The 72,089-nt window shown below is 44.6% G+C and overlaps 1 pseudogene; it reads left to right on the forward strand.

Moving 5' to 3' along the window:
- The first annotated feature begins 8,920 nt into the window (after positions 1–8,920).
- LOC144828108 (uncharacterized) lies at positions 8,921–28,022 on the forward strand (annotated as a pseudogene).
- The last annotated feature ends 44,067 nt before the right edge of the window (positions 28,023–72,089 follow it).

Here is a 72,089-nt window from a genome sequence, read left to right on the forward strand (position 1 = left end):
TGGGGGTGGAGGAAAGCCTAGACCGAAAATGAGTAGAGAGGAAGCTAAGAAGAAATTTCCTTGCCATCAGTGCGGGGAAATTGGACACTGGAGAGACGAGTGTCCCTATTTACAAGATGATAATGCCCAAACACCTGATTTAATTCCACAGACGCAGAATGAAAAACAAAGAAAGACCCAGCAGCAGGTAAAAACGATCCAAGTGCCCAGAGCGCCAAAACCTATTTTTAAGGGAAAATCACCACAGGGTGATGACGTAGAAATCTGGGGAGGGAATGAAAATAGAAATGCAGCAACTTCGCAGTATTTGTTGAACGACACTTTCTTCTGTGACGACCAGTACTGACGGGGCCTGAGAGGGGAGGACGAGGAGTGCGTACTTGGCGCCTCCTTGCCGGTAGACCAGTCAGGACCATACATTGAAGGAAAGGTTGATGGAAATGATGTCACCTTTCTGTTGGACACTGGTGCTACCCGTTCTACTGTAAGAACAGTGGACGTTCCAAACCTACCCCTCTCGGGAGAAGCCATCCAAGTAGTGGGTGTATCTAATCAATTGATTAGTACACCTGTTATCGAGCCCATAGAGATCTCAATTGGAAATTTCAAACAAATGCACAGATTTGTTGTCTGTGATACCAGTCCGGTAAACTTACTGGGACGTGATTTGCTGTGCAAAATGAATTGTACCATCTTTTGCACACCAAAGGGCGTCGAAATTCAAACTCCAGACGAAGACGGTATCTACAAGCTAATGTTAATTAGACCTGACTCAGAAATAAAACGAATGACTATGCAAGACTTACCTGAAGAGCTCCAGCAGACAGTGAAGCCAGAAGTGTGGGACTTTACAGGAAAGGATGTGGGATTAATGAAAAACGTAGACCCCATACAAATAGCCATGAGAGAAAATGCAGTGTACCCCAATACCAAGCCTTACAGAATGAGTGCAGAAGTGAGAGCAGGTGTTGCCATTGAAATACAGAAATTGCTAGAAGCAAACATAATACAGGAAGTGATGAGTAGCCCGTGTAACTCACCCATTATGGGCATCAAAAAGCCTAATGGCAAGTACAGAGTAGTTCAGGACCTAAGAAAGGTAAACAAGATAGTGGTTCCTTGCTGCCCTATTGTCCCGAACCCAGCAGTGATCCTGTATCAGATTCCCTGGGATGCTGAATGGTTCACTGTGATAGACCTATGTCATGCATTCTTTTCGATCCCATTGCATCCAGACAGCAAATTTCTTTTCTCATTTGCTTTCAACAGTCACGTGTATGTCTGGAATAGGGTCCCCCAGGGGTACACAGAGAGCCCCTCTATCTTTAATCAGATCTTGAAAAAATGTCTTGAAACTTTAGTCTTACCTGGAAAGTCCGTTTTGGTCCAATACATTGACGACCTATTAGTGGCGTCTAAAAGTCATAGGGACTGCGTGGTTGACACCATTGCCCTACTAAATCACCTGAGTGAAAAGGGACATAAAGTGGCCCCTGAGAAATTGCAGTTTTGTTCAAAATCAGTCAAATATCTGGGACACCAGATAGAGAAAGGCATCAGAAAAGTTACCTCAGAGAGAGTCAGAATAATTCAAAATATGCAGTTACCCCGTACTCAGAAAGAAATCAGAATGTTCCTCGGAGTTGTAGGTTACTGCAGGCAATGGATTGTGGGATTTGCAGTCCTGGCAAAGCCCTTGATTCAGATGACAAAGAAAGGAGCGAAAGACCCAGTGGAATGGAATGACGAGAGCTTAACAGCTTTCACAAAATTACGAAATTGTCTGTGTACAGCTCCTGCTCTAGGGATGCCTGATTACTCCAAGGAGTTTGGCCTATTCTGTGACACTCGCGACAATTGTGCATTGTCAGTCCTGACTCAGGAACATGGCACGACCAGAAGGCCTGTGGCATATTTCTCTGCCACATTGGATCCAGTGGCTGCTGGATTACCTGGATGTCTGAAAGCAGTAGCTGCAACATGCACCAGTTTAGAACAGAGTGAGTCCATTATCATGGGACATCCTGTAACTGTGTATGTTCCACATGCAGTTGTGATTCTATTGACCCGAACAAAAACTCAGTATCTCACCCCTAGTCGGCTGACTAAATATGAGAGGATTCTCATGGGTGCTGCAAACATTGTCATCACCAGATGCAATATTTTAAACCCCGCCACCCTACTCCCTGAATCAATGGTAATGGAAGATAAGGGAGATGATGAGCATGACTGTATTGATCTGACAGAGTTCAGTACTAAACCTCGCCCAGACATTAAAGAAACTCCTTTGCCTGTACACGACGAGGAATGGTTTGTGGATGGTTTGTGCCTGAGGCATGAACTGGGGGGCCTAAGTGCTGCCTATGCTGTGGTAACGTTAGCGAAAATTGAAGAAGCATCCTATTTATTTGGAGTAAAGTCTGCACAAGTAGCCAAATTGATCGCTCTGATTAGAGCTTGCAAATTGGGAAAAGACAAAAGAATAACAGTGTATACTGACAGCCAGTACTGTTATGGGGTGGTGCATGACTTTGGCCAGTTATGGCTACAAAGAGAATTCCTGACTTCATCAGGTACCTCCATTCGAAATGGAAAAGTGGTTCAAGACCTTTTAGAGGCAATCCAGTTACCAAAGGAATTGGCAGTGGTCAAGTGTATTGCTCATAAGAAGGGCCTTGACCCTGTATCTATGGGAAACGATTTTGCTGATCGAGTGGCAAAACAATGCGCCATGGAGCAGATGCGAATAAATCCGAAGCGGGGTGGGACTGGAAGCAGCTGCCAACTTAGGATGTTTGAAGAAGTGCCTACATGGGATGAAGTGAGAGAATGGCAGCATGTGACGCCCTGGGAGGAGAAAGAGAAGTGGAAGGAAGAAGGTTGTAGACCGAGACGTGAGGATGGTGTCATTGTGGACCCGAATGGTATGGCTGTGTTACCCAGACAACTACTTGCCCCAATTTCCAGACTGATACATGAAGGATCACACATTGGTAGGGATGCCATGGTTCTGGTATTTCAACAGACTTACAACAAGAAGTTCAGGAAGGTAGCAGAGTCCCTTTGCCAGAGGTGCTTGCCATGTCAGCAGTTCAACGCTGGCAAGAGAACAGAAGTTGAGCTGATGAAAATTGGGAGATCAGGGGGTCCCTTTGTGAGAATACAAATAGATTTCATTACCATGCCCCGTTGTGAGGGAAAACGATATGTTCTTGTCATTGTCTGCCTATTTTCAAAGTGGGTGGAAGCTTACCCTGCCACACAAAGCGACGCCATAACAGTAGCCAAGTTATTGCTGAGAGAGCTAGTACCGAGGTTCGGGGTTCCAGTCTTTATTGACTCAGATAGAGGCGGACATTTTCAGAATGAAATCTTGGCTCAGCTCTGCAAAGCATTTGGGATCACACACAAACTGCACTGTGCATATCATCCAGAGGCTTCTGGAGTGGTAGAACAAATAAATGGCACCATCAAGAATAGATTGGCAAAAATATGTGATTCCACTAGCATGAACTGGATAGATGCCTTGCCTCTTGTCCTGATGGGACTCAGAAGCATTCCAGATCGGAGAACAGGCCTGAGCCCCCATGAGATCTTGATGGGAAGAGTGATGAGACAAGCATGGGTACCAGGATACAAACTGTTAAGCATTTCTGATGATTTGGTACTTGAATACTGCAAGCAACTGGGTGACCAAGTGCGTTCTATCTCTCGCCAGATTGGGGCAGACGCCGTCGCCAACCCGACAACACCAGTTCACAAATTGGTTCCTGGTGACTGGGTTAAAATAAAGAAGCACACTCGTTCAAGTTGCCTAGCACCGAGGTGGGGGAAAAAGCGGCAAGTAATCCTGGTAACGACGACTGCTGTAAAGTGCGCCGGCGTTCCCAAGTGGATCCATGCCAGCCATACCCAGAAGGTGATACCTGACGAGGAGCCTGGAGCAGAAGGTTGTCCAGCTGAGGGGTCTGCAGACGTTGGTCCTGAAGTAGCTGACGAAAGACGACCGAGCACCAGCCCAGTGGAGGGTCCTGTAAACGTTGGCCCGGAGGTAGCTGATGACGCATGGCCAAGCACCAGTACTGCTAAACATCCAACGGAGACTGGTCCAGAAGTAGCTGATGACGAGCTGCCGGGAATCTGGCCAGAGGATTGGATACCCATAGTCGATCTCTCTGGAGACCCACTCAGAACAAGAGAGCGAATAAGAGAAGACAGAGAATGGAATAGTGAGGTCGAGCAAGGCACAGGCGAAGACCCTCAGATCATTGAGATTCACATCAAGTCTGAGGACGAAGAAGAAGGTCAGACAGGGACAGATCAGGTGATTGACACACCTCCACTAACTCCTGAAATTGAAAAGGGACAGACTAGAAAAAGTGTAATAGTTCGAGCAGAAGAAAATCAAGGGATCGAAGTGCTTGAACAGGATCAGTTAGAATTAGAAGAACGTGTTCAGGACAAAGAAATAGAGACATTCAAAAGCAAAAACAATATTTCACCTGAACCAGGCCAGCTTAGTAACCAGGCAGAAGAGATAGATACAAGACCTGGGACTAGTCAGACAGGAAGGGAAGAAACAGAAAACGAAGCGCCACAGACAAGTGAAAATAAAAGAGCATTAGAAGAAAGCACAATCACGGCTCCACAGAGGCAAGATGGCCGCTGACAGGCTGTGGTGAGGAGTCGCTCCTGACTACCTCCTGGCTATACCCCCTGTAGGCTAAATATTTAGGATGAATCCTTGTTCCCCAGATGGCGCTTGAGATCTGGCTTCGTATAAGCCTGCTGGGATTATCCTTTGTCAGAAAAGTGCTTAATAGAAGATTCGGCTTCTCTTGGCTGCAACTGAAAGCAGCAAGCCGTTGTAGTGGAAAGTATTTTGAAAACAAGATGCCGTTACCACCGCGATCTTCAAAGCTAGAAAAGGAGAAGGAGAAGGAAAAAAATAAACCGCAGCCGGACTTTTCATCAGGCAAGCAGAAGCAGAATGCGGACCCTGGGAAGATCGAGGTAGGATCTGGGTCACAGAGGGCACCGGGGGCCATACGGAAAACAACTGCCCCAGCCTCAACGCCGAAAGGAAAGAAAGCAGAGCTACGCGGCAAGGCGCTGGTGCAAGAACGATCTAAAAGCGGCCCCGCGGTAATAATCAAAGAAAGTGCAAGCAAAGCGGAAATTCAGGCAGCGGGTCCCTCGGGCAAGAATAGAGACATGGGTATGAGGCAGCCTATCGTGATTGAGGCGTTTACCCCAAAAAACTCTCTGCAGCTCGATGGTGGATCAGCAGGCACCGGAGGCGTCCTCGAGGACGCTGCACAGGACGCTCCTGCAGACGCTGTTCTGGTCGCTAGGCAACAGCCACGCACTGAGTCAGACTGCAACGACGGCGGTGATGGCGGTGATGGCAAAGCTGGAGTTGACAGAGCGAGTGGGGGAAAGGACGGTGAGGCAGCTGTGGATCCCGAGTTGAACATACATGCTGGTAAGGGTCACAGCGATGAGCAGGATGGAATGGTGATAAACCAACCCCACGATGTACAACATATGGCTAAAGCTGCAGGGAACGCCGATATGCTTGAAGCCCTTATGCAGGTTGAGGCTGAGATGAAAGCTGGAAAGTCATGGGGCAGTATGGTCAGTCTGGCAAAAAAGGGCAAATCATCAAAGACAGTTGATGTTTCTGAAGGGGCAGAAGGCTCAGTTGAAGGAGACTGTTTTTTTTCAGTTAATGAAGACACGGATGAGTCGTTAATGAGTGAGTCTGACACTGAGGAGGACAAAGAGACTATTTCAGGCATGAGCTCATCAGGGAAGGAAAGTACCCAGAAAAAGAGAAGGGTAAAGGGAAGAAAGCATGGGCAAGGACAGGGATCCCCGGTGGGGGGGGGAAAGAAGCTTCTTTGGGACTATTCAGCAACGTCGCAGACGTATGTGGAAGAAAGGGATGCAGGCGGAGTCGCTCCTGATGTAACCCCACTTCCAGCACAGCTGCAAGCTCCCTTGGACATGATCACTAGCACTTTAAAGCAGATGCAGGGGGAGGCTAGAGCTGAAAGTCGAAGGGCAAGGCATGCAACGAAAAAAATCCATAATACTTTAAGAAAAGTCAACAAACTCTATGATGGTATTGCAAGCCGAGTTACGGAGGTGGAGGAGAGGACAGGGAGACTAGAGGATGAGGTGGAAGCCTGGCAGGACTTTAAAGGAACTCAAGAAAAGATAGCGGAAGACTTGCTCTGGAAGATGGAGGAATGTGAAAACCGCCAGCGGAGGAACAACGTTCGCCTCTTGGGAGTGGAAGAAGGGACAGAAGGGCAGAATGTTTTAAAGTTTGTGGTAAATCTCTTAAAAGGAGCGTTCCCGGAGTCCGATTGGCAGTGGGAAAAGGAGGTTCAACGAGCCCACAGATTCCCATTCACAGTTAAGAAAGCCAGGGGTGGGGGGGGACAACCACCTCTCCCCAGAGCTATCCTGATTTATGTAGGCAACTATCTCCTCAGAGAAGAACTTTTGGAAAAAGCAAGGCCAGATAATAGGCGGACATTTGAGGGGACTACCTTCTTCACTAGACCAGATTTTTGCCACGTGACGGTAGAGAGGAGATGGAGGTTGAGGGAGCTTATTAAACCGTTCCAGGCAATAGGTGCTGAGGCGTATCTGTTATTTCCAGCTAGACTGAAGGTGGTCGTAAGAGGGAAGGTGCTAATGTTTTGGTCGGAGGTTAAGGCTCAGCAGTTTTTGGAAGAGCTTAAACAGCAGAAGAATGGTTGAAGCTCTCAAAAGTATGTTAATGGCTTATACACCAAAAAGAAGCACAGAGCAATGTAACTAAGAAAGAAAATAAAAATGGGAAAGGGGAGGTTAGCCATGTGGGGGGAAAAAACAGGGGAGTAGAGGGGGGTTGTGGGGGGGTTAGGGGGTGGCTAGCGACAGCCACGATCTGCAGCGATCACACAGAGGTCTTACGGACCTATTTGCCTGTAAAGGGGGGGAGGGGGGTGGGTCAGGAAGGGAGGGGAAGGGGGGACAGGGAGGGTTAAGGGGGCTGAGGGAAAATAAAAAAAGTAGAGGAAAATGGGCACAATGTTTAGTACAACACAGAGGTGGACAGTGTAACACACACTTTATTCGGGTATTTCAGCACATTAGTAAGAATAGTAAGAATTTGAAGCAGCTGCTTATGTATGGTCTTATAGTCCCCGGGAAAAGTATGATATCCCTTAAATGAGCTGTAGAATTGCCACTATAAATGTTTGTGGTCTGAACGACTCTGCTAAAAGGCTAAGAGTGGCTGCACTTTTGAGATTGCTGAGACTAGATTTAGTATGTCTGCAAGAAACACACGTGGAGGCATCTAAGAATTACCTTTTGTGGCAGCTAGGGTTCATGGTTCTGGCTAATTCTAAACAAGGGTCTAGAAATAGGGGGGTAGCAGTTTTAGGCAGAAGTAGGGACGTGGTGGTAATAAGGAAGAAGGAGGATCAGTGGGGTCGTTGGGTGATTGTGGAGTTAAGTTTTAAAGGTGATAAATTTACCCTTGCAACAGTCTACGGGTCAACGGAAGACGATCCTGAGGTTTTTCATTACTTGGACGCAGAGCTAGCACACTGGTCAGAACCAATCGTACTTTGTGGGGATTTAAACATACATGATCCCTCGAGTTCATTTTTACAGGCAGGCGGTCATTACGGAGGTAGGAAGAAGAAAACATATAGGGCTATTGCAGGGCTAGTTGCACATAACTCACTGACTGATCCATGGATTAAGATTCTCCCAAATAAAGACCCCAGCACATTCTATTCAGCTCCCCATAGAGTGCTTGTTAGGCTAGACTATTTTCTGATCTCGGGATCCTTGATCGGGGGGGCACAGATTGAAAAACAACCGCGAGTGGTGTCGGATCATAGCCCTGTTATCTTAACTATTAAGATAGGCCAAGGGGGGAGGAAGGAAGCACAATGGACATTTGAAAGAGCACTTCTGAGGGATGAGGGGTATAGGAGGTATATGGAGGGTTGGATTAAGGGATTCTGGGACATTAACAGAGGTACGGCACCATCAGGAGTGGTTTGGGATGCCTTTAAGGCAGGGGTTAGGGGAGAGACCCTAAGCTTCGTACTTTCATCTCAGAAGAAGGAAAAAGACAGAATTAAGAGGATAAATAGTGAATTACTGAAAGCAGAAGAGGAATTGGGAGTAGCTATAGAAGAACAGCTCTTATTGGAACAATATCTACTTAAAATCGTTTCATTAAAAGCCTCAGCAATAGAACATATAGCTAAAAAAGCAGCAGACAACTACTTAATTAAGAAAGAAGGAGCATATGAGCTCAGTGAGAGAGTGGGACATTTGCTAGCTGTCCGCACTAGGCAGAGATTGGCAGCTGCGGATATCATGGAAATTAGGGACGAACAGGGGGTTAATATCCAAAATACAGAAGGGGTGAGGGAGGTGTTCAGGCGATTTTATGCGCAGTTATACCAGGAGGGTAGTCTAAGAGAGGTAGAAAAGATTGAAAGCTATTTAAGTGGCATTATCCCGCCTCGTATGGTGGAGGAACATAAGGAGGAACTGGAACTACCCTTTCAGATGGAGGAATTATCAATGGCATTGGGTACTCTCTCTTCCGGAAAGGCTGCGGGCCCGGATCAGATCCCGGTGGAATTTTATAAAACTTTCTTTAGTGTTCTGGGGCCTGATATGTTTGGGGTTATGAAGTTAGCTCAAATTGGAGAGGCAGTACCTGACTCATGGGGCGGAGCTGATATTATGGTGATTTAAAAAAAAGGGAAACCCCCAATTCAACCTGGGTCTTACAGACCGATCACGCTGATGAATGCGGACACTAAAGTCTATTCGAAAATGCTGGCTAAGAGATTAGCAGGGGTTGTCGAGAATTTGGTAGTTTGCTCACAGCATGGGTTTATACCAGGTAAAGGTACTACAGTGCATACAAGGCAGGTGATTACAATGTTCGACGCTGCTGGCATCCTGGGAGACCCTATGGCGGCATTGTTTTTGGATGCTGAGAAAGCTTTTGATAGGGTCTCCTGGGAATATTTATGGCAAACTTTAAGATGGGGTGGCATAGGGGAGCGGTTTATTAAAGCCCTGCAAACATTATATAAGAACCCTATCGCCAGAATTAGGGTCAACAGAGGACACTCAGCGGCAGTGAAGATAGAAAGAGGAACTAGACAAGGCTGCCCCTCATCTCCTCTCCTTTTCGCATTATACTTAGATCCTTTTTGCGTAGGTTGGAATGTAATCAGGCGATCCCCCCAATGAGATTGAAGGGCTGCGTGGCTAAAATCTTGGCTTACGCAGACGATGTGGCTGTGTTGACATCTAACCCAGAGGGAGCTATTAGAGAGGTTGAAGCTGAGGCTCTTAATTTCGGACAGGTTTCGGGCTATAGTCTAAATAGTGCTAAAACCCAAATAGTCTGCAATCAACATGTTGTGGGATGTACGGATCAAAGGGTCACGGAGTCGGCGGTATATTTGGGGGTGATAATCTCAGCGGATCTTGGTACTGTGGTACAGAGGAATATGACCCCCTTGATGAGTACGGTAAAACTGGATTTGGAACGATTGAACAACCTACATCTTTCTTTGGTGGGGTGTACGAATGTTATTAAAATGTTAATGTTGCCCAAGTTTTTATATTTGTTTAGGGCAATACCCCTTTATTTCGAGGGACAATGGTTTAATACTCTGGAAGCTATCCTTAATAGATTTATATGGGCGCAGGGCAAGACCCGTAGAGCATATAGGTTCATGACCCTTCCTAGAGAGAGAGGTGGGTGGGGAGCACCTGACTTCAGGCTATATTATTTGGCAGCCGCGACTCAATACCTTCAAGGGCTGATTGGAGGGGCAGGGCTTGATCAGAGAACGACGGACAGCTCTGATAGGGTTTATGCAGCAGTCTTGGGGGAGGAGGTGGAAAATTGTTTTTTATACTGTACAGAGTTTGGTTACTATAAAAGAACTAGATTCAAGACATTGGAAGCTGGAATTAAGATTTGGACTGCTCTTATGAAGAAAGTGGGTATAGGGAGGTTTAACTGGTATACAAGGTTGCTGAAAAATAGGTATTTTCCATCTGAAATTTTCGGGGACAGGACAATGGAGGGTTGGGCAGCGAAAGGAGTGGTTCAGGTAGGGGATGTGATGAATCTAGGGGGCTTTCTACAGGTTACAGAGTTAATGGAGAGGTTCGGATTAGATAGACGGGATTTTTTTAAATTCCTCCAGATAAGGAGTTTTCTGGGGACGAAGCTAGGTGGACGGACCGGGTTTAATAGAGTGGATATTATGGAGAAGATTAGGCTAGGGGGAGATCGCTCAATACGTAGCTTTTATGCAAGCCTTGTAGAATTAAAGCAGGATGATAGGGATAAGTATGGTTGTAAGTGGTCAGAGAAATTGGATGGGGAAGTTGGATGGTTTCAGGAGGCACTGGACTTAGGAAGAACAATACTTTGTTCTGCGCCATTGCAGTCACAACAATACAAAACTCTGTACTTACTCTATCACACTCCAGCCAGAATAGCGAAGTGGGGCGGCACTACGGGGATCTCGTGCCCACGCTGTAATTCACTAGACCCTGACATAGTACATATGTTTGCCCTATGTCCTCAGCTTCATTCCTTAATTAAAGACATAGAGAGATTTTTTTAATCATCCCTAGATATGAAAATCACCCTTAAACCTGCCCAGATATTATTGGGAATAGTCGTGGATGATACCTTTCTGGAGAGAGACTTCATATTTGTTGCCATGGCTGTATATAGACTCTGTATAGCAAGGGCATGGTTGGATAAGAACCCACCTGGTATGCAAGTATGGCTTGCTAATTTATTGGCAGTGTATAATTTGGAAAAAGCTATATACGCAAGGAAAGGTAAGAGAGGAAGGCAATTGGGGTTAAGAATATGGGATCCTATTAGTAGGTGCCGGGCTGGATTCGGGACATGATAAGATGATACTGTTTTGGGTAACTTCAGTAGGACTGTGCATGGTTTGAAGTACTGTAATGCGTATTAATTATAGTAGCAATTTTGATTGTCTTTATAAACCTTTTTTTTTTTATTTTTTTTTATTTATTTTTTTTTCTTTATTTTTTTTTCTTTATTTTTTTAGGATTGTTTATGTATGTACTGGGTGATTTATTAGGTTGTATTGGATCAAGATGAAGTGCTGTAATGTTCTTTTCCAATGTTATGTTCAATGCTCAGTTATTTTCAATGTCTGCTAATTATATAGGAAATTGTGTTGCACTGTCTGTACACTGTGTTTAATTGGAAAATAAAAAATAGAAAAATAGAAAAAAAAAAAAAAAAAAGAAGAAAGCACAATCACAGTGCCAGCAAAAAGACTAAAGAAAAAGAAACACATTGAGCCAAGGTATGTTAAGAGACTGAAATTAAGAATAAAAACAGTCCAAGAGAAACTTGCAGATCTAAGAAGAAGTCCCCGAATTGCAGAAATACCTGAAGATAGCTTAAAGAGAAGGAGTGAGCGAATAAAAAGACAAAACGAAAAATATCAAGACCCGGGTTGGACCTACTTAATCTTGGAAAATTTTGAGGAACTTGATATCACTGACGAAAGTGACGGAGAACCGGTTGCTGAGTACTCCGAAGAAGAGGAAGACGAGCTCACCTGAGGTTGCACAGAGTAAGCTGCCTGTGTAAACTTACAAAGAGCGGTTAAGAAATTTCTTCTGAGCCAAAATGTCTGAGTCAAGAACGAATGGAAGACCTAGTTGCAGTGGTTGCAAAACATGCTGCAAAGTATGTGTATGTAGTATAGTTATAGTTATATTAGTTTGGATAGGACTAACAGTTTTCATTCCCTTTATGGTTAGTAAAAATACTAATATTGACCCTACTCAGATTTCTGACCCTGAAGAACTGACAACACGAAGTGTAGAAAGATGTGAGAAAGCACTCAAACAAACAAAACGAGACTTAGATGCATCAGATGAGGAAGGACTACATTACCACGGAGTTAGGAATCAGACACACTCACATGTTTTCGCAAACTTGTTAGTACATTATGTAGAGACTATGGAGATAGAGGATTGCTATGTCTGCATGAAGCTACCTACCTCTGTAGCTGAAGGCGTGACATACCATCACTTGCCCCTGACATATGGAATTTCCTGTAGTATTTTAGCAAGCTTATTTTACAAAAGAGGACCGTTACAGTACTATTACTCTAACAATGACGTAATCTTTTCTGAACTTCCCATTCGTGGAAATCTGAATCCTGTACATATAAAAAGTGACGTAATACGCTATATGGGAGACTACTTTTTGACTATAGGCAATATAGACATAGCTGAAGCACATAGAGACAACCTGACCTGTTCATTGCATGAACAAGAGAAAATATTTTTAAACATGGCAGAGAAGAGAAGGGAGAGTTTCCAAAGAAAGGCAAATGACAAAGGGCAGAAGACCCCTAAATGGGCTGAGAACATGGAAAGCACCTCAACTGGTGGGGCGGGACCTGCTCTGTTGCTGGATTTCGAAAAGAAAGGGAAACTCTGTCTTCACCGCGAGAAGACTGATTATTATAATAACATTTTCTTTGGTTCCAGTCAATGTGAGCACAATTACAAGGTAATTGGAGGTTGGGGATTCAAAAATGGGTCAGAGCCTGTGTTTCCTGGAATTTATTATATATGTGGAGACAAGGCTTATTTCAAATTGCCGGATCACTGGTATGGAAGCTGCTACTTTGGCATTGTCTTCCCGAAAATATACCATGTGAATGAAATTGCTGGAAGCAATGAAAACACTAATGGCTTAGTGCGTAGTAAAAGAGAAAGTGTAGGTGAAATAATGGGTAGTATTTTTAGTGCACTGATACCTGGAGTGGGAATGGTTCTGAACACTCACAGAATTTGCAAATTGTCCACAGTAGTGGATGTGCTGTCTACTGACACAGCTCATGGATTTCTGCTGGTCAATACCGAAATGGTTGCGATCAGATCAATGGTTTTGCAGGACAGACTTGCTCTTGACACCTTATTAGCAAAAGAGGGCGGAGTCTGCCGGATGTTGAAAGCGCAACATTGTTGCACTTACATTCCGGACAAGAGCGTGCAGCTCAAAAGATATGTGAAAAACATTACTAATTTGGAAAGGGAACTCAAACCACTCGAGGTTGACAGTGCCTGGAGGAGACTAGTTGATGGTCTCTCAAATGTAGGTCATTGGTTTGCTAACTTAGGTAGAAGCTTTTTGTTCAAAGTACTGATGCCAATTGGAATTATAGGTCTTATCCTATTTTTCATATTCGTCTGTTGCAAATGCCGAAGGCATAATAAGAAGTATCAGGTGAATGCAAGAGGAGTGAAACGGAATGCGGATGAGCTTGAATTGGAGGAAATAAATAATCAGATTTACAAAAGGGTAAAAAATTCTCACCCTACCAAAAATAAGAAGGAAAAATTAAATCGAATGTTGGAAGAGATAGAGTTGTACAAAGTGTGAAAGAAAGTTGGCATCTGGTTCCATCTATGTGTGATGATAGTAAATATCATCAAAGAGGGGATTGATAGAGCAAGATTTCGCATCGCGACTTGCTCGATTCATGAACCTCGACTTGTCATAACCTCATAACAAACGTACGTTATTATTAATATCTTTATTTTGGATACGCGTGAAAGGTAGCGAAGCTTGCCTATGTGTTTTACTAAATTAAGTAACCCCTGTGTCTAAAATGGCCGCTGCTTGCCTTTTCGCTTTTGCGCATGCGTTAGTCACACTCACGTGACTCTACGTAGAGGTAGTTCTGGAGGGAAAGGGGGCGCATGCGTAATACGCAGCTTTCGTGATAACGAGGTGATGCTCGTGCAGTTGCTCTAGTGTCAGTGTATATATTACTAATGTCTAATTGCATAGTATATTTTTTTTGATGATAAATCTGAAGTACAAAGTCACGACATGTAATACATTCATTTATTTCTATGTATTAATTTGTTTTCGCTTACTTTTCATGTATCCTCGACACTGAGGGGTGATGGGGCTGGGGAGTCCATCTTGGAGGGTATTTCTGCGCAGAATCACTCGATGGTGCGGTGGCATTGAAACCAAGCCAAAGAAGGTTGATGCCAGAGCCAGCATGGGAACGTGCACCTTCACCCAGCAAGAGCATCATGATTGTATTCTATTGTATCAAATTGTATTCTTTCCATTGTATTCTCTGCGACTTCTCGTGGGAACCCCAATCTTGCTAGGCGGCACCCTAGGATGCTAAGTAGGGCTTGTAATAGTCTGTTCTGATTGGTGTGTTAACCAAATCCTACCTTAGGACCAATCGAAATTTGGGGATTCTGACACTTTGCAACATTGGGGGGTGGTACCCTGTCCCAAAACAGTATATCTAGCCTAGGTTCACCTAGGGAAATTGTCCGACTTGTCTGAATAGCTGACCTGTCACTGACCCAACGCACTCAATAGGTGACTTGAAGATACAGAGCGCTGCGGAGCACTCTGTCCGAATTTGACCATAGACTAAGGTTTTACTAAACCTTAAAAGTGCTGGCGGAGCACTTTGCTGGGAGTTCGTTGACCCAATCGGGGTCCTAACTGATAGCTGCAGAGAGGGTGGAGCGCAGGCGTTGCTTCCGAACTGCGGGTGCTGGTCGTGTCCTGGTGGTCCTGTCCTGATCCTAATCTGAGGGTTTCCTGTCCTGTCCTGGGTGTCCATTCTGCACCTGCTGTCCATTGAGGGGTATCCTTCCTTGAGGGTTTCCTGTCCTTAACTGACCCGTGGCCAGGGTTTGGTTTTTCACACCAGTCTAGGTAAATATCGCTCTGAATCTCTTGAAACTGCACCTTTCTATTTTTCTGTCTTTGCTTCAATAAAGACATATCTTTGCATATGATAAGTTTTCCATGCTTTCCGCAACTCATTGCATCTCATGAAACGTATGCATTTATTTTCATAGCGTGTTCCTATGTTACCCTTCCTTTTACAAATCATTTTTCCTCCATTGCAGTTTATAATCTGTTGATGTGTTCTAAAAATTTTCTCACTAAACTGAATGAAGAGATTTTCTGAAATTATAGCGTGTCCTATTTTTCCACGTTAACCGAACTGTTTAGATTTCTAAAGTTTTCCCAATTCCTAGCATAAATGATACTTGCCCAAGTTATTTCTTCATCACCCGTGTTCACTCTTTCATGATTAGTCTACTAGCTTAGCAGGTTCCCAGTCGCATTTCTCTCGAATCCAAATGTTTTGTTATCTTGCTTACTGACTATCTGCTCAAATATAAGTTGGATTTTCACACTGATTGAACTTTAGATAAAACTTTATAAAACTTCTAGTTGTCCGTGGTCATTTTATGAAAGTAAAGTCATTTATTGAAGTGTATATTTTTGTTGCCTTTCCTTTTACAGCTAGCTCCCATATCCATTGTGGTCATAGGTACCCATAACGGTGAATGGTAAGTCGGGTACACTAGAAATAATCGAAAGGAATCCCACAATTATTGGTAGTAGATTGTGACGTCATCCGATCAATGTATCTGGTGATTTGAAGTATATATGGGCCCGAAGCCGGAAGTGGCGAAATTATTGGTCGGGTGACCCGCGATCTCTAGCACCACCTTTTACTGGGTAAGTGTCCTTGTGAGGAATAAAACGAAATATATATATTGATTATGAGAGACTGTTATAAGTGATATTTAGTTTCATTTCAGATTTATGGGGTACTAAATATTGGAAGAATCAGAAGAGATGTGTTACTGATCCTTGATAAAGTGAACAAATAGAGGTAAAATTCCAGTGGTCTAACTTATTGTTTGAACACTAAGGAGGACCTTATTGACCGATTATTTCGATGACTTATTTGCTTACGTAGTTATTCAAAAGATGAATGCTGATATAAGGTTTCTTTTTACAGAAATACAATTTATTTGACTTAAATATGAATCCAAGTGTTTAAGAAACCGTGAATATATAGGTGAATATCAATATAGGTTTCACTATGATTACCACCTCACTCTTCTTTACTCTTGGTAGTGGGACTTTTACTTGACTCACAAAACTCTGGAGAGAACTGCAAATGGAGTGGCTTTACTTTTTATTTCTTTTCCTTAAAACTACACACTAAGCGGGCTCTTATATTAACAGGAAGGTGGCAGGCATTCCCTTTCCTTTTAAATTTGGCCATACGTTACTCGTGTAATAATTGTGGGTAATGTTTATTTGGTTTCAGCCCTGAAGAAGTCAGTGTGTTATATTGTACACGACGAAACTCGTGTTGGCTGTTGTACCATCATTTGGCTGTTGTATCATCATTCTGAATATTGAAGCAAGAAAATAAACAACAAGGAATATTCATCTATTTTGATTTATGGACATTTCTATCACAAGTTTGTGATTTGAGACAAGTGACTCTTGCCTGGAACATTCTCTTTTATTTACAGACTGGTTTTCGATATGAGTGCTCAGAGGTTATTGTAGAAAGAGGGGAACTGTAGTTTATGTGGTTATCCTAACGAAACACTAACCCATTTGTTCTGTGTATGCCCAGCTGTTAAGGACTTAAGGAAATCCTTTTTAAAACTGATTTTTAATGAGTTAAATATTCGTACATGCAGACAAGCCGTGATCAGATGGATGGAGGGCTCATCAATTATTCTGTCTTGCCGGGGCGTAAAATATTTTACACAAATCAGGAAATTCCTCCGACAAGCAGACCTAGCAAACAAGAATGCTGGCTGAAAAACCTGGTTTGAGGCGGTTTGAACATTCCAGGCTATTTAGCACTAAGCCCTTTAAATGCTCTATTTTCCTAGACATGTCAGCCCTTTAACTGTATGGCTGGTTGTAAATCAGCAGCTTTTTATCCAATTCCACTGTTCGCGTACCACCAAATAAGAGACAGCTTGCGGGAGGTGATAATGATTTATATTATGGTACTTGTACATAGAAATACATTTGCTTTTCAGGCATACTATCTTGCATTTAATACTTAGACTTAAATTCTTTTTTATGTGATACCATGGTTTTTATAGTGAAACAGTTTTTATGTAATTTGTAATGATTTTAAGTAATCATGCAATAAACAACAAACACACCTTCCCACCCCAAGTGCCATAGCCACCCTAAACCCTAAAATTACTCTTGCCACCCTAAAACCCATAGCCACCCTAAACCCTAAAATTACCCATGCCACCCCAAAACCCATAGCCACCCTAAACCCTGAAGTTACCCATGCCACCCCAAAACTCGTACCCACACTAAAATCTAAAATGACCCATGCCACCCCTAAACCCATACCCACTTTAAACCCTAACATTACCCTTGCCACCCCAAAACCCCTACCCACCCCAAACGCTAAAATTACCCTTGCCACCCCAAAACCACTACCCACCCTGAAGCCCAAAATTACCCATGACACCCTAAAACCCCTACTCACCCTAAACCCTAAAATTACACGTGCCTCTCCAAAACCCATAGCCACCCTAAACCCTAAAATTACCCTTGCCACCCCAAAACCTATACCCACCCTAAATCCAAAAATTACCCCTGCCACCCTGAAACCCATACCCACCCTAAACCTTAAAATTACCCATGCCACCCCAAAACCCATACCCACCCTAAACCCTAAAATTACCCTTGCCACCCCAAAACCCATAGCAAGCCTAAACCCTAAAATTACACTTGCCATCCCAAAACTCCTACCCACCCTTAACCCTAAAATTGACCATGCCACCCCAAAACCCATAGCCACCCTAGACCCTAAAATTACCCTTGCCACCCCAAAACCCATACCCACCCCAAACGCTAAAATTACCCTTGCCACCCCAAAACCACTACCCACCCTGAAGCCCAAAATTACCCATGACACCCTAAAACCCCTACTCACCCTAAACCCTAAAATTACACGTGCCTCTCCAAAACCCATAGCCACCCTAAACCCTAAAATTACCCTTGCCACCCCAAAACCTATACCCACCCTAAATCCAAAAATTACCCCTGCCACCCTGAAACCCATACCCACCCTAAACCTTAAAATTACCCATGCCACCCCAAAACCCATACCCACCCTAAACCCTAAAATTACCCTTGCCACCCCAAAACCCATAGCAAGCCTAAACCCTAAAATTACACTTGCCATCCCAAAACTCCTACCCACCCTAAACCTTAAAATTACCCATGCCACCCCAAAACCCATACCCACCCTAAACCCTAAAATTACCCTTGCCACCCCAAAACCCATAGCAAGCCTAAACCCTAAAATTACACTTGCCATCCCAAAACTCCTACCCACCCTTAACCCTAAAATTGACCATGCCACCCCAAAACCCATAGCCACCCTAGACCCTAAAATTACCCTTGCCACCCCAAAACCCATACCCACCCTAAACACAAAAATGTCCCTTGCCACCCCAAAACCCATATCCACCCTAAACCCTAAAATTACCTTTTCCACCCCAAAACCCATAACCACCCTAGACCCTAAAATTACCCTTGCCACCCCAAAACCCAAAGCCACCCTAAACCCTAAAATTACCCATGCCAACCCAAAACCCATAGCCACCCTAAACCCTGAAATTGCCCATGCCCCCCCAAAACCCGTACCCACCCTAAACTCTACAATGACCCATGCCACCCCAAAGCCCATAGCCACCCTAGACCCTAAAATTACCCATACCATCCCAAAACCCATACCGACCCTAAACCCTAAAATTATCCGTCACCCGAAAACCCCTACCCACCCTAAAACCTAAAATTTCCCATGCCCCCTAAACCCATACCCATATAAACCCTAAAATTACGCATGCCACCCCTAAACCCATACCCACCTAAATCCTAAATTACCTTTGCCATTCGAAAACCCATACCCACCCTACACCCTAAAACTACCCTTGCCACCCCTACCCACCATACACCATAAAAGTACCCTTGCCACCCCAAAACCCATATCCACCCAAAACCCTAAAAATACCCATGCCACCCCAAAACCCATACCCACCCTAAACCCTAAAATTACCCATAACAACCCAAAAACCATAGCCACCCTAAACCCTAAAATTACCCATGCCACCCCAAAACCCATTGCCACCCTAAACCCCGAAATTGCCCATGCCACCCCAAAACCCATAGCTACCCTAAACCCTGAAGTTACCATGCCACCCCAAAACCCGTACCCACCCTAAAACCTAAAATTACCCTTGCCCCCCAAAAACCGCTACCCACCCTAAAGCCCAAAATTACCCATGCCACCCTAAAACCCCTACCCACCCTAAACCCTAAAATTACACATGCCTCTCCAAAACCCATAGCCACCCTAAACCCTAAAATTACCCTTGCCACCCCAAAACCTATACCCACCCTAAATCCTAAAATTACCCCTGCCACCCTAAAACCCACACCAACCCTACACCTTAAAATTACCCATGCCACCCCAAAACCGGTACCCACCCTAAACCCTAAAATTACCCTTGCCACCCCAAAACCCATAGCAAGCCTAAACCCTAAAATTACACTTGCCACCCCAAAAACTCCTACCCACGCTTAACCCTAAAATTACCTTTGCCACCCCAAAACCCCTACAAACCCTACACCCTAAAATGACCCATGCCACCCCAAAACCCATAGCCACCCTAGACCCTAAAATTACCCTTGCCACCCCAAAACCCATAGCCACCATAAACACAAAAATGTCCCTTGCCCCCCCTAAACCCATAACCACCCTAAACCCTAAAATTACCCTTGCCACCCCAAAACCCATAGCCACCCTAAAATTACCCATGCCACCCCAAATCCCATAGCCACCCTAGACCCTAAAATTAGCCATGCCACCCCAAAACCCATACCTGCCCTCAACCCTAAAATTACCCATGCCATCCCAAAAACCATACCGACCCTAAACCCTAAAATTATCCATGTCACCCGAAAACCCCTACCCACCCTAAAACATAAAATTACCCATGCCACCCCTAAACCCATACCCACATAACCCCTAAAATTATGCATGCCACTCCTAAACCCATACCCATCTAAATCCTAAATTACCTTTGCCATTCGAAAACCCATACCCACCCTACACCCTAAAACTACCCTTGCCACCGCTACCCACCCTAAACCCTAAAAGTACCCTTGCCACCCCAAAACCCATACCCACCCTAAACCCTAAAATTATCCATAACACCCCAAAAACCATACTTACCTAATACTTACATTTGAAAAGCATATCCCTTTTCTATTCATGCCTTTACAACGAACTTTGTTGTACAGGCATGCGCTCTAAAGGCCGATGCATTCTAAAAAATTGCGTTGTGATGGTCATGCGTCGTTACAACGCATGCGTTGTAACGCTTGCATTGTAATGACATGCAAAATAACAGACGCGATGTAATCTTCATCAGTGTGTGTTCTATGGGAATACTTGTCAGAGAAGAGCAGTCCTCTTGAGGGAATATTCCTACCACATGCTGCTGTTGTTAGCACTAGACTAGAACCTAGACGGTCATGTGAATATGCTGCATCCTCTAATTTTCCCATTTTCTCATTGATTCATTCAAGCTATGATATTAGATGCTAGAAACAGGCTGGAAAGAAAATCTGTGAAGGCACACTTTCTCCAAGACACAGACCAGGGACAGACCTAGTTGAGAGGGAGGTAGGAGAACTCTGTGCAAAGAAAGATAGGACCCATCTGTAGGACACATTTGTGATGGACACCATGCTGCTCTTCTGAAGTCATTAGGAGTGTGTAGGCTACAAGTCTGATCGAAGACAGCTTAAACATCTACACCCAGCTCCCAGAAAACCCATTATGATGGAATAGACTTTCTGCAGTTTCTCTTTGTAAGAGAGGTCCTCTCCGATTATATGTTAGATGTTAAATGCGCTGATACCTCATGGTCATGCCGTGTTATGTAGAACTGTGAACTAAATAATTAAACGAAAACTCCTGAATGAGGCAACAGAATGTACTTATACCTTTGCAGGCAGGAGTTAACTATAAGGAACTCTCAAGTTTCCCTCTTAAAAATATGTTGATACTATTCAAAAACACATCCCATATAAATCTAAGATGGGGTTAACTCCTTAACTGCTGAGCCTTTAATCCCCGCCCCCTCCCCAGTGCTAAGCCCTTTTTTGGCTACTTGGGGTGGCTTGATCTTAGGGCTCCATAACTTTGTTTCCACATACGTTACCCACTCCAACATTGCGTTCTTTTTTTCCAACATCCTGGGCATTTTTTTCTCATAAAAACTGACTCTAGAAATGGTTTATTGTGCTAAAGTCACCATCTTCCTGCTTTCAAGAACATGCAGAGTTGAATAAAAAAATTATTTGTTTACCACAGTTTTGGCATTTTTGAAAGAGGTAGCCCCTTTTTCCGATTTTCTCTGCTCTCAACCTACTTTGAGGCCCTTTCCAGGGTACTCCAGTTGACCCAGTTTGATCCATTCCTGTTGCAGGCACTAGGCCCAACCACACAAGTGGGACAGCTCTTTCATCACTACGAATAGGACAATGCTGGGTGATAGAAGTTTGTGGATTCCTGCATATTCAAAAAGTTTCCCTCATGAAATATAAGGAAAAGGCATGACTTCACGCAACGTTGTTGGTTTGCAGGGCATTGTGGGAAAGAAAACCTCATGGAATCCATGCAAGGCACACCAACCTGGAATTCCCTTATTGTCTAGGTTTCAAAAATGTGTTTGTGGTTGGACGGTTTCCATTGGTGATAGCTGAACACAGCTCAAAATCCCACAGCTACCCCTATTGTTGATCTCTCCACTTAGTGCTATAGGGCCTTTTGTGTCAAGGTCTCTTAGTCGTTCCACACAAGTAAGGTACCAATTGTTTTTGGGAGACTTGGGGGAATGCTGTGTGGTAGAAAGATTGTGGCTTCCTGCAGATTACAGACGTTTTCTTCATAGAAATGTGATGGAAATATGGCTTGCAGAGTAATGCAGGTAAGAAAATATTGTGGGACCCATGCAAAACACACCACCCAGGATTCCCCTGGATGTGTAGTTGTCAGAACCACCTGGGTCTGGTAGGTTTTTCCAGGTGCTAGCCTCCCCACCTCAAAAGGTGCAGCCATTCACCATTTTGGGAGTCAGCCACACCCTCCTGCCCCATATTTAAAAACAACATCCAAAATAACCTAGTGTCCTCGTGCTTGCCATTGGGATGGGATGCTTTAGTCCCCAGAGGAGCAGAAAGACTGTTGAGGCCTTAGGGGTGAATGTAGGCCTCATCATAGAATAGGCCGGATCCACCACATTTTTTTATTAACAAATATATATTCCTGCCATACAGTCAGCTCTTAATTTAAACTGGTGGTTTCCGGTGCTTTTAGTTCACAGCACTGGATCTAATGACAGTTTGCCACATGGTGGTGCTGTTGTCTAATTTTGAAGAGAGCACAACAACAGTTGTTTAATCATTCAATACATATTATAAAATAATATTTCCTGCCACCGACACCATTCTTATACTTTTGGGTGGTTAGAATAGTCTGAATTGTCACACATATAGGAGGGTGGTGGTTAGTAGGTGTGTTAGCACTGTCATTGACAGAGCTGGCAAGGAAAATGGATGGTGCAAGATGCCGTGGCCTCCTGAGAAGGGCCCTGGCACTTACCTTTTTTCAGATTAAGCTCTGCATACAGTGGGCTGCCCTCCCCCGGAGCAAATTGGGGCACACCTACTGTCTGCCCCAGGAGGGGAAAGTAGACTGATTTGTCCCTTTTGGGGTGGTGGTTTGGCCAGTGCCAGAGTGCAACAGCCACAGTACTTTATTTTGCCCCAAAGGCAAAATCCTATGTGTCAGGTGGATTTTTCACCCCTGGGGGCAAGTTTGGGGCAACCTCTCCAATTTGGACAATCCTCCCATATGCCCCCAATGAGGCAGAAAGACACTATTGACCCGACTGGAGCAGGGTTATGGCCCAATGCCAGGGTAGGCCGCTGCATACTTTTGTTTCTTTTGGTGCCATTTTGACATCCCTGGTGTCTAGTGAGCTTTCTTCTCCCTGGGGGTGGGCGGTGAATACGTTATCAATACACTAGGAGGGACAGAAAGTCTATTGGGCCCCAGGGTGGGGGAGAAAAGACCCATGGCTCACCTCCTAAAAATATTACCAGAATACATCTTCAAGTCTAGTGGGCTTTCAGCCCCCTGGTTAATCACCCCCAGAACTGCCTTCGGGGAGCAGAAAGGCTGTCTGCTCTGGTTTGGGGCATAGCCATGCCCATGCCCATGGTCAGCATCCCCCAACCCAAGATTTCTTTTAAAAAATCCCTGGTGTCTAGTGGGCTTTCTACCCCTGGGGGGGGGGGCAGATTGGAAGTAATTTCACTCATATGCCATCCACGGGGGCAGAGAGAGACGTTTCTTCATTTAATTAGGTTGGTGGCATGGTCATACCCATGGTGGGCAGCTCCTACCCTTATATGTAAAAATAAAAATGCTTTCCGTTGCGTTTGGTGGGCTTTCTGCCACAGAGGAGTTGGGCAAAGGCGAGCAGCCCCCACCACTATATTTCAAAAAACAAACATCTTTTCCTGGTGTCTAGTGGGCACTCTGCCCCCAGGGGGCAGATCAAAGTAATTTCCCCCATTCGATCGCCAGGGAAGGCAGAAGAACTGGGACAATTTGATGTGCTGGTCGAGCACAAGCCCTTGCCTAGGTGGCTACTTCCCTCATCCTTGCTTGCTAATGGAGTGGATCCCTCCTTGGAGATCGCTCTCCTATGGCGATCCTTAAGTAGTTATCCACTGGGCAGAGGTAGCATTGGAAACAGGAGAGTCTCCGCCACGTTCCAACAATACCTCCCTCAAAGGAACCAGTGCTCGGGGGCTGAGATATGCCCCCGAGCACTGATACACTGAGAGTAAAACGAGCCCATCAGCATGTTTTACTTTCACTTTCCTGTAATTACGTCAGCAAACCCTGCAGGCTGATCGTTATTGCCCGGAAAAACAATCAGGCTGCTTAGGAACTCTTCCTGAGTAGTCTGGTGTAAAAACAAATATGAAGGACCCCGGCCAATGGCTGGCAGATGCACTGGGGAGATAGTGCACCCAACCACGACCAATGGCTACACAAATAGGGTTAATGAGGAACATTATTTACGTTAATCTCTTAGGAAGCTTACATTTGCTTTGTCACAGTATTTATTCCGACTGCTACTTAGTAGTCACAATGAAAGCATTGTGTTGTATTTTTCTCCTTCTTCCTACTGGTACATTCCTTCCTCTCGCACCCCCTCCCCACCCCCCTTCCCTCCTTACCTGTTGGTATGCCCGGGAGCTCAGCTTAGAATGTTCACGTTGATCTTGATTCCAGAGAGAGTGGATGACTGGAATAAACGCACCTTCAACTTATCCTGAGTCTGTGTGAAGTTTCTTCAGACTTACAACACATTGTTTACTTCCACAACTAGAGGCAAACACTGCAAATAATGACAAAATACAAGTCCTAAAAATAAGGCAAAGTAGCAGAGAATGCAGTAAATGTTATTCAAAAGGGCTTTTTGCTTTTAATCTGTTTGTGGTAAGTGGACTAACACAGTTGAGCTTTGAAAACAAATGTGATTGGTGGTGTGATTTGGCCACAAATGCTTACTGTTCATACCTTTTCTCAGCAGTTGTATTTGAAGTTGCAGACAGCGTGAGGTCACATGGAGTACAGAGTATGATTGTGGTGTTTTAGCCACAACCCTGCACATGGTGACATGCTGTGGAGAATTGGAATAACCAGGCAATATATAAATACGGAAACTCAAATCATTATCTGTAAATATACAAAATGGTCACATCAAAGTTTACAATCCCTCTAGCATCAAGACAAGTCAACATTACATTTGTACGGCCTGCGGTAGAATTTACAAATAATATTCATAGTTTCCTTCAAGGCACGGTCTTGTGTGGGTGGAATTCAGCACATTTAGAGATTTTAAACTCTCAGAGGCATATTTACAAGAAATTGCGCTCCGCTGTTTTCACACAGTGGATTGTCATGTATTTACAATACGGCGCTACATGCCGAAAAATATGACACAAACGCGAGCATCAAGTAATAACAAAAATAACGATAACATGAAAAAAGTGACGGTCGGCCAATTAGCAGTAAAACGATAGCGCTAGCCAACCGAGCATTACAAGTCTGCATCAAGCGTATAAAAAACCCACACAAAATGCCACTTTGGAGGGAAATAAAACTGAATGGAGCAGCCACGTACCAGTACAGCACAGGACAACAACTTCCGCAACCTCACCAACAGCCAGGATGACTAGCCAGATTCCAAGGGGAAGAAGAAGAGGAACTGCAGGTTCAGTTAGGAGGAGAATGAAATCCTGGTTGCGGAAGTGACAGAGCATCTACACCAGCTCTTTGTCAGCATCAAAGGGTCATTGGGGATCAAAAAGTCTATATGGCAATCCATAGTGAACAAAGTGAACTGCATCGCAGAAGTCAAGAAGACAGTGACCGACTGCAAGAAGTGCTGGCACAATGGCAAGCGCAAAACTAAGCAGAAACTAGCAACCAATCAACAGGCAGCATTGCAGACCAGAGGTGGTATTTCCAGCACCACAGGAGTAGCCTGATCCCTTGGAGGAGCAGGTGTCCGCAGTCATCTGTGAGTAGTCGGTGGTTGGAGTACCGGGACAGGACAGTGCTGACTATGACCAACTACATTAGCAACAGGGTAAGTACCAATAAGGGACATGGGGGGGAAATACACAATGTTGTCCAGTCCAGGTATCTATGTCTCAGCGCTCTCCCACACTGTGTGCAGGTTAAACGGTAGCCACCTGAGTAATCTATGTGTAGAAATAACATCAGTTGAAGACTCATGTGTGTTTTGGTCAAAGGTTTGAATAGGGCAGTGTTGCAAGTGTCACAGTTGGTCTATACTAACACACATAGTAAGAGCAGCCATGTGCATTGTTGACAAGATACGGTGCTTTCTTGTAGTAACTGCATGTGCTGGGACACATATAGCAGATGTGCATCAATGCAGGAATCCTTACACTATAGATCAATAGTCACCTTTATAAGTCCTACACAGCATAAGGGTGTGCTCTACTGTTCTACACACAGTGCAACCCTGCACTTCCTTATTCACACAGTTTGGGTCAGCAAAATACTTTCTTGTGCTGTGCAGCACAATAACATATGTCTATGAATGATGCCCCTCTATTACACCTAGGCCAATAAACATCAATAAAAGCTGGTAATTCATAGCATACAAATGGTATCTCACTAGAACAACTACACAACTGAGAGATGGGGGATCTGTGGTCTATGGCCAGTACTTACACATGGGTTGTGGACATTGTCACTTTCAAACTCACTTAGAGCTAACTACATGGCACACAGCTCTCATGCCATGCATGCTCAGACTACACATGTGTCAGCTGCCATGACTGGGCCCACCTGAACACCTCTCCTAAACACAGAAAGGACTGGGTGAAGGAATGAATGTAACCTACCTACACACTTGGAACATGGGCCATAGTTAAAGTGAAAAGAGACAGGGAGTAAATGCATCCATATTGCCATATTGGTTGTGCCAACATGCATCCTTTTGCAAATGCATGGATGAACCAAATACACTGGAGTATGTTCCATCCCTGTGCCTACCCTTGCGCGACCACAAAAAGTTCAACTGTGCACCAACGCAGGTCATTGCACCATGACTCAATGTTGTCTGTGTTGGTGGTTGCCTGTCTTCACCATTGCCAGCGCTTCTGAGGATGGTGCTATTCTGTGTATGTCAGTGATGCCGGGGTGCAAAGCTGAAGTGCCTGATGCGCCATGTTGTGTCAAAATATTTTGAAAAGGCCCTTCGGTAGGTACATCTCCCCATACCCCAAAACACTACCATCTGGGGTGCTGCATGACACGTCACGCTGTAATAGCTTGCCATGTGAGCTTGTTGAAGGTAGCCACACATGATGTAAGTGGTGTAGGTACTGGATACCCCACGTATGATCATGGCCCCAACACTGTATGGCAGTAAGTCAGCTGCCAGGACCTTCTTTGAAAGAGCCAGAAGGGTCAATTGACACATACAAGTGTGTGGAACAAATAAATGGGATGTCTGCCACCCTCCAGATGCCCAACTCTGCAGATGATGAAATGGCATGAGCGTCGGTGGTTCATTTGTGAGTACTAGAATAGTCCCCATCCACTCAGAGTTGGCACACAGTGACACTGATCATAATGCAGAGCACCTGACGTGTAATATTAATATACAGTGCTAAGTGTCATCCACAGCCTAGTGTAACAGTTGTCCTATGTATCACAGGATGACGGAAAGTTTTATGTCATGCACTTTGTTTATCAACTGCTTAAAAACATGTCAACATGTAGCAGACAGCAACAATCACATTTACCCTTTCCATTGCAGAGGATCAACCCTTTCCTCCTGGCCAGCACCCTGTCCCAGACATCACTAATGATGGTGATGATGACAACCTACCAACCATCGACCAGGACATTATCCAAGAGCTCCTGGACTCAATTAGGACACCATCTCCGGACCCAGGGAGGGTCAGCACATCTCCACAGACCCCACCAAACAACCAACAGGCACTCCCTACCACCACACCCACATCCCTGGACTCCGATGACCCACAGATCACCTTCCAAAGGACTGGGGTAGGAGTCCAGCGGGAGTTGGCAAATCAGATGGAGACCCTGGCAGTCACCCTAGAGGGTGTCCGTTGTGGGTGCCTCTGTCCCAATATGGACAGCTTTACTGCCCTCAGAGACACCTACTCTCTACTCCGTGGCCTCCAGCAGTCCCTGCCTGACATCTCTGGTGTCATGAGGCAGGGGCATCAACAACTTCTTGCCAAAGTGGGACCAGCAATGTGGCCAAAGAGCTGGGTGCAATCCGAAACATCTTGGGGACTATGGAGCGGATGCAGGACACTCACATGGCTGCCTACCACCGCAACATTGTTGCTGTGCTGCAAAACCAGCAGATCCTCCATGCTGCAGTGATGCCTCATGTTTTGGCACAGATGAATGCTGCTGCAGGCACAGCATCCACATCTTCATCCCCTGATGTGTCTATGCCTCCCTCACCTACCAAAACTTCTAAACCTACCTCACGGGAGATGCCGCACACATCAGAGGAGGAAGCTGGGGGAGGTACATCTTTCCAAGAAAATGTCTTTGGTAGCATTTGTTTATTTATTTAGTTGGTGTTTTATGTAGCGCGAACATGACCCTGAGTGGGGTATCAGAGCGCTTTACATTTGCATATCAATAAACAGTTTTGTTACCAAGTCATCAGTGGTTGTACAATGATTTTGCAAAAAACATTAAAGCTTAATAAACATATATACAATACCCCAAAGACGTTAGTGTTCGATTATAGGTAGCATCTGTGTTATATGTCCAGTTTCTACTTAGCCCTGTGCTCACCAACATGCCAGGGAACATCTGCTATCACTGTCCTCGTTTTTACTTTACCCTGTTCACCTTGGACATTTATGGACTGTAAATAGCACAATGCCATTGCCTATGTGTACAATCAACCATATCCCCAACCTGTTTAGCCTGACCTGATTAGTGACCCATTCCCTGCTTCTAGGAAGTAGAGCCACCCTCCTAATTGGAGCGTAACTCCCAGTTCCAGCGGGAGTGTGATGACCTTAGCCGCTCAGCTTAGTAAATTTAACGGTGGTGAGATGGGTTGCCTGTAAACAGAGAAGCTGATTGCTGAATAATTCTCAAACAAATCTGACCTTGGCAATAGAGTGCATGCCATTGATGTTCCAGCTTGCCACCACAAGCCATATTATCTGTCCATATTCATATTGCTGGTAATCAAAAACATACTGCTACGCTTACTGTGGTGATTTAGCTCAGATACCTCCAGTGATACTATATATCTTCTTTTTACCCCTTTGAAACCCTGTAATCTCCCTGGGATTATTGGGCTATGATCCGGAACATTGTGCAGTCCCTTACCGGTCACACCAAACCACATCCCGAGCCGTCCAACCCTATTTCCCCCTCCCACACCCTACCACCTACACCCAAACTGCCAAGAAGGACTTTGAGACCTGCGGTAATTATGTGCGCAACCGAGCTGTCGGTGAAACCCACCTCTGGGTGCATTTAATATCCCAAACAATATACCATGCCCACCCAAATAAAGAGCAAAGCAGATATAAATAAAGAAAAGGAAAATACTAGAGAAAATATATTGCTAACAAGGATTCGTAGCCCAATGGATTAATGCACTTATTTAGAAAGGCAGTGCCTCCCGCCTCAATGATAGTCATTAAGAGGCAAGTCAAAAAGTAGCAATCAGAGCAAGAAAAAGCAGTTTGCTAATCTTCAGTTTCCCCCAAAGTTTCAGCTAGTCCTGCTTTCCTTGGGTCTTTGCAGTAGATGGTTTGGCCTTTGAAACATATCTTCAGATTAGCAGGCTTCAATAATGAGACCAACGCGCCACGTTTCTGAAAAGATGAGATCTCCTCACTAAGTTGCTTTCTGCATTCCACTGTCTCACAGCAAAAAACAGGCCTCATGAAGAATACTTCTCAAGTTTAAACCAGCTTGTTTGGACTAGCCAGCTGAAATGTATGTTTTCTAAACATGAAATTCCCAACCTAAATCAAGATGGCGAGAGTGTAGCTGGTTGTTCTACCGTTGTTTGTGTTATGGAAAGGGAATCTATGCACTCCCTGTGTCTAGCTGTAGACATACCAGTCACTGAGTTGAGGGAAGGACTGTTGAAATAAATAAATGATGAATCTTCTGAGGTTGCTTCCCTCGTTCCCTCTGGGAACTACAGTATGTGAAGATTATTATGCTGCATTCAATTTTCAACATCTTCCAGCTTCTGGGACATGGTATGTAACCTGCCACCATGTTCCATTATCTGGTGTTTAATGCCTTGGTTTGACAGTACTAGGCTAGCAGATTAAGATTGGACATTTTTTGCAATACCACTTGTTTTTAAATGAGAGGCCTTGAAAGCCAGTGAGTCCTTTTTATATTGTTCCCTGTGGAGTTGAAGCAGGTTATAAATAAATGCAAGATGCACGAGAGGAGGGATCTGTAGTGGTGGGCTCTGGCTGTCCTAGGTACCCAACTTTGCTGTCTGGGAGTATTCGGTGGATGATCACCAAGGGAGAGGGTAATGTTCTTGGCAGCAGTCAACGAGGCACATCTCGTAGAGTTTCAATGGTAGAAGCTATCTCTACTCCCTCAGGATCCCATAATAGCTCATCCTCGCCAGTATCCCTGAATACTGCTGTGATGTTAAGGTGGCTTTTCGGCTTATCTACTGAATTTATTGAGGTCACAGGGGTCCCGCTTCCACCTACACCTGCAATCTAAGCCTTGAGTATCTCTGTGCTTTCGTCTGGTCAAATTCGCCATTTGAACCTGAGTCTAATGTAGTCAGACTACCAGTCTCGGAAAGGTATGATAATAAAATAAAGCTTCCAGTGCCTCTTGATTCTCGTGAGACTCATTAATGCCGTGAGCCATACTGCCCCTTATGCGTAACACACTTTTGGCAATTACTAACATAATTTCCAACCTGAGCACCGCTAGTGAATATAAGTGTCCATATCAATAACACCCTTTTCCAATTTGTAAAGTTTTCGTTTCTTCTTTATTATTCCAAGTTCATGTATTCTCCAAAATATATCATTCCATAGTTCAGTCCAACCACAGGGTACAAATCATAAGGAACTCTTTAGCAATAGCGAAAGCCCACTGATCTTGCCAACACGTGTTTCGTCTGGCTCATATGCCAATGACTTCGAGAGGGCTGAAAGCAGAACATTAAGTAACCTTAGATTCATATTGATACAAACCATGACAAAATTTCACATGGATGGTTGTTTAAGAAACTAAAAGAAAAGAACTTACAGAAAAGAGTGTTCAGTGAAAACTCACATCCCAAGTGAAGACCATAAACACTATCAAAGATTAAGACTCAAAGGGAATAGATGAAGTTTAAAAAGAAAATAAAACTTAGAAAAGTAAAAAGAGAGAAATCACCAACACCTTTAGTGCCGTAAGTGAAAAGACATATAAACCAATCATTATGAACAAGTGAATATATATAAAAGCAAGAAGGGTGCCCCTAATAAGTTGCAAGGTATTTAGCACATTCACTGTGCTTAGGTTAAAAGCCAAATCAACTTACCAATTAAATATATTACAACAATGACAATGCTGCTAAAGTGAAAGAGTCCAAAAATCAATCGACCAAATCTATTCAAAGGCCTAAGAAGAAGAAAGATTTGCAATACATTATTCACCCTTCAAAATCATCAGTACTCTCAATTGAAGCAATAATGTGTATATTGCATAAATAGTTACATTGTATTGCAGAGTAAAACATCTGCAAACTTACAAGGTTACGCAGCAAGTGAACAAAGCCTTTTCCCATTCAAATTCATGGGAAAGATATATCAAGGTCAGAGACGCTCATTCAGTTCGATGTCAGTTAGTAATTTAACACAAAAGTTATATTTTGAACAACTAATCAACTTTCCCGAAAAACAGAGCCGCAATTCGTTTGTAGAGAAAACGAACATGTGCCATTATCTCACAAAATATATACATAGAAAACCATGCGGGTATATGTTAAATTTTTAAGCAAAAGGAAGAAAAAGGGGACGCCCCATTAACATAGCTTAAGCGTACACTCACTAATCATAGGATCGCATATTACCTATATTAAGATAAAGCACTTGGTATAATAATTATATATCTATAGCTTATAGTTAAGAAAAACTTACAAAAGCCTCCTGCTAACACTTTACATATTGGCCCACATTATCTAAAGTCAGTTGTATAGAAAGAATACTCCAAAGTATAGGTAATACCTCAGTAGTGATGAAATGTCATTTATCGTCAGCTACCGGCAAGTGAAAACCGTACAAGGTTCAATACAGGTCATAAGCTCAAATCTAGGGCATAATGTTAGGAGAGCAAGAAACTACAATATGGCACTTATACCACATATTTCACGTTAAAAATGTGATCCCCCATTATCTAATTACTATGGTTAGTTAGATAATATAGTTACATATTGGGTGTAAGATTTTTTCCAACTTCAGCCTTACACTTATCTATGTTATGAACTAATTCTGATCATAAGTCTACTGTTGTATTTGACTTTTTGATATGTGTTGTTTATTTATCTAGTGCTAAAAGTCTATGACTGTGTTATTCTGGCCGACAATACTCTGCCTGGTCTGCCACCCTCCCCAAAAGCGCGGGCTCTGGGACGTTTGTGTATATATTTGACTTAATCTTCTGCAAAAGTTGGATATTCAGTGAGTTCCGTCCTTATTTATCCCAAAAGTGCACTGTTTTGGGTCAGTTCGTATTGGCGTTCTAGTGACTTTATTTTCGTCTCGCAACGCTTTAACTGTACTCTAATGTTGCGCAGTATCCCTACCGTGGTGCTGATGCACACTCCTCGTAGCGTGGCTTTGAAAGCCACCCACAGTAGACTCGGGTCCTCTGTGGAACCTTCATTTAGCTGAAAGTAGTCTTTGATCGCTGTGGCTATAGTATTGTCGTACAATGTGCCTGTAAGGGCAGTGGCATTGAATCTCCAGCTGTATGGAGGCGGTGTGTAATGTGGTATTTTGAGGGTCAACACTATTGGATTGTGATCAGATAGGGATTTGGGCATGTGCTTAATGTCCGTTGTCCATACCAACGCGTTTTGGGAACCCAGCCAATAGTCAATACGTGACCAGCTGTTGTGGGCAATGGATGTGTGTGTTGCTTCACTAGCGTCCGGGTGCCTCGTCCTCCATATATCATGTAATTGTAAATCTGCCATCATATCTAGCACTTTGGCTCGCACTTTTCTATGTGGTTCAGTCGTCGTCCCCGATCTATCTACTTGATCATTGAGTGCTAGGTTTAGATCTCCTCCCCACAGCAGAACACTGTCCATTCTGTCATGCAGATGCTGCCATATTCCGTGATAGAATTCAGGAACATCAACGTTCGGTCCATATGTGTTGACAAGTGTGACCTTATGTCTCCTCAGTACCCCCGTTACTATCACGTATCTCCCTTGCCTGTCGTTGATTATGTTTTCAACTTGAAAGTTCGTACCCTTCTTTACCAGAATTGAGACGCCTCTAGCATATGAGAAGTATGTAGAGTGATGAGCGGTCTCTGCCCACTTCTGGCCAATACGAGTGTGTGTGGTCGGAGCTATATGGGTTTCCTGCAGCAATGCACTATCTATATGCCACCTGTCCATGCTGGCAAACAATTGTCTTGTCTTTTTCGGGTTGGCAAAACCTCTTATGTTCCATTTGAGCATACTTAAAGTGGATCTACCTGGTACTTCGTGTGTCATGTTGTATCTAGATAAGAAAGCGTAAGAATGTGAATATGGTGTAACTGCAGTCCTTGTCGTTCGCAGGTCCAGTTATGGTGTACTCGTTAAACACAAATCATACAGAAACAGTACATTCCGGGTCTCAGCAATGCCTCTCAAGTGCCATGGCCTAGAAACAACAACATTTCCCCCATCCCCCCACCCTCCTCCCACATCAGCAGCCCAATTCTGCCGAAGCCATGATCCCCCTTAAACTTCAGAAACCTCATAAACCGTGTGGGGAGTACCCATGTGGGGGTCCGCCTAGGGTGCACTTCACAATCCAGTGTATGGATGTGGGCAGATCATTATTAGGTTATAGGCAAATGTTACATTCCCTAATCGAGACCTAGTACAGCCCGCCTTTTAGGGTATTAATTATTATCACAAATCCATGTTGACCTGTATTTGCAGCGTGAACATAACGCATTTTTGCCGTAGTTTACTCTTTTTCACATTTGAGATATTGTCAATACTCTCATGTAATTAATTATTAGACTTGTCACAGGGCCACAACAAAGTATTACTCGATAGCTTGCTCGAGTTACCAGACCTCAAGTTAGCAATAATGTAGTTTACCGACATCTTGCTGACCATGGCGCCATATATATTGCTAGCAGATATATCATGACAGGATTCGGTCTTCCCTAAGTCTGGTGTGTAACTGTCAGTTAGGTCTACAAATGCCTGAGGATCTGCAGGTCTATACAGTTCTCAATACTGCACCAGTCTTTTGTGAGCAGGGGAACGCTTGCTTTGAGTGTTCTAGTAGCCATAAACACTCCATTAGGATCTATTCTGTATACATTGCAAAGGTTAATTATATCCCACTGTTGCGTAAAGTAGTCTAGTATAAAGGTAGTATACCAAAGTGGAACTATGAGCGTGGAATAGGAGAGCGTGGCATTCGTTTGGGTAGTATGTTCATTATTGTTCACCCCATAACCATCCCAGGTACATTCCAATGCACACCTCAGTGTGTGGTACCTCTGCGCAGCTTACCACACATGGACCAGTCGTATCCGATCAGTCATTTTAGAAGAGTCGTAGACCAATCAGGTGTGCAACGGATCTTGTATGTTCACTAGTAGCCATGCCATACATATTCCTGTGCCCTGTGTCACTCATTCCGAATCATGGGATTGATCAGCTTGATTACACTCCTTACGCTGTTTCACAATTTTCTTAAGGAAGTCCTGTGCTGCCTTCGGTGTAGAGAGGATCGTTGACTTGCCATCCAAGTTGATCTTCAGTCGTGCAGGATATAGCATTGTGTACTCTATCTGCATGGTGGCAGTTTAGCCTTTACATTTGCGAACTCCTTGCGCGCCTGCTGTACCGCCATGGTGTAGTCAGGATAGAATTCCAATTTGTTGCCTTGATGGTTCACGTGCTGTTTTTCTCTTGCCATCCGTAATATACAGTCATGATCCCGGTAGTTTAAGATTCGGGCCACTATAGGTTGGGCGCTGCTCCCGGTGGCGGGCAAGGGGCTAGTGACCTGTGGGCTCGCTCCACTATGAATAGCGGGGATAGTTGTTCCGCACCAAAAATTTCCCGGCATAAATCCTCTACATAGGTCTCCATGCGACCCGTGTTCGTTGACTCCGGGAGGCCCGCTATGCGGACGCCATTGCGGCGGGAGCGCGCTTCCAAATCTTCAGCCTTACTCTTTATCACATCCAGCACCTTCTCCATGCCACCACATTTGATAGTGTTCGCTTGTGCCTCATCTTCTACCGCCGATAGTTGATTTTCAGCTTCATCTAGTCTCTCCCCCTGTCCGTCCAATTTTGTTGCCATGCTGTCCACGCGAGTTGTAAGATGATCCAGTTTGCCATTAATATCTTGGAGACTTGTTTGAATAGCTTTCAGGATGGACTCCATGTTAGGCTCCACTGTCCTTTCTGCTTCCGCTTCAGTGTCAGATTGGGGTGCTGGCCCTCTAACTGATCTCCGTGCCTCAAAAGTCAGTTTTGGCTGCTGCTTATCTGGTTTCCCCATCGTGTTCTAATGAGGGCCTATGACGGATGGTTAATAGTGCAATATCGGGTCGCAAAGACTGTTCCTTTTCACACCGTAGCACTCGCGGCCCCGATGGAACACTGAGGGCTGCACTGTGATGAATCAGATAGAAGTCAGAGTCTCTTTAGCTTTAGCGGAGAATGTGGCGTGTGTGCAGATTCGGCGAAATCACGTGGTCGAGGACTTCAGCTTTCAAGCATCCAGAAGTGCCTAAGTCATTTCGTGAGTTAGCGCCTTGAAACAGCTATCCCAAATATGATTGTTGTGCATAGCTCGAGATTTGTAGAATGTGTATGGCCTTGAGGATGTGTGCTCCCTCTGAATCGCGCACAGCGGTGAGGACTCAGTACTTAGCTGCCCTATGCTTCCAGCCCGCGTCGGCACATTCTTATCCACAAAATGGCCGCTCCCAATCCACACCATGGATGTCCCCACAGTTTGTTAATCAGCAGTGAAGAGCCTCTTTATGCATAAGTCGCATATGACAAATAGTACAGATTGCGCCACACGTTTGAAACATTCTGTGTACATTGTTATCCGCGAGGCATGTCAGCTCTCCAGACGCTGTACAGGAGTTTCACCAATCTGGCAGAGTATGCCTAGTCCTGCGCGCTGTGTGGCCAGTTAGTCTGGGGGGCAGCATTCATATCTAAATGCCGTATTTTGTGATGGCACAGTAAGGCGGTGCGCACTTATTGGTGATGGGTCTCATTTGCACTGATCTATAGCAGTCTCGTGGCGTATCTGAGAGGCGCATATCTTCGGCTTGTTAGGACGAGGTAATTGTGGGCGCCGCCATCTTGTGCCTCTGTGTGCTCTCGTACCTCTGAGTCCCAATTCCAGCCACCAAGTCCCAAAAACATATCACAAGGCTGCAGTTCGCACTCACTGCTAATCATCTCATGTCTATTTCTGACCGCTTCGCCGCTTGTTGTAGTCGCGGTCACTAGGGCCTTTGAATACCGGGCTCCGTTTGCTTTCCAATCCGCTGCCGCCATCTTGTTTTTCCACCGGCCGCAGCGTTCATGAACCTCGGGATGATTTTGTCCACTGTTTACCGGCCGATTCACTGCCAGTGTCGCTCTATGTCTTCCCGGCACCTTCCGACGCCCGTCTTTGCGTTCGGCTGCATGTAGGGTGCCTTTATACCGCTGTTTGGTGTCAGGGCTGAGATCTGCCCGGCGGAGCAGCCTCAAAAGTCAGCCATTCCGCTGTGCGCCCTCTAGCGCCCCCACTTAACACGTTAGCTTTAATTTTTATTCGATGCAATATGGATTTAATTAATCTGACGGTTTTAATATATTGAGGTTTAATGATAATTATAAATATGCAAGCAGATATTCCGGCTCTTCTACATGTTTAATAATTCAGGCATTTATTATTGTACACGTTGATCTTTATTACACTCGTAATAGGTATTATAACCCACGTTAAGATGGCGCTACCTGCCAGGTGTGAGTCCGTTTTTGTCCTCTATGAAGAGTGAAGGTATAAATTCTCCCTTCAAGATGGCGCCGGTGCTAGACGCCGTAAGGAAACATGTGCTTTGGACTGAAACCGTGAGTTCATCCGCCGGTAAGATCCCGTAGTCGCGGATTATACGATGGGCTGGATTCCCAATAGCTTATATGTCTTTAGTATTTGTTTTAATTTAGTTCTGCCGTAAATCGGGCTAGATTTTCAATAGCCTATATGGCTTTAGTATTTGATTTAATTTTGTTCTGTCGTAAATCGGGGAGTGCGCTGTCTGATATTTGTGCTATTTAATGCAGACTAGGGGGCCAAGCTAGTGATATAAATATAGAAGAGTCAGCACAATTTGTTTTACTGTTTTGTGTTTTAACCTTAGGTTCGAGCTCACAAGATTCATCAAGCTTCGAGACCCAGTTAACTGCCCAACTTAATGATACACAATATTCTCCTTTATGAGGTACCTTTTTTCAGCTTTACAATGAATACGGGGATCGCATTTTTAATGTGGAATATGTGATATAAGTGCCATATTATAGTTTCTTGCTCTCCTAACATTATGCCCTAGATTTGAGCTTATAACCCGTATTGAACCTTGGACGGTTTTCACTTGCCCGTAGCTGACGATAAATGACATTTCATCACTACTGAGATATTACCTATACTTTGGAGTATTCTTTCTATACAACTGACTTTAGATAAAGTGGGCCAATATGTAAAGTGTTAGCAGGAGGCTTTTTTTTACGTTTTTCTTAACTATTTAAGCTATAGATATATAATTATTATACCAAGTGCTTTATCTTAATATAGGTAATATGCGATCCTATGATTAGTGAGCGTACGCTTAAGCTATGTTAATGGGGCGTTCCCTTTTTCTTCCTTTTGCTTAAAAATTGAACATATACCCCCATGGTTTTCTATATATATATTTCATGAGATAATGGCACATGTTCGTTTTCTCTACAAACGAATTGCGGCTCTGTTTTTCGGGAAAGTTGATTAGTTGTTCAAAATATAAATTTCGTGTTAAATTACTAACTGACATCGAACTGAATGAGCGTCTCTGACCTTGATATATCTTTCCCATGAGATTGAATGGGAAAAGGCTTTGTTCACCTGCTGTGTAGCCTTGTAAGTTTGCAGATGTTTTACTCTGTAATACAATGTAACTATTTATGCAATATACACATTATTGCTTCAATTGAGAATACTGATGATTTTGAAGGTGAATAATGTATTGTGAATCTTTCTTCTTCCTAGGCCTTTGAATAGATTTGCTCGATTGATTTTTGGACTCTTTCACTTTAGCAGCATTGTCATTGCTGTAATATAATTTATTGGTAAGTTGATTTGACTTTTAACCTAGGCACAGTGAATGTGCTAAATACCTTGCAACTTAGTATGGGCACCCTTCTTGCTTTTTTATATATTCACTTGTTCATAATGATTGGTTTATTTGTCTTTTCACTTACGGCACTCGAGGTGTTGGTGATTTCTCTCTTTTTACTTTTCTAAGTTTTATTTTCTTTTTAAACTTCATCTATTCCCTTTGAGTCTTAATCTTTGATAGTGTTTATGGTTTTCGCTTGGGATGTGAGTTTTCACTTCACACTCTTTTCTGTAAGTTCTTTTCTTTTAGTTTCCTAAACAACGATCCATGTGAAATTGTTTCATGGTTTGTATCAATATGAATCTAGGGTTTCTTAATGTTCTGCTTTCAGCCCTGACGAAGTCATTGGCATATGAGCCAGACGAAACACGTGTTGGCAAGATCAGTGGGCTTTCTCTATTGCTGAAGAATTCCTTATGATTTGTACCCTGTGGTTGGACTGAGCTATGGAATGATATGTTTTGGAGAATACATGAACTTGGAATAATAAAGAAGAAACAAAAACTTTACAAACTGGAAAAGGGTGTTATTGATATGGACACTTATATTCACTAGCGTTGCTCAGGTTGGAAATTATGTTTGTGTTTTAGGGAAGACCTTTGTCTATCCTTTATTACAACCTTTGGTGGTGGTTGTATTCTCACCTTAGAGCATATGTTAGTTTGAAATACAGAAAAAAACGTATGTACTATTTTGCACAATTTTCCCCCTACTGCCAATCTGTTGTGAAGTCTTTTGGCAATTACTGTTGCTCACTACATTGATGGTACCTGTAACCTGCATTTGAATGTACAGCAACATTGCTTCCATCCACCCTATAGTCATTTAAACAATAAACAAATTCACGTAGAATAACCCAGACATATTGTCTTTGCTTGCTTTTGTGGCTTGTTTCCTAAATAAATAAATGTGAGAAATACTAATAACAATTTTTCAGAATAAGTATTAATACCAGGTGCAAAATGAGCCATATTTAGATAGAGAAACCTGTTTTTGTAGCGTGTTAGGTACCACATTGACTTATCCTCTGGTGTCACAGATATTTTCTGTAGATTGTAGTAGTATGAATGCCTCTTGTGTGCACAGATGAAATATAACTAGCACATATGACAGATAAGTGGAACTTGTATTTGGGAAAAAGTGAAATGTAAATAAATAAACTACTATGAAATCTGAAGTGTTTGTGTTTTTTTTGCCTACATACACAAACGTTGGAATTAAAATATATTTTTTAAATGTTTCTGAGACATTTAATGCATCTCTATACGTTGAAAAGTGGATACAACGTTAAGAGTTTTATTGCGATTTCTTTAGAGCAAATGTTAATTGGAAAGTTTAGTTCTGATTGTTCTGAAATTAAATGATGTAATTTGTACATTTATGAATCCTGATTATTTTTCAGCTCTGCTTCAAAGGTTTAATGTGTTCATAAACTAATAATCATCTGTAGCAATTTACAGCTCTACTAATTCCTTGGCAAGTTACTGAACTATGTTGCTTGCAATGCAATCGAATTAAACAAACTTTTACAACAGACCATCTGTCATCATGTCAAATATAATTTTAGAATGATAGGTTTACTGTTTATGCACCAGTTGGAAAAGTCTTTATAATTAAGTAATAGAAGAAAGGCTGTGAGTTGCCTCCGATGGAGGCTGTAGCATTCCTACACTTGCTGTGTGGCCCAAAGGTTTGTATTGCAACATCTCCATGAAAGGCATGTGGTACTGGAGCAGTACTGGAAAATATTGGGAAGCATACAATAAAGGGGGATTATTACGCTGTAACGGTTTTATTTGGGCTGCATATGTTGGGGCGCTTTTGCCCTAAGATGTTATGAACAAAGTTCAAGTTATTAATAATTCTATTTCAACGTGTTAAATTAGATCGTGTTTGTGCGCCATACAATTGTCGGGGCTGTTTAATAGTACAGCAAGGAACATATGCTCATTCGTTTACTCACAGACCTTAAGATAAAAACCTTGAATGGAGCTCCCTACTACCGAACCGAATCTTTTGCATCCCTGAATCAGAAATATTATTGTATCTTGTGTCGGTACCTTTCGTTATTTCCTTGTGCCATTTCTTGTCATGGTTTCTTGTGTCTGTAAGGTGGAAACTGAAAACAATACCAGGGACAGAGCCAATGACATCATACTCGACTACCTAAATAATGTACTGATCTACATGTAATACATATTTCCACATAAGTACCTTCCTACCACCAATAATGTATACCTGCGCCTACTATTGTTTTTTGCGAGGGGACACCCATTGACCTCGTTTTACCTGTTCCTGACGCGGGAAGTAGCCCAGGCACACAAGTGGGTGTTTTTATTGGCAAAGTGGGGTAATGTTGACTGGTAGGAATTTTGTGGAATCTGGGCGTTTCTGTCACCAAAACATAAGGAAAATGTGCAATTCCAGGCAAAGTTTGAGGTTTGCAGGGTATTTTGGGTAAGAAACCCTCATGGGATCCACACCACTCTGGAACCACTGATTGTCTAGTGTTCAAAAATGTCTGTGGCTGGTAGGTTTGAATGGGTGGCGTGACAGGAAATACTGCAGCTATCTTAATTCCTTATCTCTCAATGTACCGCTTGAAGGCCTATTGTGTCGTGGGCTCATCGTCCACCCACACAAGCGGAGTACCATTCTTATCAGGGGCAAGTAAGAACTCAGGATGGCAGGAAATATGTGGCTTCCTGCAGATTCCAGAACTCTCCATCACAGAAATGTAACAAAAATGTATGTTTTTTACCTAAGTCTGATGTTTGCAAGGGCTACAGGGTAAAATTACCTAGTGAGAGTCGTACAAGTCATGCACTTCTATTTAGCCCTGGCAGTCTAGTTTTCAAAAAGTTGCAAGTTTGGTGGGTTCCTAAGGTGCTGGCTGAGCTAGAGCCCAAAGTCCACAGTTACCCACTTTGCAAAAAAAAAGGATCAGTTTTGAGTGAAAAAATGTGATGTATTCAAGTTGTGTTTGGGCCATTTCCTGTCGTGGACACTAGGCCTACCCGCACTAGTGGGGTACCATTTTTTTCAGGATACTTAAACAAATACTGGGTGGATGGAAGTTTGTGGATCCCCGCACATTCTATATCTTACCATCACTGAAATGTGAGGAAAATGTGTTTTTAGTCAAAGTTTGAAGTTCTCAAGGGATTCTGGGTAGAAAAATCTGGTGAGAGCCATGCAGGTCACCCCAAACTGGATGTTGCCAGGTGTCTAATAAAAAAAAATGTGAAGGTTTGCCAGGTTTACCTGGGTGTCGGCTGAGCTAGAGCCCAAAATCCTCAGCTACCTGCTTTGCAAAAAAAGGGTCAGTTTTCTGTGGAAAAATGTGATGTGTTCAAGTTGTGTTTGGGCCATTTCCTGTCGTGGACACTAGGCCTACCCGCACTAGTGGGGTACCATTTTTTTCAGGATACTTAAACAAATACTGGGTGGATGGAAGTTTGTGGATCCCCGCACATTCTATATCTTACCATCACTGAAATGTGAGGAAAATGTGTTTTTAGTCAAAGTTTGAAGTTCTCAAGGGATTCTGGGTAGAAAAATCTGGTGAGAGCCATGCAGGTCACCCCAAACTGGATGTTGCCAGGTGTCTAATTAAAAAAAATGTGAAGGTTTGCCAGGTTTACCTGGGTGTCGGCTGAGCTAGAGCCCAAAATCCTCAGCTACCTGCTTTGCAAAAAAAGGGTCAGTTTTCTGTGGAAAAATGTGATGTGTCCATGTTGCGTTTTGGGCCCTTTGCTCCCAAAGGGACCAGGCCTACCCACAGAAGTGAAGTACCATTTGATCAGGAGACTTGGAGGAATGCTAGGTTGTTTGAGGGTTGTGGGTCCCCATAGATTCATGAACTTTCCATGACAGAAATGTGAGAATTTTTTTTTTTAAGTAAAGGTTTGAGGTTTGCAAGGTATTCTGAATATAAAATGCATGTGAAAGCCACACAAGTTCCCCCACTTGGATTCCCCTAGGAGTCTAGATTTCAAAAATACCCAGGTTTGCTAGGTTTCCATAGGTGCCAGCTGCACTAGGACCCAAACCACACAGCTACCCACATTGAAAAAAGGGGTCAGTTTGAGTGGAAAATTGTGATGCTTCCATGTTGCGTTTTTCCCCATTTCCTGTAGGCCTATTCTCACAAGTGAGCGACATTTTTTATCAGAAGACATGTGAGAACATAGAATAGTAGAACGTTTGTTATTACCTATTGGATTTTGCTGCATTTGTGCCTCCCAAATGTAAGCCATTGTGTAAGAAAGAAGTTTCGAAAAATACCCTCCAAATCATACGGTAGCACAGATACTGATAAATTCAGAGATGCACAAATAACCCCTGCTCCTAAACTCCATATCTTGTGACCTTTCAGAAACACATAGGTTTCCTTGATACCCATTTTCATCTTACATATTGCACCATATGAATTGGTCTATACTCGATACACAATGAAAAACATTGTACGATGCAACTCAGTTCTTGGCTCTGGATAACGTGGGTTCTTGGAGAAACTGCAAACTGTATATATGCCAGAAGGATCTAGCAGACGTAATGGTATATTGTTTTTGTAAATTGATCATGGTGATAAAAAGTTTGCTGTCATGAATGGCCATTGTTTCCTACTTATTTTCAATATTTCTTTATTTCAACTGTTAGTTTCTGTATACATATGACCTCCTGCTCAATTCAGAATGTTGTCTATTTTTCAGAAATCTATACTTTCTTGGATCACCCATGGGTTTCAAACTGATTTCCACCAAAAACTGGGAGTAGGTTGAGAGCACAAAAAATGGAAAAATTGGCTACTTCTTTGGAAAATGCCAAAACTGTGGAAAGCAATTCATTTTTTTTATTAAGCTCTGCAAGTTCCTGAAAGCTGTGAGTATGGTGAATTTAGCATGACAAACCGTTCGTTGTTGCCATTTTTAAGAAAAAATAGACTTTTTTTATCCAGATCCCTTTTTTCCTATTTTTTCCCACAAAACTCAAAATGTAGATATATTTTATATACTTTTTCGGTCCCCTCTAGGAGAATTCACAAACTCTGGCTACCTTTACAATGTTGAACGATGGTACAAACTGTCTCTTCAGCCTGATTTGTCAATGTCCTTTGACACAGTTGTTCATCACAGGCTTATTTAGGTTATATTAGGTTAAGCACACAGGACTCTTAACACCTTCAGCGTGGCGTGAATTTTCGCGCTGTGCTGAAGGTACTAAAAAACGGGCGGGGCCGTGACGGAACGGTTCCGTCATAAGCACAGCCCAACCGTGGCTCATGACGGAACCGTTCCGTCACAAGCATCGAAGGGGTTAATTGTTTTCTTTTTTTCCTGGTGGCCATTAGTAGTTGGTGAGGCTAAGGATCCGTTTTAGATTCTTCACCCATACTATGCAGAAGTCCATAGGGGTAAGTCATGATGCCTTATTTGATCTTTCTGTATATAGAGCTGCTATAAGTTCAGATTGAAGAGGCAGGATAGGCCATACACAAATATGTTGAAATTACTCAGATCTAGCTGAAGATATCCTGCATTCAAGACTTTATTATACTTAAAAAAATGACTCAACATTTCCCAAATTGAATGCCTTGTAATATTCTAAATCCTAAGCCTGTTACTCATCAGAAGATCTTAGATGCTAGTCCTTAAAATTCTCACCTAAAGAGCTTCATACTTTTATCAGTATCACACCTTCAATAGCCAATAGCTAAGGAAATGAAATCTCTATAGGTGTGCTAAACTTTAATTGCTTGCTTCTACAAATATCAACCAAACTGCCTCAAATGTCAGTGCCATACTTCATGCCTTGCAAAAGGTCTAACCATTGGTTGTGCAGCTCTTGGTACTTTTGAGGATCAACCACCATAACTCCAAATTAATGCATAAACCACAAGGGAGTAGCCAGAAAAATACCCCCCCTTTGTCCCTTAAATGGCAATAAATGTGCAAGGAAAGTGAGTAACCCCATCCCTTCCTATGAAGTGCCATGGCAATTGTGTCCTGGGGGAATGTTGCAGAAAATGGTGCAAAATAATTAATATTGTTGCATGATTTTAAAGGAATTTGGCCCAAAACTACACATTCACCAGTACTGATATATCTCTCTTAATCAACCTTTCCATCTTCTTTCTTTCCTTTGATGTTTTCTTTCTGTCCTTCCTACTTTCTATCATCTTTTTTCTGTTTTTATGTGTACTTCCTTCTTTCTTTCCAACGTCTTTCCGTCTATTCTTCTCTCATTCCACCTCTCCTTTTTTATAGCTTTCTATCCTTCTTCAACTCCTTTTTTTAGGTCGAGGACTCCGTCGCACTGCATAAGCAGTGGGCAGAGCTCCGAGATTTTATGTTTCTTAGTGTAGGGAGCTTGAACCCGCCCCTCTTCTCCATTGGCTGGCCTCGTAAATGCTGGCCAGCCATTGGAGGAGAGGGGCATCACTCCCTTTAAGCCCCGTCTTTTTCGGATTCGGGGGGGTGTTTTTTAGGTTCTTTCTATCTGTGACGTCATCCGTCACTCACCAAAAAACACGCACCCGATTCCGAAAATTTCGAAGCTTTGCTGCAGCCATTTTTGCCCGACCGCGTCCGGCCCTTGCATTCATCCGCTTGTTTAAAGTGCCTCTAATTACTGTATTGACTCTCCTATTCCTTTTTTCACACAAAGAAAAGGCCTGCAAAGAGCTTAGGCAGTGAGTCATTAAAAAGCGGTGCAGGTTTCTTTCTCTTGGTGAAACCTACATAAAAGAACATGGAATGGAATCGATCCACGTCTCCATTCAGTCAAGCACAGTTCTTCAAGCTATTCAAGCTAGTCACTCACCTGCTCTCTTATTAGCTCTGCAGGACTTTTTTTCCTCTACAAGACTACACTGCAAGGTCACAGGTTTGGATGTGCGGCTAAGAGGCGGGAGCCTGACGAAGCACAAACCAGAGACAGCTGCTGACACTGCGGGCTTCTTGCTCCTCCAGAGGGGACGGTCTGCAGAGTTCAGGCAGACGAGTGAGTCCTCAGCTCGGAGACGAAGCGAACAATAGCCCGACAAAAGCAGGATGGGAACTTTTCTGCTGATTTACCTATGCGTCAATTAAGAGCAGAAATACAAGACCTCGGCAATGCTCTGCATTTATCGAATCTGGCCCGGTGGACAACGTGCACCCAAGAGGTCGGAGCACGGCAGCCGGGAAAGCTGCTGTGATTAAGCACAATGAGACAATTTGCGTATTGGTGCATGGCTCCTTTTTAGGAGCACCTTTGGTACTTTGTTGCTTCTTGCTTGGATGCAAATGAACAGACAGTTTACGTTCAAATAGAATCAAACCACAACTTATGGAGCATGAAGTGTGAGAAGGTAATCAAGCAGCACGGCTGGGCTGCTGAGCTGGACACTGAACGGGCAAGCGCCCAAACTATTTACAGAGAGCTTCTTGGCAGCTATGCTTCAAGTAATCCCCAGAGAACGAACAGTCCCAAAAGAGTAGAATCGATACAGCTGGCTTAGGGTAAATATTTTTTTAGCCCAGGGTCAACCAGATCTACTTGAGCCACATTTTCTAAGTAGTTTCTTAGTTTAATACTAGTTAAGGGACTATAAACATGTTTGCAGCATGAAGGCGCTCAACCATCTGCGCTGCTGTCCAGAGGCTTTTAAGGCAGGCCCGCAGTTGGACTGCAGGTACATTTCATGCTCACTTTCCGCCCTCCCGTCGCGTCTTGTGGACTGCGGGTCAAAGCGGGGACGCTCACTGCTCAAAGGGGCAGAAGAGACGCAAGGTCTCTGGCCATCTTGCACAATGAAATGTCCGCCCACTTTCACGTTTCCATAACCCATGAACGGTGCGTCTTAACGCACAGCACGGAGCATTTCAGATCTTACTTTGATTTTCTATACTTTGGCGCGCGTTTTACTGATGACTAAACGAGAGGCAAGAGAAAAGCAAGCGTGTGCTCATCTCATAGAAAATGTTTATTTCAACAGCTCTGCCCTAAGCCCCTCAGAAGCAGAGTAGGATAACGGAGTGGGAGAAAGGAGCGAATAATTATGCAGTTGGGTGCCCCCCCTTCAGAGTAAGAGGTTAGAGCTCCGGTTTCTTGGGGCTTGAGGGTGGGGGTCAGCGCTGGGGAGGGAGCAGGAAGCTGACTGAGGTCACACTCAAGGTCCGATAGGATTGCCCTGATGGACAACGCATGCTGAGCACGAGAGAGAATGTGATCTGAAATAACGCCAGGACGCTTCGGCTGGGATTTTTTGGGAGCTTCTCCAGGGAGAAAATGTGTGATAGCGGTCATACCACTGCTGATTCACGCAGCATGGTTAAAAGAAAACCATCTCAGCAAATGCGATGATGTCATGATGATTTCCCCTTCCGCGCTGCATCGCAATTACGTTTAAAGAGACAGCTAGAGTGAGTGTGGGGACCCCTTCAGTAGCCAAAGGAAATGCAGTACACGCCATCTTTGGGACGATGCACACAATATCTGCCCGCTCAAATGCTGTAGTCAAGGTAATCAATATGGGTGAGGCCCCAGCCCCTCTCCCAGTAGTGTTCCTGGTAGCTCATTTTCAGTTCATCACTTAAGGTTACCAGCAGCGGTGTTAAGTCAGACCTAAACATGATTTGCTGCATAAAAATACCTTCAGGCTGGGAGAGAGTGGCTGCACGGCGCAGCAATCTCCAGGTTATGTAATTCCTTTTTAATTCTCAGCGATTTCTTCGTCTAATGGATCTGCACTCAAGTTTGGAAAGATAACTCTAGGCTGCTCCTCACAACCTATTTCCGGCTCGAGCACCATTGTTTACACAATGCCACCATGTTTATTCACTGTCCCCGGTTTGAAGTCACTTTAATTTCTGTGAAAGGCTGCGTGACTTCATGACGCTCTCTGTCCAACTGTGTATTCCCGTTACTAGCCCGAGTCAAAGTCCACCTTCTCCCTAAGATTGACTTGAGGTGGAGGCTGGTGGGTCTAAAAATGAGAATTCCTCTCTCCATCTTTCTTCAGTGGTGCCTGAAAGTGGCTAAATCGTCCACTTTCTTTATATTAAACAATCAAGACCCACAGCTTACTACAGAGTGCCTTTATTCTGTTTGCTTTCCTGGTGAATATAGGCTTCAAGCTGCCTACTTGAAGGCTGCGGGAAGTGCCACCATCATTATGCCTGCCACCTGTACACTAGTCAAGCCTGAGCCAAGTCCACGTGTCACAAGTGGATGCTACGAATGTCGCTGCTAACTGCTGCGCCAGCTCACAGTTTCACATGCATCGGGAATGACTGCTGCCTCTCAGATCTCGCACTGGCCCCCATGCTAGCCTCTTCAAGGAACCACTTAAACCTTCAAAATAACATTGCTTTGGAAAACTCAGCATTGTGTCCGTTAATAAATAAAGAACCCTGTCGCCCATATATGGTTGGCCCAATAAAGTACGATATGTGCAGTAAATGATGTTACCCGCACAAACAGGAGTTGTGCCATCAGCACCAAATCTCATTGAAAATGTCCCCAGGTAAATTTCAGGTTAAAAATGCTTGAATTTACCAGAGAAAAAATGCCTGGTAAATAACGGGATATGCTGATTTTAATGGGGTGAGTACCAAAACCGGTTTCATTCCCCATATTTCAGGCGATAATTGTAAGTGGGTGCTATTTATTGCACCTGATAAATTCAGATTTCTGCAATGCTGGAATATAAATGGTGCGCTAAATATAGTACGCTTTTCCTGCCCACTTCTTAATCGCGGCCTAACTCTTTACAATAAGGCTCTGCTCTGTAATCAGTAACAGAATGCAGCAATGCCCCAATTCATGGTCGCTAATTTTGGGATGCTAGAGTAACCCTAGAACAGAATGATCGATTAAGGATATTAGCAAGATGACAGACAAAGCAGGAGTACAAAGTACTGGTAAAGAAACTTCTTTACCAATATTGATGCCTCCTTTTTGTTCTAACTTTTGACAGACTCTGGCAATATTAAACACCCTGTGGACAGACAGGTAAGGACATTTCTTAACCATTATTGATGCCTTCTTATCATTTTTATTTTGACAGACAGGCACTATGAAACCCAATGTGGATAGTCTGCTAAAGCCCCAGAGTGTGAATGCTTTTGTCACTAAAGAAGAAGTTTCATACCTATTCCCAACTTTCTTTTTTTTTTTTTCCCCCCGCTAATGCAGGTATTCATCATGCAATGTAACTTTGTAGCAACCAGGTACAAATTTATATAATTAAAACCAAACCCGCTGAAAGCACCTGGGTAGGCAATATGATTCTCTGCTATTACGAATATATTAGTCAAGATGGTCTATACGCTGTTGTTCAGGAAAAAATAATTCAACCTGTACATATGTTCCCCAAACTGTGGGTCTCAAGCTGATTTTAGGGGGTTTCTAAAGTCCAAGCAATACATAGAGATGCCTTTAAAATCAGATATTGTCACATTTGCTGCGTTTCAAAGACAGATCAAATATCAGGCTATGTCTCCTGACAAATTGCTGCTTCTTTTTAGGTCGAGGACTTCTTCACACTGCGTAGCAGTGTGGGTGGAGCTCCGAGATTTAATGTTTTTCAGTAGGGGGCTTGAACCCGCCCCTCTTCTCAATTGGCTGTCTTCCTAAACGGAGGCCCGCCATTGGAGGAGAGGGGCATCACTCCGTTCAAGGCCCATCTTTTTCTGATTCGGGGGCGTCTTTTTTCGCTTCTTTCTTGTTTTCTTTCTCTCCTCTTCCCATTGGCTGGAATTTTACCTTCCAGCCAATGGGAAGAGGAGAGAAAGAAAACCACACCCCTGAATCAGAAAATGACGATGCTTTCTCCGAGGCATTTCGGCCTCGCCCCGGAGGAAGATGGTGGTGCTGCTTGGTTTCCCGGCCGCCTCTCAGCCACAGGATTTCACACCGGCAGCCGAGGAAGTCTTCAAGGGACTCCCCCCCCCTTGTGCGGTAAGTTTTTTTCGTGCCTCTGTTTCCCTGATCGTGCCGGTTTCCTTGTTTTCGTGCCTCTGTTTCCCTGCTTGTGATCCGGTGATTGTGCCCGCCGTTTTCTTGTTTTCGTGCCTCTGTTTTCCTGCTTGTAATCCGGTGATTGTGCCCGCCGTTTTCGTGCCTCTGTTTCCCTGCTTGTGATCCGGTGATTGTGCCCGCCATTTTCGTGCCTCGGTTTCCCTGCTTGTGATCCGGTGATTGTGCCCGCCGTTTTCTTGTTTTCGTGCCTCTGTTTCCCTGCTTGTGATCCGGTGATTGTGCCCGCCGTTTTCGTGCCTCTGTTTCCCTGCTTGTGATCCGGTGATTGTGCCCGCCGCTTTCGTGCCTCTGTTTACCTGCTTGTGATCCGGTGATTGTGCCCGCTGTTTTCGAGCCTCTGTTTCCCTGCTTGCTTCAGGTGAGGAGGGATGGAGCCTCTGGTGGGGGGTGGATGGGTTGAGTGGCATCTGTAGGGGGGAGGGATAACTGGCCCGAGATCCCGCCACCCTGGCCCGCAGAAGCCTGCCCTGAGGACAAGCTTCCAAGACCGCCGGGTCAGGCTCTTCCTAAACACTGCTCGAGCAGATCCCCATCGCTTCTAAGCACTATATGCCCACTAGACAAATGACGAGGAAAAATCATGTACCTGGACCCTGGGAGTAGAATATAAAGGAGAAGAAGGGTGTCTGCTAGAAAACTGGACACATTGCTGCTGGTGAACCTTACAAGTATATACATGGCACAAGGAAGAGAGAGAGCACCAACAGGTTTTCACCCTTTCTGCCATGAAAGTGGTTGTCACTCTGGCAAGATGGTTTGTACCATGACCTCACCGGTGTAATGTAGAGGTCTCAATAAAAGGCAGCTCGCTGTTCCTTTCTTCTGAGGTCAATAAACTGAGTACTGTTAAATGAGCTGTTAACAGCATCTGTTATGTGCTTGCTCCCCTGGCTGTGCTTGCTCCCCTGCCCCCTCGCTGTGCTTGCTTCCCTGCCCCCGTGCTGTGCTTGCCCCCCTGCCCTCTGGCTGTGCTTTCTCCCCTGCCCCCTGGCTGTGCTTGCTCCCCTGCCCCCTGGTTCTCCTCCCCCTCGCTGTGCTTGTTCTCCTGCACCCTGGCTGTGCTTGCTCTCCTGCCCCCTCGCTGTGCTTGCTCTCCTGTGTGCGTGGCTCTGTGTGTATGTGGCTCTGGGTGTGTGTGTGGCTCTGGGTGTGTGTGTGTGGCTCTGGGTGTGTGTGGCTCTGTGTGTGGCTCTGTGTGTGTGGGGGCTCTGTGTGTGGGGGTTCTGTGTGTGTGTGGGGGCTGTGTGTGTGGGGGGGCTCTGTGTGTGTGTGTGTGTAGGGGGTTATGTGTGTGTGGGGCTCTGTGTGTGTGGGGCTCTGTGTGTGTGGGGGGCTCTGTGTTTGGGGGCCTCTGTGTGTGTGTGTGTGGGGGGATGTGTGTGTGTGGGGGGGGCTCTGTGTGTATGTGGGGGGGCTCTGTGTGTGTGTGTGGGGGGCTATGTATGTGTGTGTGTGGCTGTGTGTGTATGTCTCTGTGGCTCTGTGTGTGTGTGGCTCTGTGTGTGTGTGGCTCTGTGTGTGTGTGTGTGGCTCTGTGTGGATAGCTTTTTTTGTAGGTGGCTCTATGTGTGGGTGGCTCTGTCTGTGTGAGGGTGGCTCTGTGTAGGGTGCTCTATGTGAATGACTGTGTGGGTGGCTCTGTGTGGGTGGCTCTGTATGGGTGGCTCTGTATGTGTGTGTGGGTGGCTTTGTGTGTGTGGCTCTGTGTGGGTGTAAATGCAAAAGGTCATGCATTTGCGAGCGATTAAGCTATTGGCATTGTAAATGACAATGCCATTTATTCAACGATTAAGCTATTGGCAATGTAAATGACAATGCCATTTATATATGATTTTTTAAATGTCTGAGCAATGCCAATAGCTCTACCTTTAATAATGCTGAGACCATTGCATTGTAAATGCCTGTTACTATCATGTTCCTGTAATTTCCTCGCCCCTTTGCATATTTTCATTTGGTATTCCATTCCACTCTTCATTATTTCTTTTCTTCCGTACTTTCTTTTTTCCTATACATTTTTTCCTTTTTTGTCATCTTTCCTTCATGCCTCCTTTTTCCTACCTTTTCATTTTACTAACTTTCCTTTGCTCTGTCTCACTCCATTTGCCGCTAACTTCCTTTTTCTTTTCAATTTTAATACATTTTTTTCTCTCTAAAACTGTTTTAGGCCGCTTTTACGTTTCCTCCCACAGGTATGTTATTATAGTTTATTCTCGCTAAATTTATTAGTTTCACCTTTTAACCTGCGTTGACCTTCAAGCCAGAGATGAAAGTAAAGGGCCATAAAACGATTTATTCTACTACAGTAGCAATCCTGCTTACGCTGGTATAGCAGGTAGTTCACCATGCCTGTAATATTGTGATGCATTCTAGTAGTTGGGAGTGGGCGGAGCTAGGGGGCCAGAGGAAGAGGAGGAGCGGAGACAGGAAAGGGGCAGTTAGAGTAGGGACCAGGTCACTGAAGGAGATATAATAAAGAGCTCCTGTAAATTATAAGTAGCGTCTGTCATTATTAAGAGCAGGACACTACAGCTGGCGACGAGGGTGGGATCGGGCACATCGTGCACTCCACACCGATCTTGTGACACTGTGTGACCCTGTCCCCGGTGGCGCCGATGAGGAGTTTGCCATCGTGACCACCGCGATAGGAAGGAGCGCCGCGGCAAGGAGTGAGCCGCCAGAAAAGCCTGCCTGCCTACCTGAAGCTCCGTGGCCGAGAAGGCTGCGTGGAGCGTGCTGCTCTGCAAGTGAATTGCTGGAAGAATCAGCGGGTGCGATCGCGCGCCAAAACGGACTTCAAAAACTCACCCCTGAAGCATGAGTCCGAGGGAGGGGAACGTGACGTCGGGAGCCCACCCCGATCTTACCCCGTGGTGTCCGTTGCTGGAGTAGAGAAAGTGGAGGTCTCATCATGCAGAAGAGAGCCCAAGTTGGTGAGCGCTGTCGAGCGCTGGATCTACCCCGGTGGGAAAAGCGCGACCGAGCGCTAGGACCGGGTGCTCACCCCGGGGCGGCTGAAGAAACGGAGGTCGGGAGCCCACCCCGATCCTACCTGCCACGCTGGTGCCCCGAGTGTATTTGGAAGTGCTGTCTGCCTTGGAAATCGGCTGCCGGTGAGTGCCGAGTGAAGAGACGTGAGTCTGGAGGCCTGAATGAGACTGAGATCTCGTGGGAAACGAGATTCTCATAGCGGCGGCCATCTTGGAATCAGGCAGCCCATGAGACATCCCTTATGTGAGGATTACAAGCGGCCATTTTGAGGTCAGGCAGCGTATGGAATTACCGAACAAGCATTGATAAATGCAAAACAAGCAGTGGCAAAAGCAAGCTGCAAGTGAACAAGCATTGGTGAAGACCAAACAAGCAGTGGCGAAGACCAAACAAGCATTAGCGAAGACCAAACAAGCATTGGCGAAGACCAAACAAGCATTGGCGAAGACAAGAGATAAGCAAACAAGCATTGGTAAATGCAAAACAAGCAGTGGCAAAAGCAAGCAGCAAGTGAACAAGCATTGGCGAAGACCAAACAAGCATTGGCGAAGACCAAACAAGCATTAGCGAAGACCAAACAAGCATTGGCTAAGACAAGAGATGAGCAAACAAGCATTGGCAAAGACCAAAACAAGCATTGGCAAAAGCAAGAAGCAAGCAAACAAGCATTAGTAAGGGAAATAAAACAAGCATTGGTAACGGAAATACGACAAGCATTGGTACCTGAAATAAAACAAGCATTGATACCTGCAAGTGAACAATAAGGAACCAGCCTTGGCAAGTTTACAGGAACAAGCATTGGCAAATGTAAATGAACAAATGTTAACAACCGTGAAGGAGCAAACATTGATAAACGCAAGCGAACAACCAGTGGCAAATGTAATGAAAGAATACGCATCAGCCAAATGAAATAAGCACCAGCAAATGCCAGAGACAAGCAAAGTAAACGGTGAACACAAACAAGCACTAATACAAGTGACAAGAAAGGGAATGAACAAAAGTAACTGTTAGCAACGAGCACTGGCACATGCAAGATTCACAGCGCGCCAAGCACAAGCCAGTGCCGGAAACAAGCGAAGACTGCACTGAATATAAACAAGCACGGATGAACACAAGTTCCCAAGTCAGCGAGCACAAGCAAATGCAGATCCCGAATGTAACGAGCACGAGCAAAGACAAGTGCCAAAGTAAACGTTCAGCACCACGTGAAGACAAACAATTAAAAGTAACGGGAGCTAAGAAAATAAATTATTCAGAAGCACGAGTGGATGAAGGTCAAGGAAGCCTTCTCTTATCAACGAAGTGATTGGATAACCTACACTAATCCAGAAAAAGACACATGAGTGAACAGGATGTCAAATGTGCCAGGCACCATCGCGGAAGAGCCACCAACCACCTGCAGCTAGCATGCAACTCTAAAGAAAGCGAGCCACAAGTCATGCATTGTGTAGCTGAGTGGTGGCCATTCGGAACTCAAGAAATCCAAGTTTCATTCACTGGCGCCTATCGAGACAGTTGCGAAGCTTACCAACCGCAAAGGAAACGACCAGACCAAGGATATCGACTGAAAAAAGTCAGCGAAGAAGACGGGAAGAAGACGGGAGCAAAGTGAACAGTCCTGTGACCGTAGCAGATCAGAATCTTCCTACCTCATGGCGGTGGGAAAAGCAACACAACGGTCCAATCCCTACATTGAAGTGCCGCCCCCAGTGACACAGACTGACACTCGGAGTTTGGGTCTCGAATGGAACCGGTGGCTGGAATCACTGGACGATTTTCTTGAAGCAACTGGTGAGCGAAGAGATAGAAAATGTCTAATACTACTCCTCCAGCTGGTAGGCCATGAGGCCCGACACTTAATCAGAACATTTCCTGAAAAGGACACAGAGACATACGAAAGACTCCAAGAGAAGCTACGTGCCCATTCCCGCGCACAGGCACACATGGATCATGATCGCATTGCCTTCAACACGGCACGGCAGGAACCAGGAGAACCATTGCCAAAATTCATCACCCGGTTGCAAAGTTTGGTATCATGCTGCCATTTCAATACATTTACAAATGAGGAAGCAGTTCGGCTCCGGACAATAGAAGGCTGTTCAAGTTCTAACACGAAGCGCAAGATCCTTCGAGGGCATTGGTCGCTAAAGGAAATCATCAGAAAGGCCGAAGTTGGAGTGCGGGTCAAAGCAAGAGACATATCAAAAGAATTGCACCCGAATGCAAGACCAGGAAAGAGACATCCCTCATGTCTGGAAACAAGACCCAAGAAACAAACAAAACCAGAAAGAGGGAGGGTGAAGGCAGACCAGAGATAAGACAGCGGGAGAGACAAAGGGACAAGGAATACTTCGAGTCAACAATACAAAAGACCGGGACAATCCAGGATTGTGACAGTCTCACTGACACAACCTCAAGGAGTCATTCAAAGCATGGCACAAACTATTCTGAAGAGGATGAAGCGTCAAGTGGGACAGATCGCACCCATGGACAAGAGGGCAGTCTGCCCAACAAGCGGGCAAGAAAAACAAACTACAGAAGATGGAAATCACACGAGCACCTCGAGCATCCCACTATTCGCCAAATTCTGTAGATGCGTCCGAGGAAGCATCAAGCAGTAGAACAGATTACACCCATAGCACAGATGTCAGTGCACAAAGCAAGCGGGAAGAAGAAGCCAACCACATAAGATGGACTGATTCACTCCGACACCGGAAAGGGGAAGACAAACGCATCCATGACATCCGAGATAACGAGGAAACTGAGAGGAGGTCATTACCATCATGTGAGAGAGGCAAATATGAAGCACCCTGGGATCAAATACAATGCATAAACATGTGGTTATCAAACAACCTCTCCAGTGAAATAACACCGAAGACACTTCCAGAAAGGTACCCGGAGAAACATCCCAAAGAAACTTCCGACTCTAGGAGCAGCCCGTCACGGCCTACCTATTTCAGAAATTTACCATTCAGGACACACTCAAAGGAACGTTCTCAAAGGAAAACAACAAAAGACTCTTCCGATTCAGAAAGCACATCTGCTCGATCTCTCGAGTCGACCGAGTCATGGTCCCGACAACGGCCATGGCGTCAATCACCCGAACACACCAGAGAACCAAGGGACATTCTTCCCGTCAAGAGCAACATGTCTCACACCAATGTCTCTTAACACTCAATCACTCCACAAGACAACCTGTCATGTCAGTCACAGGTGTATCATGACATAAATAATACACCGTCACCCCTGATGGGGTCAGCGAGGCTGACTCAAAGGGCCTACAAAAGGAAAACAGATATAGTGGACATTACTCACCGGATGGAAAAGGACCAGCCAGTCAATCCGCAAGGAAAGCCAGACGTGTCAATAGAGACAGATCAACATCGGATGAGAGAGAAACATACATATGCCCAGATGGTTCAAGGATTCACCAGTCCCAAACGCGAGCGGAAGTGGATGAGACAACCAGAGGCAGCAAAGGAGTCCCCAAACCAAACCAAGACGATCTCTTCAGATAGTACCTTACCGTCTGGCATACATGACTCTGAACAGGAGGGCAGCATTGCTCTCAACCGGACAAGACAAAAAGAAGTAAAAGTACATGCGAGTGCTCGGAAGAGAACCAGAACAACATCCCCTCAGAAAGGAGATCGAACGTCAATCGAACAAGAGTCACAAAGGAAGACAGACTGCTGATGTCAAGTTGAGCCCTTCCCAATCACCTCAGACACTGAAGGTGAGTGGATCACCCAGAAGCTGATTGAAAACCACCACGAGTCTAAGCATACGCAGATCACACGAGACGTCGGGCAGTTGGAAAGATGCACTCTTGTAGTAAAGGATGCTCTCGTCAAGGCGACAGAAAGCCACACAACGGAAACTGAGATGCATCTCCATAGCTCAAACGAACGGTCCGCGGACCGGTGTGCTGATCGCGGAACTATAAATATGTTGGACGCTAAGTCCATTTTGTTAACAAGGGGGGAGATGTAATATTGTGATGTATTCTAGTAGTTGGGAGTGGGCAGAGCTAGGGGGCCAGAGGAAGAGGAGGAGCGGAGACAGGAAAGGGGCAGTTAGAGTAGGGACCAGGTCACTGAAGGAGATATAATAAAGAGCTCCTGTAAATCATAAGTAGCGTCTGTCATTATTAAGAGCAGGACACTACAATGCCCTTGTACACCTTCCACTTCGCTAACCACAGACAAAGATGTTTTCCACACATCAAGGCTTACATCTGGCTTGAGAAATTATGACCATGTTGCCTTGTCCCCACAGATCTTTATTGGCTCCCACTGGAAATTAGAATAATATTCAAACTAGCCTACATACCTATTACATAATTTCAAATGCAACAACTTAAACTGTCTGAGCCAGAATTACATATTATGTGGTTATTCAATCTGTGTTTGGAAATCAAGAAATTTAGCACATATAAAGCTAAAATTCAATCCTTTTCCGCTGCAACTCTATTGAATTCACTCACACTTGAGTGCAATGTGCTAACACCCTAATGACTTTCTGGTGAAAGCTGAAAATACATCTTCTTAAATTGCACTTTGGCTGAATTTGGGTCCCTCAAATCTGCTTTTTCATAGACTGAGGGCATGATTCACAAAGAAAAGCTTACACCTTTGTGTAAGTTTACCATTGTTTGCTATTCACAAAGGTATTTTACAAGTAGTATCTTTACGACTTTGGAGTCTTTGCATATAAAAAGATAGGACTTTCCTATCTCTTTTTGTACACAGAGTCCACAGTCACAGGAATCTACCCAGTTGCTACCACCCAATTTCCTTGTTAGATTCTACTACTAAAATCTTGGGCAGAATACTTCTTTTAAGATTGGAGACATGGGCAAAGGGAAACAGCACACTGTCTGAAGCACAATTAGGATTCTGTTAGGGTATGGGAACTATAGAGCAGCGCCTTAACCGCTGCCTTCTAATGCGGAATATGTCGAGCGAGGAAAGGTGCCATTTATACGGACCTTACCTGTCTTTTTGACTCAGTAAAACGATTTGCATTCCAGCTTCTCATAGAAAATATAGGGGTGGAAAAGGCACTACCTCCTTTCACTACCCAGCTGGCAAACAGCGTGCCCGACCGGCTAATTTGCATTCTCCTTGCACAAACACGCCACAGAAATCTAGAGGCCTCCTTGATGCCACATCTCCCGACATTGCCTTCTTCACAGAAACCTGGACAAACCCCTGCTCTGGCTTGGACATCGCCACCGCCATCCCAGATGGCTACAATATCACCGGCAAGGATTGCACCGACTGACTAGGGGGAGGCATCGCCATCATCCACAAGAACACCCTCTATCTGTACACTCACTCGAACGACCCTACGATAACCATAGAACACCTCCATTTCCAGATCCAGACCAACCCCAACACCATCCTCCATGGCACCCTCGTCTACAGGCCTCCCAGAGCCTGCCCACCCTTCACTGACACTATCGTAGATCACATTGAGACCCAGGCTCTCGCATCCACAGATTACATCTTAAACTATGACATCAACTTTCACAAGGACAACCCCAGTGACCAGAACACCACATCCCTTCAGGAGAACCTCGCCAACATGGGACTCAAGCAGCTAGTTACCATCTGACCCACGCAGCCAGACACATGTTCAACCCCGTCTTCAACACCAGTGGAAACATCACCTACGGCCACACCACCGAACTCCTCTGGACCAACTACCACTGCATGCACTTTGCCTTCACCACGCTTACTGTCCACTACCTATTTTAGCTGAAAAAAAAGGCCACTGAATAACACCTCACTGCCTTCCTCAACACTACCACACAACACTACCACACCGCCTACATCAACAGACACCAACATCTCAGCATGCAACCATCACCAATGGATCTCCAACCGTGCCAACACTCTGGCACCCCTCAGAAGGCACCAGGCAAGCAACACTCCAAGAAAGTCAGCTGGTTCACTCCCATCCTCCCTGAGTCCTCCTGACACACCTGTAGATGACTCGAGAAAAGATGGAGGAACACCAGAAACCCATGCAACCTTCAAAACTGCTGTCAACCACCTCCTCCTCAAAACCACAAAGAAAATGGCCCTCCAAGACAGAACCAATGCCAACGCACACAACAGCAAAGAACTCTTCACCATCATCAAAGAGTTTGCCAGGCCTAACCGTGAGACCACAGACCTCACACCCTTCCAAGACCTCTGCAACAAACCCAGCACCTTCTTCCACCACAAGATCAGGCAAATCTACAACAGCTGCGACACCCAAGACCCTGCCACAATACCCGTCACCACCGCGTGCAACCACACTGCACCCCAACAAATCCTGTTCAACTGGACTCCACTTACCACTGATGACACACGCAAGACTATGAAGAGCATCCAATCTGGAGCCTCATCGGACCCTTCCCGTATCACATTTCCCATTGAGCAGCCGCCTCCATCGCCCCAGAGGTTTGCCGCACCATCAAATTCTCCATCGAAACCCCCACCCTACCCGCTGGCTAGGAAAACGCTGAGATCAACCCACTGCTGAAGAAGCCAGCCGCTGACCCCACAGACAGCAAGGACTTCAGACCCATCTTTCTCCTCCCCTTCTCAGCCAAGGCCATCAAAAAAGCCATTAATGCCCAGCTCTCTGAGTTCATCGAAAAGAACCACGTCCTGGACATCTCACAATCCGGCTTCTGAAGCAAACACAGCACCGAGACTATACTCCTCACCACCACCGATGACATCCGCTCCCTCCTTAACCATGGCAAAACCACAGCCCTCATCCTACTGAACCTCTCAGTCACCTTCAATACTGTCTCACACCACACCTTAATACCAAAATTCCACAGCGCCGGCATCTGCGACAAGGCCCTGGACTAGATCCACTCCTTCTTTACCAGCCAAACACAGTGAGTTAGACTACCTTTGTTGGGTTTTAGGGGGTTAGTAGGATTGGGGCTTTTATTAATCCCCCCTTCTTCCTGTTAGCCGCATGCTTGATTGGGTGCACTTGCAGGAGTGATTAGCTTACCGGCAGCAGGTATTTAAGATCCTGCCTTCTGGTTGTTTGTGCTTGGTTTCGCTTCCAGTTCTTTGTCACCGGGAGGTCTACTCTGACAGCTCCTGCTACGCTCGTGGTTCTCTGGATCTTTTCCCTGCAGAGGATTCATTGCATCAGGATTTGGACAGACTTGTTTGGATCCTCGCTGGGACAATTCTTACTTTAATACCCTCTTCCTTCACTGGGGTTTTCCTTTGGTTATTAGACCTTGTTTGCTTGGGGATACGGGTGAAGTAATGCAGCTGCATTCCCGTCTTCCCTTCTCACAGTTCCTGTATTTTTGTATCTTGTCCATATCTTTATGGGCAATTCAAGCAGTATGACGGACTAGTTCCAAGCCAGCAGTTCTATTGGCTCTCCTTTTCCTGGGATTTATTTGTTTGCCTCACTGTGTGTCTTTTTCCCCCTAATGATTATGGCCCACATGCAACAAAGCAAAAATCGATTGCAAACGGGCAGATTTCAGAATCTGTCCCTTTGCGACCGGTATTTTTGCATTTGGGATGCATCATCCCAAATGACAAAAATTGCAATTTAAGTAATCTCTAAATTGCGATTATTTAAAATTGCGATTGCTTTTAAGGGATCTCAAATTGAGATTCCTTTAGTAAAAAAAATTGAGATTTCGCTAATAGGGGGAACAAATTACCATGAAGTTGAACTTCATGGTAATTTGCAAAAACTTTGAAAAATGCACTAAAGTGCATTTTTCAAAATTCCATTTAACACACACTCATGCCCTTGCCACATGTGTGTGTGTGCCAAATGTACTCATATGCAGATTTCAGGGGTGCAACAGGGTGTCCTTTTGACACCCTGGCACCCTTGAAATTGCATTCTCAATTTGCGATTCTCTAATTGAGAATGTCTTCCTATTCATTCCTATGGGCCTCTAGGCCCATAGGAATGAATGGGAAGGTATTCCTTAATTGCGACTCACAATTTGCAATTCGCAATTAAGGAATGTGTAGAAATCGCTATTTTTTAGGCAATTTCTACATGAATAGCCCTTTGCTATTCCTTATTAGCGAATCTATATTTTTCGCTAATAAGGAATCGCAAAAGGCATTGTTAATGCATGTGCCAGTTAGTTTTAAGAGTAGGTGTTGTTTTGGGGATCAGGAATATTGGACTTTTCAAAAGCCTTTTCCTCTTGTGGTTTGTCTGCACTACGTCCCGTTTTTCGACTGACAAGTTGGAATTGGTCATTCTCGAGTACTTCCTTCCTTAAGGCAACTCGACTATAGTGAGGGGGTATGAACAACGTTACACCTGCGATATTGTGCACCTGGTCATGTATGTTTGCCATTTGTGTTTAGCACTCAGCAGAATTATATTTCTTCTTTTCTTTCATCTAAGGGCCAGCTGTGCCTTCCTGATGTTCCATCATTGGTTGAGGAAAGACGGAGGGAGGTTCCGCCTGATTATTGTTTCTCTTTTCCCTGGTTAATAGCTCCCATTAATACCCTTCGGGCCGAGGTACAGGATTTGAGGCGGGAGAATCATGGTGTACATCAGGAATTGAATTTGTTTAGGTCCAGAGAACATCCCTGGGGAAAGGGGGTTGGGTCCTTCCTCCAAAGTGCAGGGACCAATTGTACAGCCCGCTACCTTTCAGTTTGACTGTAATGCTAGTCAGTGGGCTAGTGGTGGTACACCCGTAGCCATCACAGTTACCACCCTAGTTCCTGTTCCTTTGGCTTTTCTGGAAAGTTTTTCTGAGGATTGTACTAAATTCAGGGTTTTCATGAACCAGTGCCATTTACACTTTATGTGCCGTCCCACTGCATTTCCGGATGATTCAGCTAAGGTTGCTTTTATAATTTCCTATTTAGCTGGTACAGCAGCTATGTGGGCTGTTTTCCCTGGTGGAGGGTGATGAGCCTGTAATGTATAATTTTCCAGCATTTAAAGAGCAGATGCATTGTTTATTTGCAAAGCATGCCTTTATGCAGGCTAGTGACTCTGAATTGGTCAAACTGAGACAAGGGAAACAGGATCTGTTAACATAAATCTCTTGCTCTAACCGTCTTGTTTCAGAAACACACTGGCCTCTTGCAAAAATAACTTAATTGTGTTATCAGGGGTTGTGTGAATAGTTAAAGGATGTAGTATCTCAGATTATTAACCCTCCAGAAGATTGTACCAAATGTATTGATTTGGTGGTTGAGTTGAACCATCGGTTGTCTGAAAGAAGAGGTAAGAGGAATCGGTTTCAGGCATCTTGTATGGTAGGTGTTAGAGAGGAGTTAAAAGGAAATGGTGAATCTAAACAATTGCCTGAACCTATGCAGATTGGTGGGGTAAGGGGTCCGTTGACAAGCGAAGAGAAGGAAAGACGGTGAGCTCAAAATTTGTGTTTGTATTGTGGGAAGAGCGGGCATTATGCTCGCGAATGCCGTGTGAAACCTTCCAGCTTTCCTACTCGCAAAGCAGTGGCCTATGTGGGAAGAAATATTGGTGGTTTATCTTCCGAAGAAATTGTTTGTATCAACCTGTATGTTATCCCAGGGGCAGTACAAAGGGTCCCATGTCACTTTATAATTACTGTGTGTCTGGTGTTGTCCAACAGAAGCAGGTCTACTATGTCAGTGTTATTTCATTCCGGTGCTACTGGGAATTTTATGGACATTCGATTTGCTGACATATTGAATGTTCCATGTGTGTATAAAAAACAGCCTGAACCTGTAAGAGCAATTGATGGGACAGAACTATCCTTTGGGGCGATACTTCGGCAAACAGAACCTCTTTTGTTACTTTGTGACAATGGGCACTTAGAATCTATAAGTTTTGACCTTATAGATGCTCCTTCTTTTAGGGTCATACTCGGAGTACCTTGGCTGCAGGTACACAATCCTAGGATCGATTGGGTGAGGCGGACTGTTACGTTAGACTCTGAACATTGTTTGCAACATTGTTATCAGGTAGCGACAGATTGGGTTGTGCAGTGGGAATTTGTGGTGACCAAAGTGACATCCCTTCTCCCTATGTGAAATTTAGTGTTGTTTTTGATAAAGTTCAAGCTAGTGTATTGCCTCCACACAGGTCTTTTGATAGTCAGATTGATTTTTTGCCTGGTGCTACGTTGCCATGTAGCCGCATTTATGCATTGTCTGAACCAGAGGAGCAGCACTTGCGGGTGTATCTTGATGAAATTCTGGCATCTGGTTTCATGCGACCATCTTCTTCACCGTGTCGTCTTCATCCCTAAGAAGGAAGGAGAGCTTCTTGCTTGTGTGGGTTAAGGAGCACTCAATAAAGTGACAAAAACAAATACCCACTCCCTCTAATACCGGTTTTATTGGTTCAGTTAAGGCTTGCAACTGTTTTTACAAAATTCGATTTAAGGGGTGCCACTGCCTACCATCTAATTTGTGTCCGTGAGGGGGACGAATGGAAAACTGCATTTTGTACAAAGTTTGGTTTGAGTATTGCGTTATGCCTTTTGATTTATGTAATGCCCCTGCTGCTTTTCAGTTTTTTATTAATTAAGTTTTGCTGGAGTATCTGGATGTGAGTGTGATTCTCTATATTGATGATATTTTGATTTTTTCTAGGACTTCTGAGGAGCACGAACACCATGTGTCACAGGTGTTACAGAAATTACGAGAACATCACTTGTTTGCCAAATTGGAGAAGTATAAGTTCAGTGCGTCCTGTGTGGAGTTTTTGGGTTTTCTTATTTCCCGGGATGGCATTAAGATGGACCCTCGAAACATTGAGGCTATTGTTCCTTGGCCTTCTCATACTTGTGTGAAGGACATTCAGGTTCTCTTAGGGTTTCCCAATTTCTATAGGCATTTTATCTCCCATTTATCAGACATTATCATGCCTTTGACAGCCCTATTGAGGAAAGGAGTGCCTTTTCTTTGGTCTTCTGCAGCCCAATCTGCTTTAGAACAGTCGACAGCCAAATTTACCACACCTCTGGTTCTCATGCATCCGGATTCGGCCCTGCCTTTTTATGTAGACACTGTCCCAGAGGGACATTGATACAGGTCTTATGCACTCTATTGCTTTCTATTAAAAAAAAGCTATTACCAGCTGAGCAAAACTTTACCGTGGCCGAAAGGGAATTGCTGGCTATTAAATTGTCTTTTGAGGAGCGGCGTCATCATTTATGGTGGGGCTAGACATTTCATCTATACAAACCTGGAGTTCTTTTGCTCTGCAAGGGCTTTAACCCCGAGACAAATGAGATGGGTGTTATATTTTAATGACTACGATTTTACCATCACATATAGACCTGCTGCACAGCAAATTAAATCAAATGCACTGTCTCGTATTCATGTGGGTCTCTTTGTTGAGGTGTTGGTTTCTGACATTAGGCCTATGATCTCAGCAGATAAGATAGTGGGGGTGTGTCTCTATGGATGATTTTCTGGCAACAGTCAAGGAAGAGGTGGGAAACCTGGATTTGACTCCATGGGTGACCAATCCATTGTTCAAGCTGAAAGACGGGTTGTTATACCATGATTGAAGGCTGTTTATACCACCTGAGTTGAGGAAGCAACTGCTCACTTAGTGTCGTCCTCTTCTTTTGTCGGACATCCTAGGATGAATAAGATTAAGGAGTTTTGTTTGCTGTGTTTTTGGTGGGATACAGTAGGACATGATGTTCAGGTATTTGTGGCACCCTGCCCTGTTTGTGCAGTTAGTAAGCTTTAACATACACACCCGTCTGGGTTTTTGCACCCATTACCTGTGCCTCCTACGCCCTAGCATACTATCAGTATGGATTTTGTGACGGATCTTCCTGTGGAAGCAGGGTATATATCCATATTGGTGGTGGTAGATTTGTTCACCAAGACAGTGCATTTTATTCCTTTACCTAAGATGCCTACAGCTAGTGAATTAGCTGTTGTTTTTATGGCACAGGTGTTGCGGTTGCATGGCTTGCCCACTGCCATTGTGTCCAATAGGGGGCGCTGTCTATATCCTATTTTTGGACAGAGTTGTGTTCGTCATTGAAGATGGAGTTACGGTCGTCCTCCGCCTATCATCCACAGACGGATGGGCAAACGGAATGTACAAATCAGACAATGGAGCAGTATTTACAATGTCTGCTGTCCTCCTTAACTGGAAGTTGGGTAACAACACTCCCCTTGGCTGAGTTTGCATACGATAACAGCATGCACTCAGCCTTAGGCATGACCCCTTTTTTTTGTTCGATGGGGTTTCATCCTAAGGCCATACCTATCCAACCCTATGGGGGGGTACCTGCTGTAGAAACATTGAGTCGTGCTCTGGAGGAGATTTGGGAGAAGGCACAGGAATAGTTATTGGCTACTAAGCTTAGTATGCAGAAACAGGCAGACAGGCATAGGTTCCGTGCTCCCTCATATGCATTGGGTGATATGGTGTGGTCAGCTAAAAAGAACTTGAGGTTGGAAAGCCCTAGGAAATTGCAGCCTAGCTACGTGGGACCCTTTTCTATCCTCAAGGTGGGGAACCCTGTTCTATGAAATTAGCTTTACCTGATGAGTATCGCATCAACCCTTCATCACTGGGAGGTCTAAGCCGACAGCTCCTGTTACGCTTGTGGTTCTCTGGATCTTTACCCTGCAGAGGATTCGTTGCATCTGGATTTTGACAAACTTGTTTGGACCCTTGCTGGGACAATTCTGACTTTAATACCCTCTTCCTTCACTGGGGTTTTCATTTTCCTTTGGTTATTGGACCTCGTTTACTGGGGGACTCAGGTGAAGTAACGCAGCTGCATTCCCGTCTTCCCTTCTCGTAGTTCCTGTATTTTTGTATCTTGTCTATATCGTTTTGAGCAATTTGGGCAGTATTACGGAGTAGTTCCAAGCCGGCAGTTCTATGGACTCTCCTTTTCCTGGGATTTTTTTTGTCTCACTGTGTGTCTTTTCCCCCCTAATGATTATGTTTTAAGAGTAGGTGTTGTTTTGGGGATCAGGAATATTGGACATTTCAAAAACCATTTTTCCTCTTGTGGATTGCCTGCACTACTTTCAGTTTTTCGACTAACAAGTTGGAATCGGTCATTCTCGAGTACTTTCTTCCTCAAGGCAACTCGATAGTGAGGGGTAAGAATAACGTTACACCTGCGATATTGTGCACCTGGACATGTATGTTTGCTATTTGTGTTTAGCACTCAGCTGAATTATATTTCTTCTTTTCTTTCCTCTAAGGGACAGCTGTGCCTTCTTGACGTTCCATCATTGGTCAAGGAAGGTTCCGCCTGATTATTGTTTCTCTTTCCCTGGTTTCCCCCACCTTCTCCTGGTGGCTTGGTTAGCTCTCACCCTTATATGTATGTATGGGTGGCAATGACTGCAGTGTGGGTAGAGGATTGGATATTCTTCGCTCCTGCAGTTTTGGGTGGACAACAGCATGGTGATGGAACACCTTTGTTTCTCTCAGAACCTACGTAGATCAGCTATTGAGTGCTCCAGGGCTCCTCCCTGAGCCCCACCCTCTTCAGCATCTACATGGCCCCCCTCGCAGCCATCATCAGAAACCACAGACTCAACATCATATCCTATTCTGATGACGCCCAGCTGATCTTCTCCTTCACCAATGAACCCACAGGTACCAGAACCAACTTCCACAGTGGGATGAAGGCCGTGGCCACCTGGATGAAAGATAGCTACCACAAGCTCAACTCGCATAAGACCATCCCCCTCAGCCTGGGACAACTTTTGTTTCACCCACCACTGTGGGAACCCCTCCCAACCCCACGGACCACACACTCAACCTCAGCATCATACTGGACTCCTCGCTCACAATGAACAGCCAGATCAACGCTGTATCCTCATCCTGTTTCCATATGCCCCACCTGCTCCAACAGACATTCAGTTGAATCGCCATAGAAACCAGAAGTTCATCACCAGCAGACTCAACAACAGCAATGCACTCTGCACCCGCATCACCCAGAAACAGTTCTGGAAACTACAGAATGTCCAAAACGTAATTGCCTGACTGGTTCTTGACATCCCCAGCCACAGCCACATCACTTAACACCTCTGACAACTCCACTGGCTCCCAGTCAACAAGAGAATCACCTTCAAGCTCCTCACACATGCCTGTAAAGCTTTCCATGGCGCAGGACCAGCATATCTGAACCACCACCTCTCTTTCCACATACCTGCCAGACAACTTTGCCCTGCCCAACTTTCCCTGGCCACTGTCCCATGGATTAACAAGACCCGAACCATAGGAAGATCCTTCTCCTACCTCACCGTAAAGACCTGGAACACCCAGCCCCTCCACCTCAGGCATTCCCCGCCATTGACCCAATTCATGAAGGATCTCAAGACCTGGCTCTTCAACTGAACCTCTAAACCCAGATGGATCAGCAGCCCCCCTCAGCTCCTTAAGATCCTCATGGATGAGTAGCTGCACTTTACAAACTGCTGATTGATTGAGTAACCCTGCTCAGGCGTTTTCATTGAGAGATGTCCACTAGGGTTTATTACGGGCCAAATGGAGAATGCTCATCCCCAATAAAATCAAAATACAGAGTTTGCCAGGGTTGTGTTCTGACCTCTCTTTTACTTTTAATTTATATTAACTGGCTAGAGAGACACCTAAGTGCGACAAGTAAAATATGCAACAATTGTGGAATAAAAGTGCCAATCCTTACATATTCAGGCAATGCGGCTTCCTTGTGAGACCTGCAAATGGATTACAGAGTTTTCTAGTCTCCTTTTCCTGTTTTATGGATGACTTAGACATAAAAAGCAATTTAATCAAAGTCATTCATTATGACGAGTGGACCTAAAAACATAAAATGAAACTCTCACTCTATTGCGGAAGTCCAGGTTACCAATGTCAAAAACTTCATGTATTAACAAACTCCGTTTGACTCTACATTAAACTGGGATCATTTTCTTAGGTTAAAAACTCGGCAATTACATAGAATAATTGAATCTGTCTTCCGTTTTGCCTTGAAGTTGCATCATAAGCTGGTGAAAGAGATACAGCAAACCTATAGGTGCAAATGTATCTCTCTGGGTCAATATGGGGCAGGCTTATAGAAGTACACCAAAAATGAAACTCTACAGAGGGGAGATAACAAATTTACATGCAGATTTTTGGATGTTCCACAAGCCTCTGCATATATATCATGTGATCAAGGCACTTTGGTGCTGAAACACGTAATGGCCGATTGAGCGCAACCCAATAAAGGATTCACAGCCACATGCATCAAGTGATTTAGGAATCGCAAACGGTGCGATTCGCAAAAATCGGCCTTTTGCGATTCCTAAATCACTATTTGGGATACATCAATCAAAAACTACAAAAAATCGCTATTTTTTGCGATTTCTGAAAATGCGATTGCATTTAAGGAATCGCAATTTGAGATTCCTTAAATGCAATGCATGACACCTAACAAAATAGCGAATTCGCAATTAGGAGGAAAAAATTACCATGAGGTTGGACCTCATGGTAATTTGCGAAAAATCTGAAAAATGCAATTTTGTGCATTTTTCAAACTGTCCTGTTGTGCACACACATGCCCTTAGGGCATGTGTGTGCACAACATATGTGCATAGATTGATTTCAGGGGTGCAACAGGGTGTCCTTTGGACACCCCTGCACCCTTGAAATCGCAATCTCAATTTGCGATTAGCTAATTGCGAATCGCAAATTGAGATTGTCTTCCCACTCATTCCTATGGGCCTTTTGGCCCATAGGAATCAATGGGAAGGGATTCCTTAATTGCGATTCGCAAATTGTGAATCGCAATTAAGGAAAGATAAGGAATCTCTGAAAAAATTGCGATTTTTTGATGCATTGCCGTTTGCGATTCCTTAATTGCGATTCCTTAATTTTCGCAATTAAGGAATCGCAAACGGCAACAATGATGCATGTACCTGTCTGTGCACTAAAAGGTGGTCCGTTCTCCTGTTTTTGTGGAAATTGCAAAGGCCGGCTGGCAGAGGAGATTTTCTAAATATATATATATATATATATATATATATATATATATATATATATATATATATTACCTACTGGCGGTCGCCAGTAGGTATATATAGTTAGGATTTTTTCTCTATGGGATTTTTGAAAATTCTATGTCTAATAACTTTGGCGTTTGTGGACGGAATTGGCTGAAAGTTTCAGGAAAATGGAACATTTTGTTTCTGAGCAGCCCCTGAAAATTTGGGGGGGGTTCGTCAAGGGGGGGGCCGAGAAAAAAGGGGGGTCCCAAAACGTGTTTTTAACATTGAGTTTTCCATAGGGCGGTTGGCCTCACTTTTAGCCCGAACGGCTGAATGGATTTGCACGAAACTTGGCAAAATTGTAGGGACTGGTAGCCCGATGTGCCTTTGCTAGGTCTCAATATATGTGCTCCAGTGGATTTTGAGAAATTAACGTTCAAAAAAAGATATATATCTGTAACAGCGGACCAGGCAGCGCTCCGGTTCGCGGACTTTACGCGTTACGGAGCTTTGTGAAGCGAAGCTGATTGGTTCTCCGGCGTCTGTAAACATTCCAAACAGTCCGTAGCGGCCGCCATCTTGTCTCTCGGTAGGATCGAGAGACAAGAGGAGGCCAAAGCGAAGGGGCAAATGACCATAAGGGGGCATAGTAGATCCTCCCTGACCCTCTAGGTTTGATGTGGAGGTTTTAAAAGGGCCCCGCGGGGCAAAAAAATAATAATAATAATAATCGAACGGCTGAATGGATTTGCACGAAACTTGGCAAAATTGTAGGGACTAGTAGCCCGATGTGCCTTTGCTAGGTCTCAATATATGTGCTCCAGTGGATTTTGAGAAATTAACGTTCAAAAAAAGATATATATCTGTAACAGCGCTCCGCTTCGCGTACTTTTCGCGTAACGGAGCTTTGCGAAGCTGATTGGTTCTCCGGCGTCTGTAAACATTACAAACAGTCCGTAGCGGCCGCCATCTTGTCTCTCGGTAGGATCGAGAAACAAGAGGAGGCCAAAGCAAAGGGGCAAATGACCATAAGGGGGCATAGTAGATCCTCCCTGACCCCCTAGGTTTGATGTGGAGGTTTTAAAAGGGCCCCGCGGGGCAAAAATAATAATAATAATAATAATCGAACGGCTGAATGGATTTGCACGAAACTTGGCAAAATTGTAGGGACTGGTAGCTCGATGTGCATTTGCTAGGTCTCAATATATGTGCTTCAGTGGATTTTGAGAAATTAACGTTCAAAAAAAGATATATATCTGTAACAGCGCTCCGCTTCGCGGAGATAAAATTATCTCTGTATTACCTAGCTGTTGCTAACACCAGTTAGCGACCGCTAGTAGGAGATAGCGACCATCTTGGGCCCCACTTTGCATGTCAGTGATATTTATCACTAATGACATGCAAAGTGGGCATGCCAAGATGTTAGCGACTGGAAACAGTCGCTAACATCGCTATCTCCTATTACCAACTTTTGGAGATATTCGCGCTAAGCGCGAATATCTCCAAAAGCTACCACCTGCCCTGAGCAGTTCTTAGCCATGTTATCCAATGGGAGGTGGATAACATGGCTAAGAGCATTAGCTCGGTAATGCATGAATATCGCTGAGTTTTCAGCGATATTAATGCATTGCGGTCGTTTTTTATCGCATTTGCGATAAACCTTGATAATAGCAAGGTTTATCTGCGATAATTTCTGACGATGCTTAGCGGTAAAAAATTCGTTGCTAAGCATCGTTAGGGATAAATATCGCTTAACTTTGGTAATATGCCCCAACGTCTGTTAACGTTTGATTCGAAGGAAATCAGGAAGTGTTGAAAAACATTGTCTGCGCCATCTTGCCTTTTTTCAAATGCCACACTTTTGTCGTGCACGGCAGTCATTTTAGATGCCTTGACAAGACCCACTCTCTGCACGCTGTCGATCCTTAGCATGGCTCCCCACCCTCGCAAGCATCTCCCCCAGGCACTGGTCACCCCCGTTCTCTGTCTTATGCATGGGTAATAAACCTCCCCCCATCTGCGCTGCTCTTCCCTGAGAATCACACCCTGTGCCCGCCCGACACCTCCCTTTCGCCCTATTCACTACCGCACCCTCTGACACTCCTTTTCCTCTGTGTCCGATTGTCCAGGCCGGTCCTAGGCTATCAGCTAGCCCTGCAGATGTAGTTTATGGCCCCAGCTGTAAAGAATCACCCCTCTTCAAAGGAGTTATAGTAGATCAAGGCCCACACTCGATGAGATCCGTCACAGCACACGCGTTCCTACTATCTGAAAACCATCCTGTATTGTGATTGGGGAGGGGACCGAGCCTGAAGCGGACGATTCCAGGGATGACTCTTTGTACATCAAAGTTTTTACAATTATGTGTCACATTAAAAATATATAGCACTCCAACAAAGTAGTAAGATTATAAAACTTTAATAACTTATAAATATATACAACAAAACAAAAACAGTAAAAACATTTAAACATTTTTAGGGAAAAACAACGAAGTAGCGGTCGGCTGTGCGAATAGTCCCAACGCAGCACAACGTCCAGATTTCTGGACGGCACCCAGGTGATGTTGCCTGGGTGCCACACTGATTTCGGCATCCGGCGTGGGGCGTCGCGGGGGGTGGGTCATCAGTAGCAAACTGTTGTGCGAATAGTTCCAAGGCAGCAGAACGATGGCACCAAGGTGATGTCCAGTAAGTTGCCGCACTGGTTTTGGTATCCTACAATGCTGCTCCGAATAACGGCGTGGGGCGCCCCGGGGGGGGGGGGGGAGGCGGCGTGAACGGGCCTCTCCAGGTGGAGTCTCGTCTGTTGTAGTGGGGCGCCCCTTTACCGTTTCAGTTGCCATTCCGTCCGCTTTTGGTCCACTGTGTCAAAAGCTGCAATTCAGCTGAGTTGCGCCCACTCTTGCGGTGCAGCGATAGGCGGCTGTCACAGGACTCTCAAAATGGCGGCAGGCTCTTTCCTTTTTGGGCCTGGTCCACTGAAATGGCCCTGGGACACCTTGGAAATCGGACGCTTGTCTGCTAGGTCTTGGACCCCATTCTCGAAAGCGTCCCCTCCACCTTGAGGATTCAACAAAAGTTTTGGGGGCCCCCGACTCCTGCAGGCTTCTGGTGGGGAGCGGCTGCCATGATTGCTCGCGGAATGACCACGACGGAGCCACGAGATGGTGGTGCTTTCATGGTGACGCTTTCATGGTGACGCCAGCTTCAGTCTGAAACATCCAGAAACAAGGTGGGGCTTTCATCGTTTGGGAAAAAAAAAAGTTTTCATCCAATGAAAAGTGTTATTTTTAGGTCATATGATCAAGCCTTCCATCATTAGGAAACCAAAAGTAAAATGAACCAATGAAAAGTTTTATAAACAAGTCACATGACCTGTTATGCGGCATAGGGTATAAAATGCGGAGAAAATACGTTGGCACGTGAGGCGGCGTCAGTAGCGGACCGATGTGCGAATAGGCCGAAGGCAACACAACGCGCCAAGATCCGGATGGCACCGAGGTGGTGTCCAGCAAGTTGCAGCACTGGTGTGGCCATCCTACAATGCTGAAAGTCGGCGTGGGGCGCCCCGTTGGCCTGTGAGTTCGCGTCAGTAGCGGACCGATGTGCGAATAGGCCGAAGGCAGCACAACGAGCCAAGATCCGGATGGCACCGAGGTGGTGTCTAGTAAGTTGCCGCACTGGTGTGGCCATCCTACAATGTTGAAAGTCGGCGTGGGGCGCCCCGTTGGCCTGTGAGATGGCGTCAGTAGCGGACCGATGTGCGAATGGGGCCAAAGGCAGCGCAACAATATTTTCTGAATAGAAGACACCACA

This window comes from Lissotriton helveticus, chromosome 4_1 (assembly GCF_964261635.1).
Source record: "Lissotriton helveticus chromosome 4_1, aLisHel1.1, whole genome shotgun sequence".
NCBI lineage: Eukaryota > Metazoa > Chordata > Amphibia > Caudata > Salamandridae > Lissotriton > Lissotriton helveticus.